Source organism: Semicossyphus pulcher, unplaced genomic scaffold, assembly GCF_022749685.1.
Source record: "Semicossyphus pulcher isolate SPU_LCO1_2020_fin unplaced genomic scaffold, fSemPul1.0.p SCAF_7, whole genome shotgun sequence".
Classification (NCBI taxonomy): Eukaryota; Metazoa; Chordata; class Actinopteri; order Labriformes; family Labridae; genus Semicossyphus; species Semicossyphus pulcher.
Window position 1 is genome coordinate 5,096,690 of NW_027211748.1, and position 51,166 is coordinate 5,147,855.

Sequence of the window (51,166 nt, forward strand, 5' to 3'; positions counted from 1 at the left end):
ACGTGTGGTAGTGCATATAAATAATAACAAATATACAGGGAATATTAACAATCAATACCAATATTATACAAGAATAAGATAATAAATAGACTGTTACAAACAGCTGAAGGGTCAGCGAGACTGTGCAACTCTGTGACCACTTACACACACACACATTCACACACACGCGCATACATATATATCATGTCGTGACACGATAATGTCTTTTACTCTGAAGGTTGCACCTCACACGTGGTACCTTTAAGGTAGTGTTGGACAGATCAGCAACCAGCTGCTGAACTGTCGGCTTATTCAAAGTGCTGGAATAAAAACTACAGGATACATGTATTTTATAGCTAACAGGTGTCTCTTTTCACACACAGTCTTACAGTCATTCAAAAGGTCAGAATGAGTCACGGTGAATTCACGAATAAGGAATGCTTTTAACCACAACAGGTGTGTGAGTGAGCTAATGAAGCCGGGAGTTACACAGAGGAAACAGACTTCACATGCTGGAAGAGCTCCACATGAAACACAGAGAGGGGATTTTTGGTGAATAATTAAGATATATTAATCATTAATACGCCTACGCTCTTAATCTAGCAACAGGAAGATGCAGGGATCGATTAGTTTTGGCTTTTTGTTGGAAGTTTGACTTCAGAGGTGGCAGTGAAATCATCAAAGTGCTTCCCTTTACAGGATCTTTGGAGTTTTTCTTTTAATCTTTAGATGTTTTTAGACTCAAAACTACAGAATCTGCTAATGGAATGAATAGTTGGAAAACAGTTGAACAAATCAAATTAAATCATTATTTTGGTTTAGCATGTCTACTTCTCTGGAAATTATTGATGCTCTCTTTTTGTCCTCCGCTACCACAAAGAGCAAATTGTGCTGGGAAGTCAACTGATTTTTAGAAATACATCCACCGGACACTTCTGGGAGAACAAGTTTATACTATTGCAGGAACATCAGGAAGACTGTGTGAGACAATTACGTCCGCTTGGTAGAAAATTTGACACATTTTCCAGCTACATGAATGTGTTCAATAAATTATAAAAACACTTACAAAAAGACACGGTTGTTAAAAAAAAAGGCACACAACTTTTTTCTTTTAGACAAGTGATAAAAAAACTACTTGGTTATAACCAGTAGTTTTTGGTTGGACGCTTTAACAGGTGTCATCCAATCCCGACACGATACAAAGAATCTGAATGAACATAAAAACGTCCTGAAGTGCAAGATTGGAAGTTTCACTAGTCCAAGTACTCGGATACACATTGTCCACTTCAGATCTTTGTCTGTGCAGAGTCAGCCGCTTCAGTCCGACAGTAGTCCCTTCTTTAAAGAGCAGACGCTACTCTCCTCCAGCTCCCTATGAGGCGGCTCAAAAACAAACTGCCACAGGGTTTCCCATCCTCGTTTGCAGGGGTGCCCCACATTCAAACAGGCCCTCTTTGCCAGGCAGCTCCAAAGAGCCAGATTGCAGGATTTCTCCACTGCAATAAAAATATTTCAGCCAAAAACAGCAAAAACCAGCTGCGCTCTAACGACGTGGTCAGTCCAGCTATGTTTCCTCCGGCGAGACGTCGTGCGCCACCATTTCTACCCCGCCCTCATCGCAGGGATGGTCTTGGAGTGTCACACCCGTCTCCATCACCCCGCTCTCCCCGTCTCCGCTCTGATCGTCCAGCGTCAGTTCAAACTGAAATTTACTCGGCACGGGTCCCTCCAGCTCCCCGTGCGGGCCGCCCTCCCCGTCGCTGCTGTAGAAGGGAGGGGAGGGGCTCTGCGGGATCATGCTCTGGTACCAGTTCCTGTTGTCCTCCAGCGTGTCCAGGATGTCCTGGGCGTCGGGGTGGACCAGGTCGGCCCAGGTCTCCCACAGAGGGTGGACGATGTAATCGATGAAGCCAACCTAGAAGAGACAAACAGGTATGTCAGTAAAAATGAAGACAATACCAATTAATTTGAACTATCTCTGGAGCTGGACGTGTGTGTGTTCTGTACCTGTGTTCTCTCCACTGAAGCTGTGTGTTTGTCGCACATGGGGCTGATCTCCATCCCCCTCTCCCTCTCTCTGTCTCCCTGGTGGAAGAACTCGTCCATGATCCTGTCCGTCCACTGTCGGTACAGATCCAGAGGCTTGGTGGGGTTGCTCAGGTCGGCACAGTGCACCATGTTACGCAAAACCTGCAGAGGACATGAATAATTAAACATCTTGCATCTTTCAGACTGTTATCACACTGTGTATGTGTACGAGGGTCCATCTTACCTGCATCCTGTCTGTATAGTTGTCTAACAGTAGAACTCCAGAGCTGGTCACCTTCTTGGTTTCCACCATCGTCTTCAGATCGGCCAGCAGGCTCATGTGTTTGGACATGTCTGTTGCCAAAACCTGGAGGAGAGAAAGACACGGAAAATGATGTAAGACTTGAAGCATTAAAGCATTTAAAACATCACTGTGAAGGCTCAAACTAGACGTTTGCTCACCATGTCTATGACCATCCTGCGCAGCGTCTGCCTCTGCTTCTTGCTGAGGTTTTGGAAGATGTCGCAGTTGTCTTCCTGCAGCAGTTTGAAGCCCACGGCCAGGTGGTGATTCTCCAGCACTGACTCATCGTTGTACATCAGCGCCAGCTCGGAGTCTGCAGGAGGAGGAGGGAAAGATGACATTAAATGGAGCTCTAGCTGTTATAACTTCTGTTAGGTAACTACCGCAACAACATTTGCAGACAGATCCCTCTAAAGCATGCAAATATTACTTCCTGTTTTGTTAATGTAGGCTAAATAAACTGTGGAGGTGGAGGACTTACTGGTATTGATGAGGAACTGGTTGGACACTCCTGGGTGGTCTACGTCATGAATGGCCGCAGCAAAAATGGCCGCCAAGATCTCCAGATCAGTGAAAACCGCCTGCATTCAAAGAGACAGAGAAAGAAAACAAACTGATGAGCTTCGCAGGAAATAAACTGGCTGAACAGGGTGAAGCATCAGGCGATTGTTTGAGGCCGATCCTTGCATGTGTCATCCTCTCCGGCATGCAGTTTCAGGGGAATGCCAGTGCTGGTGACGCTAATGCCAGTAAGCTAATTAAATCATAATAAATAGGTTGAGATAAAAGTGCGGGCTGGGTGCCAAACTTTAAGTATCAACAACTTAATATAAAAAAGCTAACTTTTAATTGAACCACTTCCTTGTTGCTAAAAGTAGTGCATGAAAAGATGCTTACATCCAGTGCGGGGGTGGACAGCAGGATATGTGTGGACTGAGCTACATCGGCTGCGTGCAGGCTGTTGTGGTAGGCCACATCGGAGTGATAGTGTCCCTCCAGGGTCAGCATGAACGTCACAAAGGTGTCCGTCGGAATCTTGAACGTCCTCATCAGGTCTCGCTCCTGCATGCGACACAAGAGGACGAAAATGAGAAAAACAACAATAATAAGAAGATGTGAGCAAACTCCGAGCGGATTACAGTCAACGTATACGTCAGTGGATAAGCGATCTGACCTTAAATCTATTCTCAAACCATAAAATGTGAATCACTTAGTGCAGAAAAGGCTGCAAATGAGGATGATTCACAGCCAGAAATCAATGTCAGCTGCTAATGCCCCTCTAGCAGATGTTCCTGTCGGGGCGCTGACAGCTGAACATACTGTACATGCTGACGTGGGCTGAGCCTCACGTCTGCTCTACGTGTGTGTCTGCTTCACGCTTTAACACTTCCTCTTACTGATGATAACGTGGAATAAGAGGAGGATGAAGGCACTGACCTGGAATATGGTGTACATGATGCATGTGAGCGGTCGGTTATGGGAGTGCTCGGCCACTCTGAAGATATTCAAGCCCCATTTGTTGATGTCCTCCAGGTCCTGTTAGAGAGCAGAAGAAAGGGCCGTGAGCGTCTCATCCAGGCACATTATTTTTTTTGTCTTCATCATCTGTGCATCCCTTACCTTCGACAGCAGCTCCTCCTGGTCCGTCTTGACCCCGAAGCGGTTGCCGGTGCCTCCGGAGATGCTGGGCGTGTGGCTGACCTTCCTCACCCCGCTGATCTGAGTCATCATCCCACCCTGCTGCTGCTGCTGCTGCTGCTGGTGATGATGATGATGGCCCTGCCTCCTCTTCCTCTCCCTCGACTTAGGTACCGGACACGGCAGCTCCAACTCATTCTGCTTGTCTGCAGGGAAAAGACACAAGATGCGGATTAAGAAAAGGAGTTTTTCAGTTTCTCCAGAGAAAACAGACGGGGCGAGGGGATGTTGGATTGCGTCTCCAGCTCTGCACTGAATGAACAAAGTTAACAGGAGGGGACAGCTGACCTCTCACACCTAGGTGACAACACGTTAAAGCTGCGCTGACTAAGTTTTAATTAGCAGGCAGTCCTTCAGTTCCTGTTTTCAACTGCACATTAATTTCTCTTGACACTAAAAAGGCTCAAAAATGTAAACTTTTATCAAAAATGATAAAATACATAATCAGACTAACATGCTATGTGTCCTGCATAAGTATTCACCCCCCTGGAACTTCTCCGTGTTTTGTGTTGCTACAACTGAAAATGAACATGGATTATATTGGGCTTTAATGTAATGGACCAACACAAAATAGTCCATACTTTTAAAGTGGGAGGGGGAGTATTACATAGTATTATAAAATTAGGAATTTGCTTTGCTGTAAAACTTGTAAGTAAGATCAAGTGTAACCAATAGCCTTCAGGTTTTTGGACGCCTCTTACTTGTTACTAAACTGTGAAAAGGCCAAATAAATCAGAAATTCCAGGTTGACACACTGTTAAATGCGGAAAGGTACAAAGGGGTGCAAACAAATTCTGAAGTCTGTATGAAATCAGAAAATGCTCCAGTGGCCCGTGCATTCTGAGAAACTGAGCCGCGCTGCAAAAACAATCCACAGAATTGTGGAAAACTGCCTCATATTCAGCCCCAACGACTTCTCAGTACGTATGCAGGTTTGTTTGGTGCATGTGGTGCTCTGTGCAGCTGACAAGACTCCCCCGGTGTGTGTTTGTGCGCCACACACACCGCAGTGAGAGGGGGAAAAAAACCCTCATCCGCCTCCTTCACAAAAGCACAGGAAGAAAGTGATCTCACTACACCTGACAGGTGTTAGCTGCACTGCAGACGACAACAAAACCACAAAGCTTCAAAGACGAGCCGAGTTCCTCTCTGCGCACCTCTTCTATCAGAGCGTCACAAATCTGCACCACTACTCTTCCCTTTCAAGTTCTTTCTCCTCCAAGAGCAGGAAGGTGGAGGTGTGTTTCCGAGCAGATGCAGGGCACCGGTCTGCGCACGGCCCTGATGAGCTGCCTGTCTGTGCGCATGATGGTGCTGAGTTTGATGGGAAGGTGGTAAACCTGAGGGGCAGACCGGCTGGCTCTGCTGGCAGTGAGTCACAAAAGGCTGCGGGGCTTTTAGAGTCAGGGAAACACTGCTGCCGTCCTCCTGATGAATTATGCAGCGTCTGTGTGGACCTGATGTCACCACACACACAAACACTCTCCCTCTCCTTCCCGCTCTTTGCCCCTTATCTTTCCAGAGGGGAGACTTCCCTGAGTACACCCCACCCCCCACCCCTGTCCTCCCCTTACATCTCCCTGCAGTCAGAGCGAGGGGACTCTCTGTGTCTTCCAGACCAGATCAGACTGGTTTGAGAGCACTGAAGCAGACCAGGTACTTAGCACATGCTTTAAGTGACCTCTCAACCTCTGCCACATACAGACTGCAATGAAGACTTACATTTTGTAGTGGCACAGAGCTTACTTCACTCTGTGTGTGTGTGTGTGTGTGTGTGATTCGTTGTGCGTGCAGCAGGGCTCACCTAGGAAGGTGTTGGAGATGTACTCAGACACTTGGTTGCCCGATCGACTCATCTCAGACAGGTGGCTCAGCTCCCGGTTCAGCATCCTCTTGAACTGGAGGCACAAAGATAAAAGACGCATGAGTTTAAATGATTTATTAAAGTAAACACTTGTTCATTACATCATTTTAATGCTGTTTCCGAGCAGAGGAATCAAGCATTTCCTGTTATTTTCCACTGAAATATGTCCCTCGAGAACATGGCCTCTGTTGTTTTTGATGCGCCATATAAGGTCCTGTTTATGTCTTCTTGGTCCTCAGAGGCTTGACGGCCTCATATTTCAACAAACAAAATACAGTGTAAAATAAACAGAGTAATGTTTGTGCTGCATTTTTGTTGGGACACAAAATGTGCAATTTTGTCTCTGAGCGGGAGCAGGACGACAGAATCAGTCCACTTTAAATCAAACACGTTTAAATCAAAAAACTGCAAAATCATTGTAGAAGATCTGAGATATTAACGAGCTGCAGTGAAAAGATTATCAGTGATTATACAGAACGTGCAAACGCACATGCACATACACACACACTGTCCCATCCATGCCCACTCCCCTCCGGGACACACCTTGATGTATCCCCAGGACACAGAGAACAGGTAGTTGGCCTCAGGCATGGTGCTGAGCTGTGCTGAGCCCCTGGCGCTCCCCAGCAGAAGCCCTGTACGCTCCTCTCTGAGTGGACCCCCAAGGCTGCGCTCAGCCCCGCAACCTGCAGCTCAAAGCGCCACCAATTCCCTGCCTTCCAACGCTCGACTGCGGTAAAAAACGCCCCAGCTGAACCGTCCAAGAAGGGGCTGCGGCAGCCCCCTGCACTACATCCCCGACAAAATGAGCCTCCTCATTGCGTCGCACTCAGTTTTCTAGGTTCACCCAGCCTCCAGCGAGACTGATGGAATCCCCCTGGATGCAATCAATATTTCCTTTTCCTTTTGTCTGCCTCACGCCGTCTCCGTCCGCCTCTCTGAACCACGATCCAAACGTTATCCGGTGACACGACGGGGGGAAATCCAGCCTTCCCGAGCCCAGATTGTGCATAACAGGGAGGAAGACTGTAAAACGGAGGGAGAAAGGAAAGGAGGGATGCAGAAAGACGGAGAGGACGAGGAGGAGGGGGTGCGCTCTCGCTGTAGAGTCCCCTGTGGCAGAGAGGCTGATAGAGTCTCTCTCTCTTTGCCTCCCTCCCCTCCCTAAACACTGAGCCATGCACAGCACTGCAGAAAATGGGAGTTTGGAGATTCCCCCCTTATCTCTCTCTCTTTCTCTCTTCCTCCTGCTCTCTGCAAACCCCCTCCCACTGTCTCTTTCAACCCCCCTCCTCCCTTCCCCATGCGCTCCCCCTGCTCAGTAATGCAGAACAGATCCATCGCATACTGCGCAATGTGAGGCTTCAAAGCACCCCAGCGTTTATCACATGGCGGAGGAGACGCAGGGCTTTAATTGACCAGATTGGGTTTACTTTTTGGAGACATAAGCTTCTGTGCACACTTCAGTCCGCAAGCGCTGCAGAACATTTAAAATCCAGCTGCTCTTAATTTCAACTTTTGTCAACAACATCTTCCAAAAAGAAAAACAGCGTGTCTCCCGTCTCGCTGCAGCAGTTTTACGCATTAACAAACACAATTGGAGACGATGGGGGACAAAAAGATGAGAGTTTTCAGTCTGCCGCCCACCAGTGTACCACCAATTGCACGACAACCTGAACGCCATGGCAACAGAGTCACGTGGTCCCCCCTCTCTCTCTCCATCGTTCTCACGGTGGTCCCCGCTCTGAGCACATTGCATCACATCGCATACATACACACATTCGATTCAAAGTGTGTGCTCTGGATTGACACAGCTGGGCTGTAAAAAGTCGACCACAGACTGTTTCAGGCTGCAGTGAAGCTCTAATTCAAACCACATCCTAATCTGTATAATGAGTTCAATGGAATAATGGTGCAATCAAATGTGATCCTAATTTCCTGTTTTTATAAAGCAGTCAAACAATGAGAGAGAAAAGAATCAGCCTTTCTTTCCTCCTCATGCAGAAGCGGACCCTCTCTGGTCTCAACAGCTGTCTAATAGCTGTCAAGCAGGCGGCTAACATCTACTTCACTGTGCAACTTGAAAACCACTTTCAAAGCGTTGGCTGCACACAGAAACACCGCGTGCCAGAGGCGCTCTGTAAAATAATCAAAGCGAGCTCGTAAGGACAAAAATGTGAGCTTTGAATCAGACGGCTTCATTTCATTCAAAGGGAAACTTCTAAGTGATTCTTTAGAAGCGGCAGAACAGCTCAGAGTATTGTGACCTGCTGGAGATGAATCAGACCCACAAGTCAGTCACCCCGGGTCATGTAGTTCAGCTCAGACACACGGCAGTGCGCTCACAGCGTGACGACATGTCTGTGTTCAGGAGAATAGATTACCCAACGCGTGGCGATAACTCATACATCCTTTTACGTTAGCGCTCGGTCAGAACAAACCTGCTCTTTGGTAAGAAGCGACATAAAGTCAGCTTATCGTTAGTTCTCAGGAAAACGATGCGTCATGACATTTGAATATTCAAAATAGGTGCACACTGGAGTCGCTGTGACAATGTAGATGATATTCTTGGGTGTAAGCCAAACCACTGTTTATTTTTTAACTAATCTAAATTAATAGAAAAAGTGCTGATTTATGTTTTTTTGTGTTTTTTTACTGATATGCCCAAAGTTTGTCTCACAGGCCTGAATCTTACAGCAAACATCTAAAACATGGCAGCAAAATAAAAAAAGCAATGAGTAAAAAAGTCTATTTTATATGAATAACTTTGATTTAGATGTGCATTACTTCAGGGCCAACTCTATAAATCACGCTCTGCAGCACAATGTCAGCAGCTCAGAAACTTTCTTACCTTTTTCCAACTTGTCATCATCTCAAAGTTCTTCTCCTGCTTTTCAGAACAACATAGTCCCATTGTCACGTAACAAAAACCAAAACACAACCAGAGTAAAAAAGAAATATGAATCCTGTAAAGTTTCTCGAGCAGTAGTCAGGCCTGCTTCCTCTCTCTTTACAGTCTTTTGTGAAGTGGAGTCAGGCAGGAAACGTATAGCGATAACTATGACTGGCTGGCCTCCACAGATCGATGGCTCCTCCCTCCAGCACAGGCCCGAGCATGCGTCCCCGCCCACTTCCCCTTTTCTAACTTGATAGAGAAATTCGCTGAAGTCACTTACTGGTAGACATCCAGCTTCCTAACACAGCCTGAGGCGACAAACTACTAACATACCTGAGCTCGTCACTGAAAAGTCCCAGACAACAAGTTAAACAGAAAGTAATGATGACGTGTTGAGGAGGAAAATCACTGATTACATGTTTGGATTTGGGACCAGATCTTACGGCACACTTTGACCTGGGTTAAAAAAGGGCAAAGACAGAAATGGGATTGCACAGCTTGACGTCATATTGCATTAGTTTTCTGTGCAATGTGACAAAACCCGTAGTGATCCAACACTTCTGGTGTCCGTGTGAGGCTGTTTATTGAGCAAACACACACTGGATCAGCCAGTTTCACAACTTAGAAACACTAGAAAGACATTTCCTAGAAGCTGTAGAACAAAATGAGGTAAGATGGGGGTTGTACTAAAAGTAGGTTTCATATCCACCTTCCTCAATCCAGGGTATTTTCCATGATAACATCAGATTACAGAGGTAAAGCTTTTTAATTACAATTAGGCCCCATAATCACGACTGCAGCTTCAGTCAAACCGAATGAAAACACTATAATTTAATGTCCATTACCCGTGCTGCAGCTACAAACCCACCGCTACATCTGTTTCAATAATTTTGTCATTTTTTCCCCTCTGAAGACGGCGGCGCTTCAAAGTCAAAGTGACCACACGTGAGTTAAAGTTTCCGACCCGCTCGGGGGCTCGCTCGCACGCTAACCCACAGCGCCCTACGCTCCTCTAACTGGATTCAGATGGCGGTGTTTGTCCAAGGCCGTCACCAGCTTCAGCGTGGAAGTGTGGCGAGGCTAATGATAGTGGGGGGGGGCAGGGAAGCAGCTCCCCCCCCCCCCACCCGGCCCGGCTCTGAGGTCACAGCGACCGGGCCGGCGGTCAGCAGGGTGTGTGGTCCCGGTAGACCCGGATACACCTGTAGCCTTGGACACTGAAAGTAGAGACACTTTGGGTTTGATGGAGGGTTCAATTACATCCTCTCTGGTTCAGAAGAGAAACAGGCTCTTTGTCAAACATCACGTCATGTAAACGCTGGGATGGAGAGGAAGCCTGCAGACGCTGCAATAAGTACAGGATAACGTACAGAGAGGCCTGACAGGGACTGTTCTCACTCTGAAGGGGTTCGTCTCGCTATAACAACCCGCTCACTGTGCATTATGATGCTTATTACACGGCTGATTACTAATGAAATCCACAATATGACCCAAAATTTGACCTTGGAAATAAGCTGGAAAAATAGTCCCTTTCACTCCACGGTTGGAGCTGCTTCCATGGCAGTAACAAGCCGTCTGTTATTGCTCACGTTGAATTGAACGTTTACACTGAAGGAGAAGTAAGACAAGATAAACGGGACCGCAGGAATCAGCACAGCACCTGAGGTTTTCCGCCTCGTCATTTTCAGAGTCTGTTGACATTTTCTTTTCCATCCACCGTCTTTAAACACCCCGTACTGTGTTCTGTGTTTACTTCACGTGCCGTCTTCAGTTTTGCAGATCTCGCTGCCGTAGCTTCAGTTTTCTCTGTCTTTTAACCTCTTTTGCATTTTCGCCGCTGTTTAATTGTCTTTTTTTCCAAAAGTAAAAGCACAGACTACAAATCTTCTTCGGCAGATTGATATGATTAAAGTTAGTCCTCCAGAGTCACTGATCACAGCTACTTCCCTGTTTGGCAGCAGTGCAGCTATAGAGAAATAACAGACCTTAGAATACCTTCAGTGGCCAATCAGAATCAAGCATCAAACACTGACGTGCAGTAACGGTGCATAATGAGACTGCATATGAGCACAGTTTTGCAATAAAAGATGAATGGACCAATAAGTGATTTCGTGCTATTCCTGTTTATTGCACAACAATGCAGCCCTCTGACGAATCTCAATCTGAACATCACAAACTCTTGACCTCCGCTCTTTTAAAGAACAGTATTGGTCAACAATGCTCAGTGCTGCTGCTGGGTCATACAGACAGGACTCTGACTCACAGCGAACAATGTGCCCGGCCTGGCTGACCGAGCGGCTGTGCTGCTATGCGCCTGCAGGGCCTTGCGCCCATTGTCCTGGCGGTCCCAGTGACGCGGTTGTCTGTAAAGAATCAACCTGGCTGCGTGGAAGGAGCAGCACTATTGTCGTCTGGTAACCAGGGAGCAGAGGAGCGGGTGCAGCGGGGGGCACGGGAAGTAAAGAGACAGGAAGCTGGTGTCACGGTCACAGTCACCCGTCACGGTCTGAACACACCCCTCCCCATCCAAAACCTCCCCCAGACCACAGAGTAGAATACAGGCGGAAACGGACAACGCCACCCTGGGTGTTTATTATCCGACGCCGCCATACTGTCTCCACTGTCTGCGGGGGTTGAGTAACACTGTGTACTATGTATAGTAATTTAGTTGAGCTGTACACAAAAGAAATATGGACGGACGATCCTTCATTTGCATCAAAGCAAAGGGAAGTCATTAGTTTCAAACAGCTGCTTTGAGGAGTCGTAAAGTAGCACAATGTGTATCTGAATCAAACAAACCAGCTAGCTGACACTTCTGATTAAAAATAACATGTTGAATGTTTCTGTTAACTGATGAGAATGGATACTTTCTTTTGAGGGGTGCTAACAGGCTTCTCTCGGGATACAGTCATCATGGTGCCAAGAAGATTTTCCAAGTGAGATTTCTTGTTGAGAATTGGATAGATCGAAACTAAATCTGGTACACACAGTCATGCCCCACTCAGGATGAAAAAGTGGTGTTCCTGTAAGTTCCCAAACATTTTCATCATCAGGTCAAAAAGAACTCTGGTCATAACAAATAAATATCTGCAAAGCTAACATTCCCATCAGGCTCAATTGTACATATCCCCTAAATATCAAATTATAGCATGCGAACACACTTAGCTAAGATGCTTAATATGTTAAACATTATGACTGCAGGAGCATTTTACCACTGTAACTGTGAGCATGCCAGCACGCTAACATTAGCATCTAGCTAAAACTACTGCTGGGTCTAAGTGCAGCCTACAGAGCTGTTAGCATGGCTGCATGCTCTTAATAAAAATACATTTGAGTTACCAGTACTTCTTTTTGTAAAGGCTCTATGTGGGGCATACATTACTGCACTAGATGTTTTTCATTGAGGATAATTTTTTTTCTTTCTTTTTTCTTTCTATTCTTTCTTCTATTTTTTATTTTATCCTTTATTCATAGGACAGCCGAAGAGAGACAGGAAATGTGGGGAGCAGAGAGTGGGGGATGACATGCACCAAATGGATCGGCAGACCGGGAGTCGAACTTGCGATCAGTGCGACGAGGACTGTAGCCTCTTTACATGGGGCGCCTGCAATACTTTACAATAAACTATTATAAATAACTAGAATATTGTCCTTTTATCCCATTAACATACAGAATACAGGGCAATGCAGTTGATGCTAGGGCTCCACAATAAATCGAATATTAATCCCCGTCACGATTTTGGCTTTTCCCGATTGATGGCGATATTTTTTATGTATATTTAAATATATTTAAAATGTTTGCGTCTGCGCCGCCAAGCAACGCAACTATCTTGTTCAACCCACCTAAAAAACAGCACAAAGTGAGGCGTGATAAAGGCCAAGGGATAACATCTCTTCTCCCCGTCCTCCAGCGTCAAGTCAGCAACACTGTACACTGCATCACCCTATCCACCCAACTTCCAAAGACGCACTGTAATTACCCATGATGCACCAATGCAAAGATGCACCAAATTCAGGTAAAGGAACTAATTTAAGTTTTAGTTTCATGCAAAATTTGTACATGCGCCTGAATGCAGCACAACACAGAGCTGAAAGTTTTGCTCTGTTTGTTTAATTGTGAAACTATGATAAAAAAAATGTTTGTTAATGAATACATAATCTTGATTAATAATGGTGATCTCAATAGTAGTCAAGATAATCGTGATGATCATTTTGGTGATAATCATGCAGCCCTAGTTTCTAGCCATCTATCTCAGCCAGTGCCAGCCAGTGCTACATCCCCTACAGTTAGCTAGCCAACATTTGTTAGCAAAATGTTGTATTATAACATGCAATATTGTGTTTGCACATTTGTTAGCAGAGCAGGAAGTTTGTACCATTACAACTTTAGCACAAATTGTCCTCTGCTGCTGTACTGTAGCTTCCCTTGTTTAAAAACAGACATGAATGAAAAGACAAATGTGACCTTGCTGCTACATAGCTAGTGAAAGAGTTATAAGAAAGGAGACTGCTTGCAATTGGCAGCCTGAGCAAATTAAAGAGCAATGATTATACGGCACAATGTACCTATTTTTACTTTTGAATAATGTTGAAAAAAAAGCGTATAGAATGAAGTTTCCTTTAGTTCAGAATGTAGTTTAAGATTAACAGAGAGTTAGATGTGACCTTTAGTGATGACGTCACCACAGAAAGTGGACCGATGTTTAACTGACAACGGGGCAAACACCAACAACACAGTACGAAAAATGACAAATGTCTCTGTGCAGATTAAAATCATACAGCATGTCCATCTGCAGCTCAGCCCTGTTGTGTAACACGCCGTGCGTTTAGTTTGAATAAGTTAAGGAAAATTCAGAGCTGAACAATGCTTTACATGTTTACTATTCAAAGATACCTGGAAGTCAGTGATCACATATGCAAACAAGGCGCTGATCATACTTTTTTTTTTACAAGAGATCCATAAAGTGATGAAGCCAGCTCATGCACCGCCACAGAACGGCTGCTACTTTGCAAGTGCGTCAATGTGGCAAAAGGCAATTAACATTTTGCATACACTGTGCAAATTGAGAACCACGCAGCAACAAGGACCAATTGTAGAGCCGTGCACAAGTCAGTCAGGTCGTCAAACAGCAATAGTATGTCCATTTACATCCTGTTAAAAAATACATGCAGTGATGAGAATAACTGCTCTATATTGAGCAGCTATTAGATTATCAGCTATTAGAGGCTCATGAGGGTGTGCTGTGTTCTTAGGAGGTCTTATGGTGATCGTCATGTCAGTGCAAAGAACAGGAAATGCACTATGTTAAGGGTACAAGTCACGCTGCAAGACAAATTTGTAAATATCAATCTTTAAGAGCACGCTAGTGTTTACATGATGCCTTCTTAAACTTTCAATTTGGAGATTAAAAAGTTCCAAGGTGCATTGACCTCGTGCACATTTAAACTGACTAGAAAATGTGGTCAAACTAAAACAATGTTGGTGGTTCTCATATTCCAAAAACGTGGAGTTATTTGCAAGATGCATTGACAATTATACCATTTTAGAGTCACATTATTGGACATATGGATGCAAAAACTTGCGTGGAACTTCACATATGCACTGTTTGTACAAATATGCATGATAATTTATAAGAAGTGAATAATCCTACCTTGTTGGAGGCCATGTCGCTGACAGAGCGGTAGGTCTGGATGGTCTCCAACTGGTCCAAACACCAGTCCAGCTCCTCCATGGTCTCCATAGCCAGCTTCTGGTAGGACTCATCTGCCAACAGACACATGGACACGTAATCAGGCCGGAGAGGATCCATGTCCATAGCGGAGCCCCCCGACACCATGCGTTGAGGTCCGAGGGTCCCGGAGTGGCTTGATCTCCCGGAGGACTGGCCCGCAGGACATCCGGGAGACGCGGAGGAAGAGGGGGAGGTGTGTACACAGAGCTCCTTCATCTCGTTACACTCTACCACCTCAGAAAAGTTCAGGGAAGTCGAAACTCTCAGACAAACTGAGGGTAGAGTTTCTGTTTGCAGACTCTCTGAAGTCTCTTTCTCTCAGTAGCCCCTCTCCCCCTCGCTCTCGTGCACTCTTCAAATCCCCTCCCACTCTGTCTGCTTCCCCCGCCCTCTGTCATGCTCCCCTCTCAGTGCCGCTCTGCTGAGCAAGTGGCGTGCAATCTAGGCGGTCTGCTGCATCCTGCTGTTGATGTGTCTATGCCCCCCCCCCCCATTTAAACAAAAATGTGTGTGCATACAGGTACAGTACACAAACCCTCTGCCTGAGGAGGGTCCTTTGGTGAAAGAGACCCATCTGGCTTTGCTTTTTTACTCTCCATTCATGATGATTTTGATGCAAGAAAAAGCATCTCTATGATATCTTTCATATCACAACTATCGGGGAAGTAGTAAAAGAGAACATATTTGACGCACTTTGTCACTGCTGCAAAGACAACAGCTTCAACCCCCTCTCCACTTCCTTTCTGAGACATGCAGACCACTTCAAGGCTGCACTCTGCTGAAATGCAACTCACACCGCACCAGCATGCCTCACAAACTGGCTCTCTCCTCTCTGAACCTCTCCGAGGGAGGAAAAAAATTATATGAAACACCAAACTCTGTGTTTGCACAAGCAACACGAGAGGCAAACTTTGACTCCCTGAATTGGGGGGGGGAGGCCAGGCCGGGGTCTCACTGTGTGCCAAAGAAACCAAAGTGCTTCCTCTTTGGCCCTGAACTCACACAAAACATGGAGCGGAGTCATGGAGGGACCGCTGAGGACAATCAGAGCTGTCGTTTGATGAAATAGCTCGTTGTTAGCAGCTATTACTCACATGTGGGTGGACGCACGCGATTTGGACGTAAAAAGTGGTTCATGAGAAATGCACCGAGACTATAAAACACGAGGGAACAAATTAAAAACATCTCTCTCTGATAGAGCCGGCAGAAGGTTGATTCAACAAATTTGTGCCTGGGGGGAGTGAACGCTGAACACATCTGGATCTCCCCACCTTCCCCTTTCTCTGGAAAAGACTGATCTCTACTTCATAGGGCTTCACACATGGAAGAAATTTACTCCATATGCTTAGCACAACAAGACAGCCAGCGTGCGTCTCCCCAATTTACGTCAATATAGTGGATCAAAGCACTTCAAAGAGCAGTGATGGCGTACAGACTCTGAACCACCGGTGTTTAACAAAGAACTTCAATGAACTCTGAGACGGTATGTACGCAGTCGAGGAAACCTTTAACCATTGAACGTACAAAAGAAACATGACGATGGCTGCTCCTCTGAATCAAGAAGGAGACTCAAGTATCAACTCTTTAAGCTAGGGGGTTTAAGAAATCAGGCCACTTGCTCCTCCGGTTACAAGAGCTCGACTGCGAGCACTAGCCTCATTCCTCAGGTCAGACACATTTTCCTTCACTTGAGCTCCAGGTTGGAGAACTTAAGAAACCCTTGGCGACAATATACCGCTGAAAGCCAAGCTTCCTGGTCCAAACTATTCACAGGAACCACCGGCGTCCAAGTCATGTAAAAGTCAGTGACACGGAGCAGAGAAGTAAAGCATCAAAGCAGCTCATGCACAAGGCGTTGAGCTGTTGAAACTGGGTATACACCAACGTGCGGCCGTCTTGAGCCATAGGAGCAGGAGACGCTGCCAAGAAGGTGCAACCACATCCTGCCCCTGGCCCCTCCAATGAGGACATAAAGAGGCACTCGGCATTTCAGGAAACATCAAAGGCTTGGCTCGTCCACACCGCCTCCATGACCGCGATTCAGGTCAGTTTGAAGCTGGCGGCTGATTTATTACACCGTCCAGAATCTGATGGTAGTAAAAAACCCTCAGATGTAGAACAAAGGATTTCTGGTTTTGGCTTCAGAAAGATCAGTGAAGCAGACATTCACATTTTAATCTGTTGTTTTTCTTAAAATGACAACAGCTGGACCCCTGGCCTCACTTCTCTAACGTGGATAAAGCTATAACCGGGTTGTAATTAAAACAAAGTTATGCACAAACACACACAGTGGAAGTAGATGAAACTCCAGAGTCCATCATGATTTTGGTTGATCATAAATACAGGGCTAAATGGGCCGACACATTTCACAATGTCACCAGTCAAAGGTGGCGTGACGCACATGCTGTCTGAAAAACCTGCTCCCAGACAGAGTGCGAGGTACTTTTCCAGCCTGTCGTCTCACTGGAAGCCTTTTTTTTCCTGCTGAGTCTTAATGCTTTGGCCATATGCTGGAGGCTGCAGAGAGGACAACAGAGCTCAGTGTGCAGACAGACCCCATCTGCCTCCCCTCTCTCCCCCTTTCCTCTCCAACTCTCTCCCCTATAGGGCCACAAACCGGCCTCTGTGAGAGCCATCGGCTGCACCAACGACCGGGGCTGGACTCAAACACCACCCTCCCCACCTCCATTCCCGCCTGAGACACCTTCCGCTCACATCCACCTCACACTGCCCCTCTCTGTGCTCTCTGTACCCCCCAAAAAAATCTGTTTCCCTCTCTGTCTGAGTGAAGATTATTGTGCAGAGCTGGACTTCCTCACCTGTTTACACCACCAACTGATAAGCCAGTGGTGGAAAACAAATCTAGATCCTTTAATAGATTACAATTAAAAGCCATGCATTTAAAAAGGTATCATATGAAAAACATAAACATGTTATACCTGGTCATGAAGGTGCAGGTATTTGAAGTTATGTCCAACAATGTATTTTATTTAATGTTCTTTATGTAAAGTCTCAACCAAGCGGCAACCTCCAGGCTGAGAAAAAAAGAAGCCGAAACCTGCAGTTCCTTGAGTGTCCACTTGAGGCTGGCTCCAGAAGAGAGTCAATACTCATTAGGCCCCATATCAAAATAAGTGGATTTTTTCAACAACACATTCAAGCTGGGCCCCTCCTCCTGGGCTCTTCGTCACCAGAAGCTCACTCTGTCGTGTGAGAACACGCACACCCCGCTGAGGTAACTCCGACACCATCACAGTTACCGTTGTGCTAGCATGCTAAACGCAGGTTTGCTTTGCGTCCATTATTTACACAGTCTATGATCTTAAAGATACAATCTTGAATATTACAGTTTCATGCTCTTGAGCGGCACCCAATGCCGATAAATGGCAAATGCAGGAGTCCCAATTTAACCAGACGTCTATGACTGGCTCCCTTTGTCATGGTTCTAGCTCTTGATTTTTCTTGCTTTCCTTTTCAGACTGTTTGCCTTCATCTGAGCGTCGAGTTTGTTTCTTTTTCTTTGGATTTTCACTTCTTGTTGAAGTTGTATCTGTAGTCATCCATCTTTTCTTTGTTTGTTCAGCCATAGTAGATTGCTGTTTACTCGCAACACTTGCAGAGACCGGAAAGCCGCTTAGCTCCGCCTACCCTCTCTGGCAGACCAACCACTGCTGGGTGATTGGAAACGCGTCACTAACTGGGCGTCGCTTGTGTTTTTTGACGCCGCGAACCCAGTCCATAAATCTCCGAGCTACTGCAAATGCAAAGGCTTTCATCAGTGGGCCATAGGCTCAGTCACCATTCTGTGATAGATAATGACTTTATAGACATTTATTTACATGAAAATCTTCAAGATTGCTACTGCAATAGCAAGACTTTCTATGTAAACTACTTCACGAGCTCGACGCACAGTTGAGGTTTTCATGTATTTCAGTTTTCTTGTGGAGGTTGACTTCAACACATTGACTAATGTGGCTGAAGAGAAATGTAATAAAGTATCGAAAGTAAAAGTACCCGTCAGTCTGTGTTAAATTATGTACATTTTCTGTTTTTAATATTATAATTGTTGCTTTAACTTTAAGAAGCATTTTAGCAGTTTTAGCAGGTTAAGAACATTGTCATTAAACTCATAGCATTATCTGTAGTGATGCATTCAATGTTGTGTATGTAACATTTTAACCTGGAATTTTATTCTTAAATACTTGACATGAAGAGTTTCTGTGTAAGCATCTGTGACGTACATTTGAGGTTTTCATGTAGTATTTGAATTTTCTTGTGAGGTTGACTTAACACAGTGACTAATGTCGTGTTTATTCAGACTAATTTGACTTGTCAGGGAATAATGGGGCCAGTTTAAACGGAGGGGTCAATGAAGAAGACTTGAGTCATCCGTCAGCCGAAGTGTAAACAGCCCTGAGCAATCTGCATGTACGCAAACACACATTCCTCATCTTGACCTCAGAATATCATGAAGGAGGAAACACACTCTGACACTGATACGTGCACAAACCCAGTGTGTGTGCGTGTGCGTGTGTGTGCGTGTGTGTTTGTGTTTCACTTCGTTCCACGTGGAGCTGAGACAGACAATGATTCACCCTTAAATCACCCCGATGTACGTCAATTTACTCGCAAGATGAAAGAGGGGAAAAAAAGGGTTGACATGAGGAAACAGAGAAGGAGTAAATGTTTGCCCAATCAGAGAGCAGCACAGAAGATAAATCTATACAGGTGAACACACACCTGGTAGGAAAATAAACTTGAACTTCTTTACTAAACAAGTGACTATTTTCTCTTTAAATAAATCAAACAAACTTTTCTGTTTTTTTATCTCATTTGCATATTGTGTGCTGCTTTAAATTTAGAAAGCTTGTGTGAAACGTGAAGGTTTTTCCCTCATAAATCATTTTATGGTTTTATTTCTTAACATTAAACAACATATACAAGGTTAATAACACTTCCTAATATATTTGAACTAATACAGAGGCAGAAAAAAATATATAACGTGTCCAATTTGTTATATCAAATGTTGAGAATTTAAGCAATTCTGAGTCAGTAAGTAAATTAAACAAGACTAGGTCAAAACCTAGTATGTGGCTGACCGCATCAGGTGCGCTTTTGTGGGTGACACTGGAAGCGTTGCGTGTGCATGGCGTGTGCGTGGTGTGGTGTGTGTGTGACGGCTGCGGGACGTGTTCATTTTCATTCTAAATGCATGAAAACAGATGAGAGACCTCACACTGCTGGTGTGACACGCGCCAAAGATGTAGAGAATAGAAGGCTCGCCTATTTTTACTGCGAGCCGTGCACGCAGTTGTCGGCCTAAATACACAGTGAAAATTAATTGTGATGAGTACTATTGATCTCCGACATTTCTCCGTGTAGTAAAAGTCACAGGCATGGAGAAAGTAGGTCAACACTTCCGGTATGCTTTTTCAAAGTAAAAGCCTGATCTGGAAGTCTGACTCCCCTTGTACACAATGCTTTTATTTTGAAGTGTTTCCCTGGCCGTTGTTGTTGTGTTTTTTTTACTTTATTTGTAGCTTTCCCAGGAAGTTATTTGATTCGATAAAGTCACTCACAGGCTCCTTATTGCGCTTCCTGCTTAATCTAAATAAAGTCTCCCGCCGGCCCTAAGTATAGGGCCGGGGGTGGGATTACACGGGGCCGCCGCATCGAGGACTGTAGCCTCTGTATGTGGGCCAGCGCCCCGTCTTGAAATAACTTGAATTTCCTTTTTTTTAATTATAATTAGCTATAGACAATCTTTTTTCCCTCTGTTATACCACCAAAAACAGACGGCGTCTTATATTCCAGATTTTACAGTCGATGTTTCATCAACACAGCTTTTCAATTCAATTTAAGGCCAAACCGGAACGTGAACCAGGGACCTTCTTAATGTGAGGCGACAGCGCTGACCTCTGCACCGTGTAGCCACTTCATGTAATGTCAATTTAGTTAAATAAAGTTGAACCAAATTAAAGTATATAAGGTATATTCTTTTGACTCACATTTTTTATTTCAATTGAGTCATTTGTGTAAGTTGAAAAGCTTTGCATTACTTTAGATGACAAACACAAAATAGTAGGGATGCATGATATTGGATTTTTTGCCAATATCCGATATATTATGCGCATGTTTTTTTCCCACCTAATTGCAGAGAACATCAAGTCTCCCCTGTAGTGGAATTGATATCATGCCAAGTCTTATTGTAGTGGCCAATAACTGCCATACCACAGACAACTTGCACCCTTCTTCACGCCTTGTACAAAAGGTCACATGTCTGATCACTCACGTTTCTGAGCGCACCTGAATGCAGCATCCCCCCGAAACATGCCAGTGAGGGAGACATGCCCGGACTTGTTTACTGCACTTACTACGGAGACATCAGTGACATCAGTTTTTAACGTGTTAGCGTTCATGAATATGTACGTTTATTTTGCAGTGATGTTTATGTTACTCTCTAAATTAGTGATGAGTTAAGAGTTGTGAAAATTTGTTTAACTTCTGTTCATTGGCTCGAGTTTCTGAGTCTTTTTAGTCTTTATTTGTTTCTTCTTGATAACTTTGTGCAGGCAGTGCGCGCACACACTTGTGCCGAGTTAATGTCGTAGCATTACGTAAAGCGTTTTTAGTGCATCATCGAGCATTTAGGCAGAATTAAAGCGCTGATTTATCGGCGGAAAATATTGGCCGAAAAATGACATATCTGCTGATGCCGATATGTCATTATGAAGCCATAATCTGCAGATACCGGTAACATGCCGATAATATCGTGCATCCCTTCAAAATATTAAGTCATCACAACATTTACACTTCTGGTTAAACTGACAATGAATTATAAGTTGAATTTAAACTCCTGCACACCGTCTCAGCAGAAAATACATTTATTTGCAACATTTTGGTGTTTGACCTTGTCGAGGCAGTCTTGTTTAATTCACTTGCATTTTTAATGTATTTTTCCTCTCCTGTGCAGCTGTCCTATAACACAGATGTGCAAAGTATTCCTCTACTTTGAAGAGGTTTTGATTGTTTTATATTTATTAACTTTTTTTGCAGTTCATTATAGCCGATTCTTTTTTTATAGTGCATTTGTTTGTGAACATTTTGTTTGCTTTGTCCTGCTGCAGGACCTGATGTCACCCCTCCAGAAGCATCAGGAGTCTCATCTAATCTTAAAGATGCATCAGATGAAGATAAAAAATGTCCCACGGTCACAAACAAACGCTCTTCTGTCTTGTTCCTCTTTAGTCAGAACAATAAAAATAAGAAGAGGTGTGTTATTCTGATACTTTAACTAAATAGGTGCCTGCTGTCTGACGGCTTGTGATATAACATAACGAGTGTGGTGTGATGTTTCAGGGGAAGAACTTGTGGTGTGGAGGACATTTGCAGTAAGTCCAACCCCGAAACCACATTATCAGCTTTTGTCTTCTTTCACAAACAGCCTTCAAACCTGATTATGTCTCTTCATAGTTTACAACTGCAGCATAATCTCCTCACATATCAAAACAAAAGGCTTTGAGAGTTATACAAACAATCACACACACACACAGACACACACACGGCTCATCAGGGCCTGTTTGACAGCTCTCTCACAATGCACCATGGAGCTGTGTTGGCACGGGGCTGCCTGAGGGATGGGCCGCAGCGAGGTTTATGACTGTGCTGACGTCAATGACATAATTCAAATACTTAACCAGGCTGCACGCTTCCAGCCCTCCGGATCCTCTCCTCTGGCTGCCGGCCTGGAAAACCCGGCATGGACTCTCAATGTGGAGCCGAGTGGCGGCTGCAGAGAGGAGCGGAGCGGACTGACCGAAAAATTACTGATTTGTTAAGGCTGTCAGTTTGTGTCCGTCTTAATACCCGATTACACTGTATTTGCTTTGTCCTTAAGGCTTCCACACTCTATGGTGCGCTTAAATGCACACACACACGATTTCAACACTCCTGCACTGATTTGAAAATGATTAAGTGTTATTTTGCAAGCTTACCGGTGATTAACAGACACTATCCTCCTTCTATATTGTGTCATAATAACCTGTTTCAGATCACTCCGTGATTAATTCCCTTTAAAGGACATGTTTACAAAAAGAGACAAAGGATGAATGAGCAAGGCTTGTCTGCAGGGCCCCACACCCTGGACCGACTACGCACAAGGTCACATGTTTACTTCCAAGGCACAGAATGTGTATGTTTTCTGCTATTCATTTTACACAGCTTGAACTGCATTCTTGGAAACAGGTCGACTAACCAGCTGACACGAAGCCCGCAAAAAGAAATAAACAGAAACACTTTAAATTTACGCGTATGAAAAACATCATAATAATGATGATGATTCAACCATTTGCTGCAAAGTCTGCGTCAGAGAAGTCTCCAACAATGGACAAGACTTGAAAGGGCATTGCAATGGACAGACATGAATACATCCTTCAGTTTAATTTTGCATTGTGCAGTAAAGATGTATTCTGAGTCAGAATGATCGGAACAGCAACCTCTCTTTGTTCCACATAAATCTGACTGAAATCAATGCAACTCTTGAAGACTTACTGAATAACAAATAATCAACTGAAGATCATAAAAAGCACATCCTATGAATCCTGAGATTTGACAACGATCTACAGTAAGAGCAGAAGACTGATATTCTAATAAATGTAATTATAAGTCTACAGTCAGAAGCCATTTAGCTTAGCTTAGCATAAAGAATACAAATAGGGGGAAAGTGCTGCATGGCTCTGTCTAAAGATAACAAATATGCCTGCATGCATCTCGAGGGAATCTTTAAAGTTTAATCCTGACAAAAAAAACAAAGATAAAAATAACAATTTGTGGTTTATTGGAGATTTTGTGCTGGACTACTTCCTGTGCGGGTGTACTATTACTTCACTGTGGAGATGTAAAGACTCCAGAGTCTTCAAGACTTCGCTCCATGTGATTTTAACACTTTTGTTTTTGTACAGATTAAACAAACAACATTAAACATGTAGATTAGTGACCTTTGAACCTCCAAGGTGCTTTTAGGTTTATTCTTTTCCTTTGTACAAAGCCAGGCTAGGCATTTCTCCCGTTTGCAGCCTCTAAGCTAAGCTAAAATAAGCTAAGCTAAGCTAAGCTAAGCTAAGATAAGATAAGCTAAGATAAGCTAAGCTAAGCTAAGCTAAGCAGCTGCTTGCTCTCATCTTAAATTCTTATTGAAACATAAAACTGAATTGATCTTCCAATTCAAGTTGTTGGAAGAAAGTAAAGATGCATTTAAGTCCTGTGTCCACTAACAGCCTTTTTTGGCAGCACCTGTTTTCTATAAAAACTAATGCAGTTCAGCGTTTCAGCACAAAAACATCCTCAGAATCAGCTGTTTGTTGTCACTATGCTCTCAGTTAAAAATTGTTTCACTTTTGGTGTAGAGCTGCTGCTAATGCCAGGACATGATTCCATTACATGTTTTTTTTGTTTTTTTTTTAAGATTTCAGTGAATAAAAGCAAATATTAAGCATACAGAGCAATTTAAAACAAACTTAAAGGTATAATCTCCAATCTCCAACTCTTGATTTTCCTGGCTGACGGTCGCTTTCCTTTTTAGACTGTTTGCTTCATCTGAGCGTCGAGTTTGTTTCTTTTCCTTTGGATTTTCACTTCTTGTTGAAGCTGTATCTGTAGTCATCCATCTTTTCTTTGTTTGTTCAGCCATAGTAGATTACTGTTTACTCGCTACACTTGCAGAGAGCGGAAAAGCAGCCGCTTAGCTCCGCCTACCCTCTCTGACAGACCAACCACTGCTGGGTGATGGAAAACACGTCACTAACTGGGCGCCGCTTGGGTTTTCCGGGAAAATCGCCACAGACACCCAATCCATAATAATACTGTATACTGCAAATGCAAAGGCTTTCATCAGTGGGCCATAGGCTCAATCACCGTTGTGTTACCTCATTTGGCGATAGACAGTGACTTAACAGACATTTATTTACATGAAAATCTTGGAGATTATATCTTTAACGGTCATTACCAAGGCAAGCGGAAATGCCCCCAGACGACTTTGTAACCTAGCAACAGTAGGCGCCGGTGAGAAGCGTTTCGAAATTGAGGTTGTGGATGCTGCCAGTGCAAAAAACTAATTTAGTGGACACAGGCCCTAATAAAAGAGATTTCTCCTTTTTTTGCGGCGCTCATGAGATACATAAAGAATGTAAACTGTATAGATGAAACTTTTTGACATTTACATGGTGCACTTTTGTTTGTATTACAATTCTAAGTCTGTAAGTGAGTGATAAAGAGATTTGATACAGAGAAATCCATCACACAATAAGGTAGTCCAATATGTAGTGCCATTAAAAATGCACACATAGAAATCAGGGAGAATGTGGACCTTACTTGCGTCAGTAACTTTGTTTAGTTTTCTCATATGGTGGGTCAAACCAAAGGTGGCCTACTTTGGTCAGCGCTGACCTAAACAATAATTCCTAAAGGCACTGTGTAAACATTAATTTGTCAAAGGGAACACAGACTCCTTGAACATAATGTTTTACATCCCCGTCATGGTAAAATGAGTAACATGGTCCCCAGAGTCCCGACCATCTGCGACATATTCAGCTGAAGCGAGTGATGAACGTTACAGATTAATCAGCAGTCCTTGACGGCCGCGGACGTCATCATGAAGAATTTCCCTCAGAAACAGCGTTTATCATGCGTAATATAGAACAAAGCCTTTAATCTGAGCGAGGCAGGGAAGAGTGAGCCCTTTGTTGGCCGTAGGGGCTCATGGGACAGCATGTGATGGGGCCGCGATGGTTTGTGAAGCGTACACTTGAACCTCACACGGGGAACACTTCAATCCCGTCACGTTACCGGAGTAAGATGGTTAACAGTGTAAACAGCCTGCAGTGACGCATGTGAGGCTGAGCTGATCTTTAATATACCCCCAGTTTTCTGCTTCTTGTGCACTTTCACCCACTGACTGCGCTCACGTTTCTGCGCCGTGTTTATTTTATCCAATCTGACCTTTTTTTTTTTCTGCTTCTCCCGTATCGCATCTGATTGAAAGGCTGAAAAACGCTGACGTCTGTCTCTGACCTTTGCTGTGTTTTTGTTCTTTCCTATCTCACTCCCTGCAACAATCTCTCACTCGCTCTTGAACCCACTCAGTGTCTGCGTCTAACCTCACCATCTTCCTACAGGAATTCACACTAATCTCTCTTAGAAGTTTTGCTCTATTTCACTGCAGCCGTCTCAAATCCTTATGTATTTAAAGCTTCATAGAGCAGATGTCTGCGCTGAGCTCGCGCAGGTACTGGATATTTTTTTCAGAAACAAGGATATTTCCTCACAGACGCAAAACAGGAAAAATCTGTTCTCCTTTTCCGGTCAAAGAGTTGACAAAAACGAGCAGCAGCCGGGCGGATATGAGGGCATCTTTCTGTACGATATTGTGAATTGTTTCACTCTCCTTCTGAACCACTCAAACAATTACCATTATGCAGCCGCAGGTGTACTTTAAGCTCCTTATTTGGTCAGGAAGCAGTAATGACGTGGGAGTCGAGTAAGAAGCCTCATTAAAAACATGCGTGGCATGATATGTGTGTCAGTGGTTTCCAACTAATTTAATCAGCGTATATTATATTTGTTTTCTCTTTCTTTAATGACAGCAGCCATCATCAGGACGGTTTCACTCGTCACAGTTTGCTCAAGAAGGTCAAGGTCTGTGAGAAGTGAGGAGGAGGAGGAGGAAGGACAATAAGAGGCGAGCGGTTGTCTTGTATTTTTTCCTGCTGCGGGACGTTCCTCGCAGCCCATCTGTGCTGATAGGAAGTGGAGAGCTGCTGTGTGCGGGCCGTGCTGACGTCAATCGGGGCTTGAAGAACCAGTGCAGCAGGAACTAATATCCCCACCTCCCTCCTCCCTGTCTTTCACCCCTCCCCTCCCTCCTTCACTTCTTCCTTCATGCGACTCTGAAGCATTGAATCTCCTTCTGTGGTTCTCACACGTTTTTGTTCCTCTTGTCCGGCTTAACTTCACTGTAGGGGAATTTTGGTGTTGTTATCAAGTCGCGGTTTCCTGTATCAATAACTCAGGAGATTACAGCTCCTGCTTGCACGTGTGAAAACGCTCAGAGATACCAGTTTGTGCTCGAGTGTTAACATCTGTTCCTGTGCTGATAGAGACATTTCTTTAATGAATTACAGCTCTACCTAAAGTCTATCTAAACGTATTAAGCGTTTGCATGCAGCAGACTGAATATAATATGTAGACTATGTTGCAAAGGCACATTCTTTTTTATTCACTGCACAGGTATGAGACACTCGCTGCTAATCACTGTTTATTAAACTTCCTTCAAAATGCTGTTAGCAAATGTGTAGATTCTCATCACATGCAAGCTAATATCCATTGTTGGCTTTTAGGCATGATTGAGGCGTCATTGAGTGTTGATACCGACACCAGAGTGATCAAAAATACAGCTCTGGAGACCTTTTATTGTAAACAACACTTCTCACTAATTCCAAATAAAATATTCTCAGTTAGTCTTTTATTTGCAAAAAAAACCCTGACTGGTTAAGAAAACCAAAAGATGCAAAAAAATATGTTTTTTCAGAGGTCGAATAGATCAAAGAAAACAAGTTCATGTTTAAACAACAGAATGTTTTAACTCAGGAGAGTTGACAAATCAATATTTGATGGAATAACCTGATTAAATTACAGCTTTCGTGCATCTTGGCTCATGCTCTCCACACAAAAAAACTCAAGCAACTCGGCTTTGATCGATGGCTTGTGACCACCCATCTTCCTCTTGATCACATTCAGGAGGTTTTCAGTGGGTTCAGATCTAATCGGGTTGGCCATGACGTAAAGAGAGAGATGCTGACTGAAGGTAGGGCCGTCACATTTTTCAGCCCGCTGCTGGAGTATGTTTTGTTTATTTTACAACAGCACGTCCCTCAGACTAAAACATCATCGATATGAGTGAACAGAATTTTTGAGTGAACACAGCATAAGCTGTGGAAGTTTATTAACCACTACAAAGTTTGTATCCTTATTGAAATGAAATCCGTGGTGACGGGCTGGTTGTTGTTGTAGCGGCTACACTAGCATGTGACTTCACACGGGCTCGTCTGCGCTGATTAGATGAGCAGAGGGTTGAGACAGTGGTGCTCTGACAGCCAGGGGTTTTTGCTGACTACTGTGATTTTTATAACAAGTTTGTTGTTCGCAATGTTTGGTTCTGTATGGGAAAGATGAGGTGCTTCCCTGGGTCGCATGGATAATGGGTTTACTGCGTCCCCAGAGATTTGAATGCATCAGAGACGCAGGACACGTACCAATCAGCATCACTAAGTCTATGATATCAAAAAAAAATAAAGGTGGTGTCGGTCCACCCCCAGGTTGGTGTCACATAAGCGTGGTATTGCGGTAATGTGGTTACCATGACAGCTCTAATTTAAGGAACATTTCGAGTGGTCTCTTATTTTTTTCCGGAGCTGTATGGATATTTTATTAAACATGGATTGTGATATTTTGCTAGCTTTGATTAACATTACACTCTCCATTAGCACCGCACTGCTGTTGTTTGCTGTAGTCATGTGACTATTATTTACCTAAAATGTATTCTTCTTTTAGAACAGAAGGTGCTAGTGGCAGCCCTTATACGTAGACACGTATTCTTCGATCACTTTCTCCACCCAGCCAGTCGGGGTAGACGGCTTTTAACCAATGAGTCGGGTTCTGCTCAATGTTTCTGCTTGTTAAGAGGAAGTTTTTCTTTGCTACTTCTGCCAAGTGCTCGCTGATTGGTGGATGAGTTGTGATGTAAAGTGTGAAGTAATGTTGGGTTTCTTTAAATACTATCACAAAAACTAAAGTCTAGACCTGCTCTATATGCAAAGTGTCCTGGGATAACTTTTGTTGTTATTTAACACCATAAAATTTTAATGTGATTAGTTACATTTTGGTACTTGCACACCACCAGATTTCTGGTACCATGCATTACCATATTGGTTCAAAGTTAAGACAGGTTTCTGTCCTAGACAGACTTCTGAAAAAGTGGGGATGTCTTTTATTCGGGGTCTAGACTTTGAAAGGCCAATATATGTTCACCACAGGAAACGGCGCCACTTATCTGTAAAACGAGTGTAACTTTCATGACTGAGGCCGGCTGTCACTCACATCTACAGTACCAGGGGGATGAAAGATGGAGAGACACGGTGATCATCCGAAACAGATGGCTTAAAGTAGGTCAAGTTAACCAACAACTGAGGCGGAGTAATGTTGTCAAGTTTAAGATAATGGTTATCAATACAGCAGAGTCATTGAACAACTGGCAAGCAGCCAAGAAACGCGGTGCCACAGAGTGTAATGTCCCAAAACGGCGAGCCCAAAAACATCGTCTTACAACAGTCAGAGGAAATCGTAACGTGGTCCTCAAAGCAGCCGCTTCCAAGAGATTGACGGGAGAGTGTGGGAGCTAAACACACACGTTTATGAGATGGATGGCCTTATAACTATTAGACTACAGGCTATTTACATTTTTATGGAAAGTAAGAGCTTCATTTACACGTGTTAACATTATATTTAATCTAAGCGTGAACACAACGTCACTTTGTAGTTAATAATTAACTTTAGTGTAGCTGAAACAAGCTAATACAACAACCGTGTGGCGTGTGGTAATGATGCCACAGAATTTAAAGTCTGTTGTGCTCGGGGAGGGAGAGATTCTCACCCCCGGCATAACAGACAGGTATAGTTATGTTGGCGTTGATTTTTTTAAAGACATGTTCATGTTTAAAGGTATAATAAATAGCATTTCCTAGAAAAATAAAATATAACCCTAACCCAAATATAATATAAATCATCACTTCTGGGCCTCTATACATGTGTGTTGGTGAGTGTGTGTGCCGACCCTTGTGAGACCCTTTCCTCTGCAACTATTCTGTTGTTTTGCTTTGTACGGGATGTTTTCAGGAGGGGCGCTGTTGTGGTTCCCTGAGCCAATCACAGCGTATAGGTGAGTGTGGGAGTGGTTCAAATAAGCACCTGGGCCCCATTCAGACCATGGCGAGAGAGCGATGCAGAGTTGGCCTTCTTTCTGTTGAACAGGTAGGTGCCTCAAACCGGGTAGGACAAGCTAAGTTAGCATGCTAGCGCAAAGGTAACTGATGCTGTCGGTGTTAGCCCGTCGGGGTGGGCGTGTTCTCGCATGAGAGAGTGAGAGTGAGCTTCTGGTGACGAAGAGCCCAGTTTGAATGCGTTGTTGACAAAATGAAGGAAAAATCCTACTTATTGTACCTTTAATTCAATATACCTGTCACAGCACAGCTTGCTCAGAGCGCTGAATGTCCATTCTACCCTGACCTCATTATTTCATTTATTTTGCGAGGCATAAGAGGCCTGTGTTGATCTATTGAGAGGCGTGTTTTCTAAACATATCTTTGCACGCAAGTTTGTTTCCGTTGTATTAGTATCCTCTCTTGTTGATATATTGTGCAAAATTAGATATTCAGATAGTTGGAACCTTTGTGTTTTTTTTAGAAGGAATAATCGAACATCATTTTTGGTCGATTTGTATAACACTAGTATTAGTATCAGAGATCTTTTCAGTACAGGTTTCTGTTTCAGAACAGCTCTAACTGCATGAATGTTGCAGTTTTCCACATTTAGCAGAATCAGTCAGTCAATCCCCACTTCATGAACTGAAGGTCTGATGTAAGGACTCACCTGACAGACAGACTTTGGTGACAGAGGGCTGATTGGCAGCAGGAGATCTCCTGCAACAAAAGAGAAACAGGTCAGTAACTATAAAAAATCAGGAGCCCAGATGTGTAAAAAATGTCTGCTATGTTTTTGCACAGATGATTTAGTTTCAGCAGCAAACAGTGTTGCAACATCACAAACACAACACAGGTGCACCATCAGGTCAGATTTCCTACATGTGACATTTCCACATTTGCTGCCTCAGTCCTGGCTCGCGCTGACCCCTCTCTCTGAGGTCGTGTTGACTCTGTTTCCAACTCTAACAAACCTGATTCAACCGCAGCCAGTGACCCAGTTTGGTGATCAGAGGGAGCCTTCATGCGCTCCAATGAGATGACCAAACATAAAATGAAATGTCACTGTGTGCAGTTTAGGATTTCAATGCTGCAGCTGCTTCAAGCATGCGGCATCAGTGAAAGCTCAGGGCTGTTGATAGTCCATGATGACACCAGAGTTAGACGTGTTTTTGGTGCACTGGCGCCCCCAAGTGAGGCATGATGGCATCTTGAAATGTAGCTACTTTGTTTTCATGGATTTTTCTGTGCACGTTAAGGACAAAAAAAGAACTCAACATAATAAACTTCACTGGATATTTAGATACATTTTGCAGCATGTTTTCCCTCTCACAGGTACGATGATACTACTTACTTGTTGGAAACACACTGCACATTTGTCAGGGTGGTGAAATTGTTCCTGACAGTCCGAAGGCTCGCCAGAACCTAAAGAAACATAAGACAAATGTATGAGAAGACAAAGCCACATGGGCAAAGGTGGGGATTAAATAAGAAAAATATTTGCATGACAACTTAGATGTACAGAAATATGCAAAGATTATTTGTCTCTTTATGCCTGAAGGATGTTAATGTGATTATTTTACTTATAAAATATTCAAGGTGTTGTGAAAATATTACTTGTACTACTCCAGAAGTACAAAAGAGGTGTCTGTATTTTAAAGTTTTTACATTTATTTTAAAAGTTTGCGTGCAAATGCTGCTGATTACGTTGACTGATTGCTATTTTGTCAGAAACAACAAAGAGTTCATCAGGTTGTGAAGATGAATGTGATCCCTGCAGCTGCCTACTAATGCCGAATGCTGATTATCACTCCCATCACCGACTCAGATCAGCACAGAATCTCCACGAGAACTTTCATAAACCTGGATTTTCTCAGACTGGTGATATTAAGTGTCCAGTATTATTACTATTATAGAAAGAGAATGAGAAAGCTTAAGTGAATATCTTTGAGTTAAATGAACGTCTGACACCAGAAAATTATTTTGGAATCACTTTAGAGGGGACAATAAAACCTGTGGACATGTGTCCCTTTAACACACTGCGTGTGACAGGTGACATGGAAACAACCACACCCTCCTAAACTAAAATCATTGTTAACAACAATATATAAAAATTAACATATACAATTAGAGATTAAAGAGTAACTGCACACTTCAACATGTTACATTTTATTGCTGCACTGTGATGAAACACATCAATGCTGGTGTGAATATTAACAAGTCTTACCAAAATGATAAAAATTGGAAATGGCTCAAACACGCCATCTACTGTTTTAAATCAGCCCTGAACCTCGCCAGCCGATGGGGACGTAGAGTCGACCGTTTGGGATAAAATTACATTGTGAATTTTTTTTTTTTAAAAGGAATGTTAATGCTAGGAGCTTCAGGCGTTAGTGGGGCTGGAGCCAACGGCTCGAAGTGAAAGAGTTTGGGACCCCCACGGTCCTCCACCACACTAAGGTGCTCTTCAGGGGACTCTGGAGGGGAGAAGTCCTCCCCCTCAAAAGAGCCCTCTGTGGCAGATGTGCCTTATGACTCTGTATCATTTTTCTCTGGCCAGGGGAGGGGACGTCACTGAGCTGCCGGACACCCCCACCCCCCTGTCAGCCCCTTGCCCACTTTGAGCATTTTTCAAAATTGTGCAGTGGGTGTAGTTATGGTCAGACCTGTGGGTGCAGTTACACTTTAAATACAAAAAATCAATAAAAATGTACACTAAAGATATACTAAAGATAGACTTAGCATCCCAAAATCACATTTTTTGAATCACATTTCCCTTCAAGCTCGCGGCTTTGCTTCCAAACACTTCCCTACCTAACCCAAACCTCCAAATAGAGAGTCTACTTTTACATTTAAATCCACTTAATTTCCAGGACATGGTTTTGGTCTTTCCCCTCTGGTGTCAACTTCAGGTCTTTGGTATTTGACTGCCTGTCTGTTCTATGTGATGCGTCCCCTGCGCCCAACCCACTCACCTCCATCTTTGGAATAATGTTCGTGGCAATTCATGCCACAAATGCTCTCTCTCTAATAGCTGTTTTGTTGTTATTGGGTTGAGTTCTTTTTGTTGTTGTTGTTGTTTGTTTGTTTTGTATTTACTTATTTAATTGATAACAAACTGCAGTGTACTCTAAAGAAACAGCTGTCTGGAATGATTAATCTGTAATCATTGCAATAAAGTAATAAAAAAAAAACCTGCACATTCTCTTTAACATTTTACTACAAGTTACAAATGCATAGATCATTTCTCTGTGCGTTACACGGCTGCACTCTGAAAGAATGCAGCTTATGAACAACGGCACACGAGAGATATCATCATTGTTATGATTATTTGGTGCTAATTGCAATCATTACAGAGCAAAACTAGACGGGAGTAATTCAACTAAAGTTTAAATAGCCCAAAATGCCATCCCAACGCCCACTATGGCCACCAGGGGGCGAAGAGCTCATACATAAACGTACGACAGAGCGCCTTTCTGGATCCATGAGGTGCCTTACAACAAAAAGCCTTCAGAGATAAACTTCTATTATTAAGGAGGACTTGAGCAACAAAGAGGCAGTTTAAGGAGCTAAAGAACACAGCTCTCACCTGGGCGTACGGAGTTACAATCAGGTCCTCTCCATGTCTGAAAGGGGAGGTACAAACTAATGAGCAACCAAACACACACACAGTTAAACATAGAGAAGATGATACAACTGCCGTCTCTCTTAATCAGTATCTCCACTCACAGTTCTCCAACAATGGAGGAGTTTCTAGACAAGGACTTGGGTGACAGGTCGTAGTCGCTGTCGGAGCGGTACAGGAAGGACTCCCTCCGCTGACCGTGACCCGCCAGGTTGGGATGAAGGACCAGACCTGAACCCGGGGACGCCTGCGGGTCTGAGGGACTGCAGCATAGTGACGGGCCATTCTCCACCTCAAAACTAAGAGAAGAGAAAAGACAGAGAAACAACAGCATCTGTTAGATAAGAGAGGAGGGGAGTCTCTGCAGCTTTTGGTATTTTAAGAAAGTATACATCATGAAATTAATTATCAGTTAAGGCTTTTTGGCCATTCCTCATTCCTCCTGCTGCAGCAGATTTCTAATAAAGAGGTAATTCAAAGTGCTTTACATAGGCAAAGAAAAGCATGGACATTGAATAAGCTGAATACTTTTTTTTTTTAAGATTATTATTGGGCTTTTCCCTTTAACTGACAGGACAGCTGAAGATAGACAGGAAATGTGGCGGGTGACATGCACCAAATGATAGGCAGATCGGGAGTCGAGCCTGCGATCAGCGCGTCGAGGTCTGCAGCCTCTGTACATGGGGCGCCTGCTCTACCAGCTGAGCTACACCAGCGCCCCAAATGATCTGAATAATGAGACAAAACCACAATTACATCATCCATTATTTATACTGCTTATCCTGTTCCTTCTAGCTGTGAGGCGACAGAGCTAACCACTGCATCACCGCGCAGCCTTTACAAATACAGAGGCAGAAAAAAAAATCATCAAATGTTTAATTTTTATATCAAATGTTGATGAAGCATCGCTGTGTTCTATGTCAACTTAAGTATAAACAAAAGACTAACAAGCATACAGATACGTAGATATGGCACATTGTATCACTCATATTTTATGGTTTTCAGTGCATCAGTAATATAGGATCAAATAGAAATGTTATAAAATGAAATAAAATAGCATAAAACAACTACAGTGCAAAGCAACAAAGACCAATAAAGGAAACCAAAGTACAGTGAGAGCAACAGTTGGGGCTAAAAGCAGCTTCACAATTAAGATCAGAAATACATGTGAGATATGTGATTTACAAACTGGCAGCAGGTCTTTACTCCTTTCTTAAAGAAGAGATTGAATGTGCTCAGTTCTCTTGGCTCCAGTGTAAACTCTGGCAGCAGCGCTTTAAGTGATCTCAAGTTATTTGGTGACGTTTAAAGGAAGACCAGACGACTGACTGTGAAGACCTTCCTGCTGGAAGTGAAGGCATGAATACATTTCTCTAAATCTTGTCTGAACAGTCCTGAGATCGAGCAAATTTAAAACATTACCTTGATCATACCTATAGATAAATGATCAATCACACAGACTATCAAATCATCATCATGCTCTAAGTACTCTGAATAAGCTGCCACTAAGTCCTGGCTTGCGCAACATGTTCACAAATCCCATTCAGGAGAAGAGACTGTTGCATAAACCCTAAAATGATTACTCTCCCCTCCACCCATCCATCCATCCATCCACCCACCCATGGCCTAAAAACAAACTGTTGTGCTCATTAAATAAGTATGCCTTGCTGCTCAGTGAGAGGAGGGTTATTTATACTGTAAACTGCTGCTCTGGTCTGCGTCTCACTGACAAACTGACCATGACAGCTCGGCTCATTTGTTTGTGCTCAGCAGCCACAAACAGCAGAGAGAGATTAGCTCCCTGTGGTGTCATATCAGGCATTATCGACGGTTTATTATTTAAGCCTTGTTTATTTTTATAGTGACCGATACACTGTTTAACTTACACACAGGATATACTGAATACTAGGGCTGAACAGTTAATCCAAGTGTTATCTAAATCACAGTATGGCCGACTGGAATTTTCAAACCGCAGGAGGCGCAATATCTGTTAAAGGTGAAATGTGTGTCAAAATACCATTTTAGTTTAAATATAGTGCTGCTATAGTTCTGGTCTACACATCCTACACAGACGTAAGGATCAGATATCTTTGTTTGGTACAGATCCCAACAAATAACACACCATAATCACTTTAATGTGTTCTTTAATGAAAATAAGACTATTGACTTAAAAGTTATCCTTCCCTGTAATATCGCAAATTGTATCAAAATTACAAAATAAGTCAAAATAATCACAATTAGATACTATTATATATATATATACTGTAGAATCAGAATCAAGTTTATTGCCAAGTAGGTTTGCACACAGCTGCAAGGAATTTGACTTGATGTTTAGGTGCAGAACAATAAACACAGAAGTAGAATAACAAGAATAGGTCAAAACCTTATATGTGGCTGACCGCACCAGGTCAGTGTGCACTTTTGTGGGCAATGTGTCACAAGGACTGTCCTTATAAAGGCCGATGACAACGTGTTTGAGAGCAGGTGAGCGCTGCGGACGTAGGTGAGGACAGCGGGCGAGCAGCGGAGGAGCAGCCCCGCCTACTCCCCGAACAAAGTATCCAGAGCCATATAGACAGAGAGTCCTGTCAGTGGAGGTCCAATATGCTCCATGATCCGCCATGATGTCACAACTCTCTCTTTCTACGGCTGCGAAAGTACTGTCACTCAGTCAGTCAGTCAGTCAGTCACATACAGACCCATGAGTAGTGCTGACCTCGGCAGTCAGCCAAAAACAAGTAAAAAGCTATTAAACAGTAGTACTCCTACTGTCAGTGAACTTAAGTATAATAAGATAAAAAATAGACAATAAGAATAATATATAAAAAGCAATATAATAAAAAATCTGTACACCAGGTGTAATTAAAGAGCTGTAGAGTTGTGCAGGTTTGTGTAAGATGATGGTAGTGCAATATTTAACAGTATGAAATGGTTGTATGAATAAAGTAGTGTATGTATCTACCTCTGAGAGAGGGCAGACAGGAAGCGAAGTGGAGAAATCTGCAAGAAGCATCTTCTCTTATTTCCTGAGATTCATGTTTTTATACATGAACCCTGACAGATAAATGCAATAAGATCAAAACTGAAGGCATAAACGGTCTAATGCAACATGTAATCAAATAATTTACAGACAAGATCAATTTCCAGTTTGTATTTTTTTTCTATAAAAAGCCTGAAGCAAATAATGTCAAAGATAAAAAAAAAAGCTATTATAGTAAAAACAACCCTCAGACAAATGCTCAGAGTAAAAGAAACCCAACGAGCATCCGATTAGATGCGAAGCACACAGACATCTTTTTAATCACTACGTTAAGATGCTATGAGGAACTTTCTGTTTGTACTGATTTTGGCAGACACATAGTATTGGGGATTTTGTCCTGTACATGCTTAAGTGGTGGTTTTTAACAAAAAATCTCATCCTGCTTTCAGTCATATGTGTCAGTCATTTAAAATGTTTGCCTTGGAAAATGTAAACAAAGGCAGTCTTCATCTGGCACCTACCCCCCCGCCAGCAGTTTCAGGCATTAAAGATAACGATATAGAAATAATCAAACTTGTCGCTGATTGTTTGGTTTGCTTTTGTAGGTCAAACAGAGTCATCAGAATGTATTTCAGTCTGTTTCATTACCAGTAAAAAAACTCTCACAGGAGCTTTAAAAAAACTAAAAGTCAAGTTTTATCCATCTTTTATCACATTTTTTCAGCTGTTCTTATTATAAACTGTTTTTTAGGCTTTACGTTTACTATTAAATGCACGTCCTCTAAAGCATTTATTAACAGTGTTGTTTTAAAAGTGATATACAAATAAAGTTCAGATATTACATATTTATATATGTATGTTTTGAGCAAACATCTACACCCAGCATGTTTACTGATGCCACAGTGTAACCCCCACAGATGCACAAGCGGATATAATCTGTTTGCTCCTGCACGCGCTCAGTATGAGGTATTGTGTAACCAGATGATCGGGTCAGATGGAGCAGAGTTCAGAGGTTAAAGTTGAAAAAGTCAAAGCCTCACAGGGACAGCAGATGCCATAAATCATGAATTAGAGAAAAAATATTGTTTCCCCAGTTGCAGAACAAAAAAAAGGCCTACAAACGCTCCACAAGCTCCTGTACAATCTTGTAACAGCCCGACTGTCTAAAGGTCACATCTTTTGCCCCACATTAAGCCCCCTCCTCTGTAATTTCTGCAACATGTGGGATTAACCCACAAATTGATCCCGCTGAGGCGCTCTCATCTCCACACCTCTGCCAGAGACGCTCAGATTAATGTGGAACGTTCAGACTCTGCTTACACACACGCAGAACCATAAACGTCATCCGCGCTGCACTTTGCGTCATCCAAATCCAGACTTCACAACATTAACAACATGCTTTACCTCCAATCTAATCCCTTAATCTGAGCAGGCAGGAAAACCGCAGGATGTTAACGGAGCATCGTGTCTGCAGATCCTGATGTTGAGTAAAGCTGGCAGAAATGGTCTGCTATGATAAATCTGAATAAAACTCCCTGTTTAGTTTTTATGGACAGAAGTTGTAATTCAACAGTGAAAATTACCCATGATGCAATAATTCTAAACATTCAGACACATTGTGAGGGAAAAGAAAGATGATAGCACTCAAAATACAAACAAAAAGTCTAACAGCAACTTATAACATCAAACAAGAGAGAAAAAGAAGAGCTTAAGAATCACCTGGGAGCCGAGAGGTGTTCTCTATTGACCACTTCATCGCTGAAGTCAAAGTGCGCAGCTCTGCACCTTGGGGACCTCCGCGGCATCTTCTCCCCCCTTTTCACCTCCTCATCAGGAAACAAAGCGCACCAGTGCTGTGGCTGCTCACCCAAACACACAAGCACGCCCTGACAGACCCTCTTTCTGTGCAGTCTCAGTCCACGTGCTGGAGTAACGTCCGCTTGGCAGACACCAACAGGCAGATCTGGACCAGAGCTCTCACAGTCGCTCTGTTTATCTGAGCGCCCGTCCCTCTTCCCCTCGATATTACAGTAAACTGCAGATTAGTCCGTGCGTTCATCATCCTGCCCCGCCCCACGCTACGCCACCTGTGATGTCCTATTAAAGCATATGCACTGACGTCTGCAGTAAAAAGGAGGTGTTACTGTAGAAATCTAGATTTTCATTTTATTTTCTGACTAAAGCTCAGCTTACTTTTGTAAACAACTTATTGTACTATTCTATTATTGCACTGTTTCTTTGCATTTTAACCCAGCATTAGATCCAAGTCCAGTGAGAGGGCTTTTAGTTAGTGTGGTCCTTCTTTCTGGAACAAGCTGCCTGTTGACCTGAGGTCCATCACAACTGTCTACTTTAAAAACTAACCTTAAAACTTCTCCCGAGCATACGAATAGTTACTCTGTGTGTGTGTGTGTGTGTGTGTGTGTGTGTGTGTGTGTGTGTACATGTGATCACTTGTGCCAATGGTTGTAAGTGCAGCTCTGCTTATTTGATTTTATTCTCTTTCTGCTGTTTTTGTGTTTGATTGCCATGTGGTGTGTCTGATATAAGTTGGATGCTTCCTGTATTCCTGTTTTTTACCCCCAGTGTAAAGTACATTGAGCTTACCTGTAATGAAACGTGCTTTATAAATAAAATTGCTATATACACTTTATATTGTATATTTCACTTATAATTGAGTTGTTACTGTATTTTTGCAATACTTTTATTTTGTACTGTAATTTTGGAGCAATCTGCCACTAGAATTTCCTTCAGGATTAATAAAGTTCTATCTTATCTTAAAGTAATAATGTAAATAAATGTCTGTTGAGTCACTATCTATCACCGAATGAGGTAACACAATGGTGATTGAGCCTGTGGCCCACTAATGAAAGACTTGCATTTGCAGTATTATGGACTGGTGCTGTGTTCGAAATTGGATACTACATACTACATACTATATACTACATATTAGACCATATGCTATATACTATATACTACACATTATATACTATATACTGTATACGCCATACTGTATACTACAAACTATATACTGTATACGCCATACTGTATACTACAAACTATATACTACATATTATAAACTATATACTGTATACTGCATACTATAAACTGTATACTAGATACTGTATACTATATACTATATTCTACATACTATATACTGCATACTACATACTATATAGTACATACTACATACTATATACTACATACTATGTACTACACACTATATACTATATACTACATATTATATACTGCATACTACATACTGCATAATATATAGTATATATTATATAGTATGTAGTATATCTACATACTATACACTACTTACTATATACTGTATGATGATAGTATGTATTATTTTGCAGTATGCAATGCCACTCACCAGTTTTGGAAAGAGGAAGTAAACAACAGCCCACCAATAGCAAAAAGCTGCTTCTTTAGCTACAGCGCCCCCTTCAGCTCTTCTGCTGCAGTCTGTTATTTCAACTGCTGTGACGTTTCAGCGGTTTGCATTGTGGGATACAGTAGGCGAGGCAGACTCATCTGATGCATTCTGGAGATTTTTTCTGAATCAGTACAAAATCCAGGTATTCTTGACATACTGCACATTTTGCTATTGTCTGCATACTGCATAATACATACTACATTTTGGCCAAATCAGTACGTACTGCTAGTATAGTATGGCATTTCAAACACAGCCTGGGTGTCTGTGGCGCCCAGTTAGTGGCGTGTTTTCCATCAGCCAGCAGTGGTTGGTCTGCCAGAGAGGGTAGGCGGAGCTAAGCGGCTGCTTTTCCGCTCTCTGCAAGTGTTGAAAGTAAACAGTAATCTACCAAGGCTGAACAAACAAAGAAAAGATGGATGACTACAGATACAACTTCAACAAGAAGTGAAAATCCAAAGGAAAAGAAACAAACTCGACGCTCAGATGAAGCAAACAGTCTGAAAAGGAAAGCGACCGTCAGCCAGGAAAACCAAGAGTTATGATCAGAGCCAACGGTGGACGTCACACATGCAGCACTGTTTGGATATCTGGGAAGTGTGCTCCTGCAATTACCGTTTATCACCATAGGTGCTGCCAAAGAGAACAAAACTGAGATTTTCCAGATTATCACTTTAAAAAAACTCTTACTAGTTTTAATATTGTGATATTTTCCTGGAGCACAACACAGGAGAACCCCTTTCACCACACTTACAGCACCCAGGTCGCATCACATGCACCTAAAATAACAATCAGCGCAATTATAGACAATTTCTGGCAGTAAATGTAGCCTAATTTAGCTTATTTGAGAAGGGAAAATGCAAATTAATTAGTACTTATTATAAAAAAAATATATGGAGGAATGAATTAAATGTTATTATCAGAAATACAGGAGAATATAGCGATTTTATGTTCATTCCTGCTTTGAAAGTTATTTTTAGTTAGGACAGCAGGGTGAGGTGTCCAGTGGAGGGACTGTATGAGTAACAGGGTAAAAGTGTGTGGGACAAGGTACCTTGATGTAGTTGAGCAATACTTCTATTCAATACGATCTCAAAAACATGTGAAGAGATTCAACAATCATCTCCTTTATGTACAGAAAAGCCTTAATTTAGGACAGACACGACTTGCCATCCTTACAAAATGACCTGATATAACCTCAGTGTTCAAGTTCTGCCAGGACAAAGGTTATTTAACACTACTGAATGGGTACTGAATGTACAATGTATAAACACTGATATAGAGTTTTGTTAATATTAGTGGTCTCTGAAAAGGATGAAAGAAATCCTGATTGTGTGACCGGATAACATTTGGGAGTCTGAGAAGAAGCAGAGCCTCCCATTATCATCTGAGTGCAAACAGAGGAAGAAAGGAAGAGACAGGCTTCCTTAACCAGAACCACTGCTGCTGAATAAATCTATATTGATTTAAAAAACCTCTACTCCAGATTCACAGTAAAGCAATAACAGCTACAGCTCATTTTACAGGGAAGAAATACGTTTCTCTTCGGCACAGCACTTTGCAGAGAACAAACCATGTGGCCCTCTGCTCTGACAGCGAGTACTTTCCACCATTAACACCATTCAGCCAATCAGATGAAGCCCCAGAAAGCCGTCAGCTACCCTTGCAGATGGTCTTCATTTCATGCAGACAGCTTCATCTGTGCATGTTGTACGTACAGCAGCTATTGTATGTCTATCTACAGTAAACCTTTCTGTCAGAAGATCCCACTGTAACTTTTATTTGGTTGTTTCTCTTTACTTCTCTTTCTTTTTGTTCATCATCCAGATTAAGTCTAGAAATGAGGAGAGGGGAGAGCATGTCGTGTAATATCCTGACTTTAAAGTTCCTCTGAGACATGATTCCTTACTGTGTGTATAAACTTACTGTAGCTGGACTAAACTGCAGAGATGTGATAGCTGCCAAAAACAAATGAAGGGTACAGAGATGAAAATTGGCTGCAGTGTCTGTTTCTTGCATGTCCACAAACAAATGGATCTGTTTGATGAATCCTGGACTCAAACTCCTCCTGGAGCGGGAGAGTTCTGCCTAGTTGAAATAAACTTCTAAATAAGGCTCTGTGTGTGTGAGTCTGAATAAATCCCAATTAACCGGGAAGATTGAGTTAAAAAAGAGTCGACAAACTGAGTGAAACAACAGCCCTCTGCCTCTTCTTTTACACCATTGCTCAGGCCAAATCTTTTCAGGTATTTGCTGCACTTAAGTGCCTGAAACGTCAAATATGCTTGTTTACCAACTGATTGTGAAAGCATCTCTTGGAGCAGAGAGACTCTATGGATTAACAGCAGCAGCTCTGCATGGTCCGACCTGAGCGTCCTGCTCTCTCCACTGGCTTCCTTTAAAGACTCTCCTTTAAAAAACAAGTGCAGCACAAGTAGAGTGACAGCACTTTTCTGGCCTTTGAAAGCTAAAGAAATGTTGGGGAACGGGGAGGGAACATCATGTATCTTTATGCTGCGTGCCTACCCCTCTAGACAGGTCAGTAACAGCAGATACATCAGGAAAATTGAAAATAAACTCTTTTAATCTTGATGCAAATCAACATCATCAGCAAGCTCATGGCTAATCGGTTAAAGCTGCACAATGACACTAAAAGCTGTGTCAAACAATAACCAGAGCAAAAGTTTGCAGCTCCTGACTTTTCATCCAGATAAAAGCTCTCCTGCTTTTAAAAGCAGAGGAGCAGAGGGAGAGCACAATAGAGATGAAAGCAACAGGACAGAGTCGATGGACAATACAGCTCTGATGAGAGCCTGTCATCATGTGTAGTTCAGTGAGGTGAGTCACAGCGGTTCAAAGGAAAAGAACATTCAATAACGTAAAGTAGCAGCCGTCATTAAAACTCTTTGTACAGTTTAATTCTTCTGTGGAGCAACAGCCCACTGTGTCCAGCCTCTGAGCAGACACAACAACAAGAGTGAATACAACTGAACGACTGCCAAATTATTATGCACCATCTGACGCCTGTTCTTCTGCAGGGTTAACAAGGTTACAGTTAAATCTGTGAGGAAAAACAAGAACTAAGAAGAAAACAAGAAAAGGTGCTGAAACACACTTTCAAGTTAAAGTTTGAATGTCAGCAACATCTCTGCGGCTACTATGCAAACGTAATGTCAATAGCAGACAAGTTTCTAACAGTTTCCAGTATGCAACTTAATATTAAAATTCTGCTCAAACAACAAAAACATTTTTTAAGTAAAAACTAAATAAAAACTAAAAATTGTGATCATTATGTGGATCAACTTTCCCCTTCGAATGTGTCACCGTAGCGACTCCTCGTGTGTCCGACCTGCACGATTGCCTCTCTGCCACACACACAGCAATTCCCCCTATGTATGTAACTCTTGGTTTGTGTGTATGCACACCATGGGCTGTATAAAAAGATGGACGACATGACAGCTCCCTAAAAGTGAAGCCAAACCCTCTCTATCGCCCCCTGCTGACTGGCTGCAGTATAGCTCATAAAGCCCGCCTCCTCCATGTTAACAGATGGGACATGAGTCAAACTATAAAATCAAAATACACGTCAAATACATTTTTCTCAAACATGGTTTCTGTCATTATAGTTAGTTCTTATCATGCTGATTTACGTCCAAGTGTTCATTTTTCTGACAAGTTTATTTTTTATTAGTTATTTGATGCTGTAAAAAGGATGATTGACAGCTCTGATGACAAATACGGCTCCTGCAGCTGATCTGTTCCTGATTAGCAGAGTAGAGGAGGAACGATGAGAGGAGACATAACTAAAACAATCACTACAGTCAGTTTCCATATCTGTGAACATCTGCTTCAGACATGAGGGTTCATTGCCGGGTATTTTCGGTAATTTAAGTGTGTGTTTTGGTTTGCGGAAGTGGCTACAGCGGCTCCACTCGCCGATCTCTACTGTGCAGCTCTGGCTCCAAATTATGTCACCATCCCAAGATGGCAGCGCCTGTCACAGGGGCTATTTTGGCTTCACTTTTGTACAAGGAGAGCAGATGGAGACGCATCGTCCATCTTTATATACCATCATCGATGCAGACTTGTGCATGTGCACACCTGTGTTGTCGCAGAAGCCGTCAATAGCCAGGTGCAACAGCCAAGATAAAAGCAACAAAGGCTGTCAATGACTATCTGTCTGAGCACTTTATTGTACTGTAAAAGTTTTCTTTTTTAATTTATTCACCAACTTTTGTACTTTTCCACTTTTTTCTGCTATAACTTAAATCGATTTAACTTAATCTAATAGTATTTGCTTAAACTGTTATTGCTACTCTTTGCTTGTAGATGGAAAGCTGGGACTGGGTGGATGGAAAATGATGCGTTGATTCTATTGAAACTGATATTGTTTGTACTATGTTGCACCATTTTGCCCTAATCTGATAATAAAAACTAAACATAATTCTCAAAAAGTAAGAAAAGAGTTATAATCCTTCTCCTATATTAAAACTGCAGATCCTGCGTCGTCCTGGTTACCTGTCGGGGTCGGCCTGTGTGATGTCGATGCGCGGCAGAGTCACAATGGGCAGACTGGTGGGTCTGGTTCTGGTCCCTGGGTCTTCCTCAGGTGTTAGCGACCTGCCCCTGTAGCTCTCCTTTTCCGCCTGTCGCCATGATAACGGGGGCAGCTGCAGGTTGCCGGAGAAGCGTCTGTGGACTCTGCACAACTCAGCCCCGAGGGTGCTGCCGGAGCAAAACTGACCTGCAGGAGGCTCCTTGTTCTCCTGAGGGAGGAAAGTGACAATAAATGATGGGGTCAGATTTATGTGAAATTGGCTTTGAAAATATATATAAATAAGAGAAAGAAGCACACATAAATATGACCGTTCTGTTACTCAAAGATGTCTTAATGTTTAAACACTAACTAAAAAATGTCCCTGGACTGCACGTATCTCTGAGAAGTATTTGTTTTTATTCACTACACAGAGAATATTTAATTAAAGCCTATTTCAGTCCCTCGACGCCTTCCTGCCAAATGACATTTTTATTAGACTGTGTTGAGTATAAATCGTGTGTTTACAGTGTCTGGATGAAGTGTGAAGGCTGCAGCAGGCGGATTCACTGTGATGACGGGCTGTAAACAAGTCAGAGCGATGAGGAAACAGAGGCGGACAGCCAGAGCTCATTCTGCATACATCAACCTCCACTTCATCTTCACGGCATGCAAGTGTAAATGAAACACACCGACAGGCTTCAGAGAGAGGGAGAGAGGGTCGATGAATTCCTAGAAGGTGGCTGAACAGGGAACGTTTGTCTCCTCTGTGTGTGAGGTGAAGGACAAACAGAGGAGGAGTGTGAAGGACTGTGACAGTTAGAGAGTGTGAAGGAGAAAAAGTGACACTGCAGTCTGATCTCACTAATCAGAGGTGACAGCTCAACACAAACTGACGAGACCAGGACTTCATGCAATCAGCTAAAGAGGTTCTAAACTAAATGCGGTTACTTGGTGCTAAAAAATATGCATATTTTAAAGTTGTTTATACCGGCCGGCAGTAGAGCGGCAGCAATTAATGTATTCATTGTGAACATATGAAGTAATTACTTTGATAATAGATTATTCTGTAGGAGTAATTTAGTGAAAAAAATATCTGATTCCAGCTTCTTGAATGTGAATAATAATAATCTGGTTTCTTTCCTCCTCTATGATGATAAACTGAATACCTTTAGGTATCTTTGAAGGACGTTCACTTTTGGAAAAACTTTTTTTCACCATTTTCATTGAGAAAAAACTTGATCATTGAGATAAAAATGGTCAGATTGATTGATGATGAGAATAATGTTTAATTCCAGCCCCAGCCAGTACAAGGAACAGAACCATGGAAATTGACAGGTTTACTTTTGTGAGTCATTATAATTAAAAAAGGATGAACTGATCAGTGCCCTCTAGTGGACAAAATATGTAATGATGACAATGTTTCTTTATAGCCTCAAAGTTGACTTCATTTCTGAACTGCAACTTCTTATAACCTGTGAACCAACATATACACACATAATGATGTATCTACAATAAGCTTATATAGTGCTTCAACATTTGCTCCGGACTATTTATTTGTCTCGTAGGTGTTACAGCATGTTATCTATTGGGCATGTACACTTCTCTTTTTTATTTAGATCAAATGACGATCATGATTTTTAGAAGCCCCAATGTTTAAACATCAACATCATTTGAGAAGCTAAAACTGCAAATTAAAAATGTTGTCGACTCATTAATCTAATTGTTTCTCTTGAGTACTAATATGAACTTGCTGATTTGTCAACAAGATCTCTGTGAAAGAGCATGGCACATATGCACACTGCACAACTTTCATCTCTGAGATACTCTGTGAAATAAAGAACACATTTCAAAGAGACGACAGAGAAAAGCACAATGTTTCTAGTCCAAACGGGCTCTCAGCAGGGCAGAGGAATACCCTCTGAAATTTAAAAATGTCCTGTGAAAGATGTAAGGTCAAAAGGGAAACGATAACTTGATATGAATGTAATGAGTTAAGTGTCAGCAGTTATACACGGCCAGTTCAAGGCGGAATTATTACCCCTCTGTTACGTCTCGTCTTGTGGGGCCAAGTTGTTCCGCCTCTGAGTCAGCATCGAGGCGTAACACAGGCGAAACGGTGTCAGTGTAACTGCAGAGCTGGCGGGGCGGAACAGCGTGTTTGTAAATGGTAAAATGGACTGTTCTTATGTAGCGCTTTTCTAGTCTTCCGACCACTCAAAGCTGCTTTTACGCGACATGTCACATTCACCCTTTCACACACTTATTCACACACTGATAGCACGGGCTTAAGTGCCAATCCCCAATCAGATCTATGCCCATTCATACTGGGAGCAATTTGGGTGTCAGTGTCTTGCCCAAGGACGCTTCGTCATGTGACTGTAGCAGTCAGGGATTGATCCCCCAACCTTACGATTGAGAGATGACCGACCCTACCACTGGGCCACAACCGCCCCCTGTGAAGCTTGCACTGTTTGTTAACATGGCGCACACTTTTTGCCGCCTTTTTGCCGAAACGCCTGAACTGTGTGTAAAAACACACACTGGGGCGGCTTCACGCTGGCGTTGCTTGGTTCCATGTAAAATGGCAGCGTATGGGCGGAGCTTCGTTACAGCGCTGTGATGGAACAGTTTAAAAAGGGCTTGTGTCGCATGAAGTTAGCGATGTCAAATGACAAAGAAGAGATCTACGAGTATTTAAGAATTAAAGGGTTGGAGGACAACGGACTGTCGGAAAGAGGAAGTCATCCCACCATCCCCTCTTTCCAGTGAAAGAGATCAACAGTAATGGCCGGGACACTACAATTGAGAAGTAAGGAAGAAAGATAAATGAGAGGGAGCTGTAAAGTCGAGGGAGGAGACCAGGCTGAGAGGAGTTTCTGAATGAGAGAGGGGAAGAGATGTGAATCTGCCTTCGTCTGATCATCTGTAAACGGCGCTCTGCTGACTCCTCTGCTCCTTCTAGGAAATGCAATTTGTGTGATTTATCGTGCCTGTCTCTTTAAGACACATTGTTCCCGCTCCAGGGAAAAGAGGTGAAAATTAAATCTGGCAAAAGATAACTGTTTCCACCGCCTGACTGTTTCTACTTACACAATCAGTCTGCTCAACAAACAGTGCACACAGAGGTCTAAATCGACTGTCGCTCTGCCACTGCGCTTACACTGCCAAACTGTTTGTCAACTGTGCATCGATTGCTTCTCTGAAACCTGGTCAGTAAGTCTAGTTCTTCATTGATCACATGTCTGTGGTCCAAACGGCATTTTGAAGAGGAAGTACACTCTGACTGTACGCCTGTGTATAATCCAGGAGAAGCATCAGGATGTTGATACGTTAAATTTAGAAACCTGGACGAATCATATGTGCCCGATCGTGGTCATAGACGGACAGAAGTGAGATGAAGCGTGAAACAATGAGTCTGCAGTGGAGGTGGTGTAGCTCCGGAGTCAGACAGAGGTGGAGGGGGTGTTTCCTTGGCGAAGATGAAAGTCCTCTCTTGGCCGCGGAGCCTGAACGACGTCTCTGGGATCGTTCCAAAAAGGCTTTTTGAAGAAGGTGATTTAAACGAGACAGCTTTAGGAGTGGAGCGCTAACAAGATCAGTACAGTGCCTGAATTATTGAATCCAAGAGCAAAAAGAAAAGAAATGTTCAATTATTCAGGAGCCATAGAATCTTAATGAAAGGTGGGATAAGGAAACGCAAAGGTGTCGAGTGGTGGAGAATAACAGAAACACCTTTAACTTCTCTGTGAAACACAGAAACACGTCATTAGCTTAAAAACTACTTTCTATGACCACGATAAAATAAATACACGCACAGAGTTTATAATCACAAGGTCACTGATAACTGCATCTTTTACTGAGCCACACTAGTGTTGTCTTTTACTGATACTGAATATAAACTAAAAACACATTTGAGATGGTTTATTGCGGTGAAATCTGTCAGAGAGCAGATTTGTATTAAATCGTTTGTGCTAGCTTAAATTGCAGTCATACTAGGAGTTGCTATGGTAACGCTGTACTGTGACTGGAACGGAGGAGTACAGAGAGCCTCGTTGCCCGCAGGCCCGTTTCCCTATGATTAATCATGTTGCTTGTTAATGTTTTACGTTGTCCGTTGATGTTGATGTAAAAGTTGATTCATGTATCACCACCTTTAGGGTTGGGTATCGTCTGGATTTTAATGATTCTGATTCCAATTCTGCTTATTGATCCCAGTTCTTAACGATTCTCGGTTCCAATTCTTTGAAGGGCAGGGTCAAAACAGGTCACATGCTTATTTCACAGAAGAAAACAAGCAAGGCCTCGCGCCTCTAAAGGGCCTCGCACAGGGTCCGCAGCAACACTTCAAAAGTAGCCCAATTAGATAACTCTGATAAATACGCGTGGATCACCTCCAGCTCATCTCATTCACAGCGTGAAAATGTAGATTATCCTTTTTAAAGGTTGAACACCAGAAATATGGGACAGATCGCGACAATATTAAGTCAGGGGCAGAGGATGAGAGACACAAACACAGATCTGTGTCTCACTGCGCTGCATGGTTACAGTATTGCTGCCGTCTCTCTCTCTGTCGGCTTAGATTGTCCCGTATTATAAACTTAGATACAGTCTCCTTATGAATAAATACAGACACGATCTGTCTGTATTTACCTGCGAGTGACCGTGATTTATGCGTCTCTGCCTGAGTGATATTTGTTTAGGAATCGAAAAGCAGAATTGAAATTAAAATTTCTTGATGATTCCTTCAGAATCGGAATTTTAGAACCCGTTCTCGATACCCAACTCTGTTCATTATAGCATACAAGTAGTGCTTTGTTGTTGATGTTACAGGGACTGTGAGGATACCAACAGAGATCACACTGTTCTGATTCTGTTCTGTTCTTTATTTCCTTTTAAAATTTAGATTTTATGCACACAGTGGTTTGTCTTACGAGTTTTGGTAAAATTAGATAAAAGTGCTGTCGCCTAACAGCCAGAAAACAGCCAGCTTGGGTTCCCTCCAGGTACTCCGGCTTCCTCCCACAGTCCAAAGACATGCTGGTTAGGTTCATTGGTGACTCTTAATTGCCCGTAGGTGTGGATGTAAGCGTTAAAGGTTGTCTGTCTCTGTAGTCCTTTTTATACTGCGGCTCCACCTCAGCGGCGTAACGAAGCTCCGCCGTCGTGCAGCCTTTGTCATTTTACATTGGACATTACTGACAAGCGTTAAAGCCAATCATAGCAGTTAAGTACTGTTCAATTACAGTAAACCATGTTAGGCCTCTTAAGAGTCAATAATTTGAATCATCCATGAAGAAGTCTCCCAGTTGACGCATATTTTGTCAAATCTTTGCTTGTTTGTTTTTTACTTACAGCATTTTAGGGTGCGAGTCTAAATAATGACCCCTCAGTCTTCATGACGCTCTTACCAGGAGCTTGCTTCTTGCTATGATAGAGTCGTCTTATTACTAAAATCCTTCATCTGGATAAATGATAGCGTGTCAAGTCACGTCATGTCCTTTAAAACTATAAGAAAGCAATCTGAATGAGCAAATAGTCTTTATATAAAACAGCCAAATCCTTATAAACTTGTAATTTTCAGTGAGGAATTACAGAAACATTTTAAACATTAAAGAAGCCGTCACAAACTTTCCTGCCAGCAGAGCGTAATTAACATTTTAGGAGCTATTAATCAAATGTTTTAGTTCCTAAATGAGAAGCCGACCTTTAGAAAAATGTGTCTGCTGTAACCAAAATCCCTGCTGGCATTAAAGTGAAAATAACCATCAATCAGTGCTGACATTACAGGCCATTATACTAGACCACATCGAGTACAAATTAACACCATTAGACAAGTTTTAAGATATTTTTCGGGGAGTAAGATGTTGATGGAGGCCAGTCACAGCAGGAGAACCTTCATCATCCAGGATGCAGCTCAGGCCTCATGAGCTCCTGTTGGACGGTGTCAGAGTAAACGATCCGGCCTGCCTGCCCAGTCATAAACACGGGCAGCGTGGAGGAGAAACAGATGGGCCTCTCTGTCAGATCTCTGTGCTTCCTTCTCTCATCCATGTTTCCATTCAGTCAAAGCCCTGAACGTCTCCTGCTGTGAACCCTCTTTTAACACCTTTCCTCCTCTTCCCGCTCTGCCTCTTTATTTATTCCAAACTCTGCATCAATCCTCATTTCACTGTCCCTATGAGCTGCTTAACTCTCTTACCGGCTCACACAGTGTCCTTCATCCTCCGTCCTAACACACACAGACACACACACACACACCATCTTGCTCATGCCAGTGTGTCCTGCCGGATCGCGGTCTGTTGTGTACAGTACAGTCATCTGTTCATGACTCACTGAGCACCACGCGGACATACAGTACTGCTCCTTGCTCCCTCTAGAGCTTGCTGTGTTTATGTTCGGAGGCAGAGGAAAGGCAAACGTTACAACATTTAGAGTGAGTGAAAACTGCAGAATCAGGCTGTAAACTTTGGGGGCGAGATGCAGGATAAAGAGAAAGCATGAGTGGCTGTGTAATGAATGCATGGATGGATTTGTGGCTGCACATGGAAGGTCGAAGGAAATCAATATTGTACTTACATCGCCTGGTGTAACCCCCTGTGCACTGCTGCTCTTCTTCATCCTGAGGGATGTTCAGCCAGACTCTCTCCCTCTCTTTCTCTCAGGCTGTGATCCTCTCTCTGTAAACGCAGCTCTTTCCTGTTTCTCGTGCTCTGGGCAGCCTCACCAGTCCGCCTGCACATGGGAAGCAGAGAGGAGGAGGAGGAGGAGGAGAGGGGGAGAGGACGATAAGTATCCAGTTCCAAAAGTTATTCTGCCTCCTTCACAGCGAGCATCATGTCTGCGATTGTTGTCAGACTTGTGTAATTGTTCTCGGTAATGCTGCTAGTAATTTGACAAGTCTGCACAGTGTTGCATTACGTAACTTTGAGAAAATAGCAGACATTACAAGAAGTGTGATGGTTTAGCTTTCTCAGCAGTTTACAAGTTTAAACAAGTAGAAGTTCATACTGTAGTGAGATGAATGAAACACACCATGAAGGCAGAAAAACACTGTAA

General features: G+C 42.8%; 1 protein-coding gene across 1 annotated transcript; it reads right to left on the reverse strand.

Annotated features, from left to right (window-relative positions):
- Positions 1-742: 742 nt before the first annotated feature.
- Positions 743-50,161, reverse strand: LOC138611191 (3',5'-cyclic-AMP phosphodiesterase 4B-like). Its single transcript, XM_069684165.1, has 16 exons — positions 50,078-50,161; positions 44,092-44,339; positions 33,259-33,453; positions 33,119-33,155; positions 30,884-30,954; positions 30,200-30,249; positions 14,420-14,532; positions 5,814-5,907; positions 3,932-4,155; positions 3,749-3,847; positions 3,209-3,373; positions 2,793-2,892; positions 2,470-2,624; positions 2,252-2,374; positions 1,987-2,169; positions 743-1,894 (listed from the first exon to the last, which is right to left on the reverse strand). The coding sequence occupies exons 1-16, from the start codon at positions 50,159-50,161 to the stop codon at positions 1,544-1,546; spliced, it is 2,292 nt and encodes a 763-aa protein (XP_069540266.1). The 3' UTR covers positions 743-1,543.
- Between the last annotated feature and the right edge of the window lie 1,005 nt (positions 50,162-51,166).

Excerpts from the sequence above, each read along its gene's own strand:
- LOC138611191 (XM_069684165.1), bottom strand. The coding sequence starts at position 50,161 with ATGGATGAGAGAAGGAAGCACAGAGATCTGACAGAGAGGCCCATCTGT. Across the intron at positions 33,454-44,091 it reads ACACAGGCCGACCCCGACAG|TTTTGAGGTGGAGAATGGCC; the intron begins GTAACCAGGACG and ends CTCTTCTCTTAG. Across the intron at positions 3,374-3,748 it reads TCATGTACACCATATTCCAG|GAGCGAGACCTGATGAGGAC; the intron begins GTCAGTGCCTTC and ends TGTCGCATGCAG.